Source organism: Uranotaenia lowii, chromosome 1 (genome assembly GCF_029784155.1).
Source record: "Uranotaenia lowii strain MFRU-FL chromosome 1, ASM2978415v1, whole genome shotgun sequence".
NCBI lineage: Eukaryota > Metazoa > Arthropoda > Insecta > Diptera > Culicidae > Uranotaenia > Uranotaenia lowii.
In genome coordinates, this window is record NC_073691.1 from 75,241,999 (window position 1) to 75,314,087 (window position 72,089).

The 72,089-nt window shown below is 35.1% G+C and overlaps 1 protein-coding gene across 1 annotated transcript; it reads right to left on the reverse strand.

Annotated features, from left to right (window-relative positions):
• Window positions 1–27,543: 27,543 nt before the first annotated feature.
• Window positions 27,544–53,133, reverse strand: LOC129739340 (protein big brother). Its single transcript, XM_055730748.1, has 3 exons — window positions 52,636–53,133; window positions 46,131–46,361; window positions 27,544–28,703 (listed from the first exon to the last, which is right to left on the reverse strand). Exons 1-3 carry the CDS (start codon window positions 52,798–52,800, stop codon window positions 28,407–28,409), a joined length of 693 nt encoding a protein of 230 aa, XP_055586723.1. The 5' UTR covers window positions 52,801–53,133; the 3' UTR covers window positions 27,544–28,406.
• Between the last annotated feature and the right edge of the window lie 18,956 nt (window positions 53,134–72,089).

Consider the following 72,089-nt stretch of genomic DNA (forward strand, 5'->3'; position numbering starts at 1 on the left):
TACTCATTGATGATAACTCTCTGATAAAATAAAATGATTGTCTTATTACTAGTTGTTCTGTGCTTGTTAACTGATGATCAACCTTGTTTAATTTATTTTGTTTAAGCAGCGAAATAAATTAAACAATTATGCAAAATATACTCCACTAAGTAATATTCGTCGGAATAACCAAAATTGCATTTTTTTTAATTAATCGAGAAAAAATAGTGAAATTTCCGTCTTAAGGTTGAATTGAGTTCTTGGGGGTAAATGTACATAATAATCGGTTTTCTAGCGATTATTTCTTGGACATCCAATACACAGTTTAGGAGTCTATCTCAGAATCATTAAAGTGGGAAGGTCACAAACCAGTTTAATCATGTTAAAGCTTATAAATTTCAAGCTGATTTTGGTGGGCTTATCATTCTGCAAAATTTGCATGACATCAAAATAGCTGCAATTAAATTGAAATTTTTAAGGAAAAAATCGTTACGTAACGATGAGCATACCTCCCTCCCTCCCCTATGTCACAATTCGTAACGATCGAGCTTACTCCCTCCCCCCCCCTAAGAGCGTTACGTAATTAATGGATGCCCCCTTACTAGTGTAGTCAATGTGGGCTATAAAATTTAACTTTTCATCTATCTGTACTCCTAAGTATTTAACTTGATGTACTCTTTCGATTGCACAACCATCAATCAACAAGTTTGAACACTCTCCAATTTTGCGGTTGCCAATGATCATCCAGTTGGTTTTATTGAGATTCAGACACAACTTTCTCTGTTTTAGGAAATCTGCAATATTTTTCAAATTAGCATTTGCTTTTTGAATAACAAGCTCTAAGTCATTTCCACTCCAGTAGGAGACTGAATCATCTGCAAATAGCTTAAGACGACCGTACTGTAGGCATTGTTTCATGTCGTTGATGTACAGTATAAATAACAATGGACCCAAGACACTTCCTTGTGAGAAAATGTACGGAAGAATACGTTTTCTCAGGCACTCCTCCTTGTACATCTTGGAGTCCATGGTCTTGTTTGTCACAAAAACCGGGGTTTTTCGTCCGCAGCTGCAAATACCTTGCTAGATCAAACACTTTCTTGCAAACTTATCGGCGAATTTGATTTTTCCGGGGACATCACCAGTGGTTTTATGAAATTTTTGGCCAGGAATCTGCCCAAAATCCATCTTCACGTACGTTTCGTCATCTATGAGGATGCATCCGTCGTACATCGTTAGAACCTTGTTGTATAACCACTATAACTTCCGGACACGTTCTTTGGCTACTACATTCTGTTTCAATGTCCGGTGTGGTTGCTTTCTGGCCCTATAAGATCGTATTTCTTTGCGCAGACGAATCCTTCTGACGGTGCACCGGTCGGCATTGAATTTCTTGGCGATGTCATAGAGTGGTCATAATCCGACTGCCCTGGTTTGCCTTTATCGTTCTCAACGCCTTAAAATGCAGTTTCCGATCCTTGGTTCCTCTATGACGATTGGTATGAACCAGCCAATGGATAGCATGCATCGTACGGAAACATTTGAGAACGCTGCACACGGTCAATTTGACAATTTTTAACGAGTTCGCGATTTTTGAACTCGACCACGTCGGGTTTTGACGTGGGTATCCAAAATTAACTTTCGTCTCGCGGCTTCCATCATGTGTAACTTTAAGTTTGTAAAACAAAATGAATCGTAATAAAATTTTCAGTACTGATAGAGAAACATTCCAAAACAAAGTACTGTCATAATATTCCAGATCCGACTACTAAGAGCGCTATGGTTTAATAAGCAGTGCGTCAAATTCGTGCTCCTGGCTCATTTTTAACGTATTTTTAAGCAATTTAGCTTTGAAAAAAATTTCCATTACAGTTTTTAGCTTGAAATTTACAATATCAATAGATTTGCAAAAACCTCCTCGACTGAAATTTTCTCAGCCTCCTTTTTCGTTGCTTTTGCGAAAAAAGGTATCCATAGTCTGAAACCGAACCTGGCTGCAACCACAGGAAACCAACTGAGCATCACGATGTCGCACATCGATGTCTCCTCACAACCCGTTTTCGAATCCACTCAAATGGAAAACTAATTGACATCCCAGGCCACCCAAGTAGAAAATTAATTCAAGATTGTTATACTTATCGATGCTACTCCTGTATCGTTGCTGCTTTTGCTAGCTGTGTGCTGCTCGTTGAGGTCAGGTTTTTTTCTGTTTTCATTCCATGCCTTAATCTACATACATCATTGAAGCCAACGTCGATCCTGGTCCAAAGGTGTCAAATTTCATACAGTTACGTACACGCAACGCATGCATGCATACCTTTATCTACTGCGAGCGGTCGGCGTTCTTTACTTTGCGACTAGTTCCTTCATAAAGTCGAAGGGTTCTCTCGCTAGATTATTCGGTTCTCACACCCTTAGGTTGTGTTTCATTCACAATTTTTCACAGCGAATCGATTGATACTTTCAGTCAGTAGGTACAGTTTAATTGGGCCATTTTGCAGTGTCATTATTACTGCAAATGAGACTTTTAACTGATGGATGGTCACCGGTAGGTCGGTAAGCGATTCTCAGGTTTCCTACTCTATCCTATTTAGTTCTGAGAAGTCCCCTAGCAGATCCCAACTTTATTCGATCCGAGAAGCAAGAGAATTCAATTTAGCTAGCCTCTATAGAGGATGAATAAGACTGCAAACTGCAACAACACTCGAGTACATCATAATCCGTTTTACCGCACACAGCTCGAAAACTGCCGGACAGCCGCTGCTGGCTGCACAAAATCGATCGGAAAAGTGTGGGACTTGGTCCGTTTCGATGAGCAGAAATTGCACCCTTTTTCTGGTAGGTAGGTAGCTAATAGGATGATTGATTGGCAATAACGGACGTTTGGGAACGTGTGTGGACCCCTTTTTTAAACTAGCTCGGTTGTTTTTTTCAGAAACTTGGCGAGTTTTTTTTCTCGGGGTTTCACTGAGGAAAGCAAAAAACACGTGTTATTCTTAGAAACCCAAACTGGTGCTAAAATACAAGTCATTTATCGAGATAATGACGATAATATTCGATCGGCAAACAACTACGGAAAAAAAGATTTGTCCATTCACACGAGGATTATGATTGTGGCATCGGAATCATTCAACAAAGTAGGCTCACAGCACGTATTAGAGTATCGACGAATTCTTTCGCTTAGATTATTTTTTATACATACATCGAAAACATTCTCCTGAACTTAAAATCTTGGGAATAAAACATTCGGAATGGTTTAAATGTGTTTCCAAGCATGTAAGAGTGAGTTTAGTAAGAAATAATTTTTAGTTCTTGAAAACTCCGAAAAAAATAGTCGATGCCAATCAGCCGGACGGTCAACGAGTGCGAGCTAGCAGATCAAGCGGCGGAATGTAGGAGGTTGCATTAACGTGCCAGCACTAAATTTTACTTATGAAGTTCGAATTTTCAAAAAAGAAACTCCTATTCGTGATGCGGCGAGTTAACGACGAAAACTGCACATTTCGTGATAATGGCGGAACGAAATCTCTAACCCACGAGTTTTGCACATGTCGGACCGGCTTGGACGGTTCTTCAGCAGAGAATAGCAGTCATCTTGGGAGGATGGGGGCGGCTCGTTTTCGAAGACCTGTTGAGATCTGTTTTAGCAGGATTAAACGAAAGGCGTAGAATGGAAATTCGGAAATTATTTATAAAATATATCTGCTTCGTTGATAAATGTAACGGTAGAATCGATATAGCTGAACTAAATTTCCATCTAGATGTTGATGAGTGATAAAATAAGTAGAGACAAATTTTGTAAGAAAAATTGACAAATAAAACTTAATTTTTAAACAAAAAAAAAAAAACAAAAAAAAGTGAAGTACTAGATTGTCGGAAGTCTGTGTTTTGTTGCCAGTTCACCAGCGACGTTTCTAAAATTTTTTATTGAAATTCACAATAAGTCAAGCGAAAGAGCATCGGTAAAATCTGCAAATCAAAACGGGTTACCTTTCCGGACCTTTCAAGCCTGAAGCTAAATATTAAATAATATTTTATTCAAATTTTAATACAATTTTATTAAAATATTAAAGAAACTCACTTAATTCATTATTTCATTTTCATCATCTATAATTTTAGATTGTAAAATATCTTATTCACTAAGTACTCATAATTGAGATTTAATCAAAATTTAGGCGAGTTTTTTTTTATTTAGTGTTCCGTCCAACGACATAACTTGATAAACAAAATTCATTCAATTCACTCGGTTCATGGCAACCGTTCTCGGGCATCCCACATTCGCCAGATCACGCTCCACTTGTCTAACCATTGTCTACGGTCAGCAGTGAGCCGAGATAGGCATAGTCTTCGATTATCTCCAGTTCGTCGCCATCGATCGTGGCCTTGTTAAATATTGAAAATGAAACACACATTTTCTTAGAAGAAAATAAAAAAAAAATCTTCAAATTATCTACAATAATTTTCCTGGGCATCTTCATATCACCATGAGACTCTAACTTAAATTTCAATGATTTTCATTTTGCAACAATTCGTATGGGAATCAGAACATTTATTTGGGAAAAGTCTTGCTAATAATTGCTATGAATTTAAAACTGAATATTCAATAAATTTTTTTTAAAGTGTTTGTCTGAGTGAAGCTTTTGAAACTTCATTTTTTTCTTGAACGTCAAGTTCTCATACTAGATTTTTAATTTTATTGGAACTGAATCGAAAGGAATAGTAACAAATTTGCAATGAATGATTTTAAAAAAAGTGAAAAATGGTGTTTTTCTTCATGTCACAGATATTTCCATACTTTTTGCATAAATTAAAAAAAACAAAAATATTGAATTAAGAGTTAGTTTTTGAAAGTTAATACTATTTCAATATTTCAATGAAAAGTACTAGTCATTTGAAATTGAAATAACCAAACTTTAAGATTCAGAGTGAATTTTTTAACTTAAATAATAAGCTGGATTTCTACTCAATATTTTTAATATTATTGTGTAGATGAGCTAGAACACACAAAAATTAGAAAAATATCTCCCGCCCTAATGTTCAACTTCGAGTGATGACGGGAAAGTTTTATCTCACCTGGGAAAAATTTAAACATAGGAAAGTTTTTGGATCCTATGCTTTTAAAACTGATTTTGGAAAACAAATTCTGAACTCGATTTTTTATCAGATTTTGTTCATCATCTCTTGTCTTAGAAGTAATATTATTAGTATTTTTAGAAAATTGAATAGGTATCATTAGAGAAGTACCGAATACCGACTATTGATCTTTTCAACTAATCGGTAATACGTATATTCGGAAAATAAACAGGCAACCTTTAACATGAAAAATCGTAAATAAACTTAAAAAGTGTCCAAAAGTACCGTCTGCATCACCGAATATTCCGCGAAAAAATCCATTGCAAGTAATACTTTAAGAGTTGTGAAACAATTAATGAAAATAAATTTCACTTTTTTGCTTAGAAAACAAACAATACGCGAACAACTGCACTCACATACATATGAAGGTAACGCGAGCCTCTAACAGATTTGGAGCAAAAATACTTATCAAAGCAGGTAAAATAACACTATTTTTCGTGCTTTGTGTATAATTTGAAGCATAACTGTTTCAAGTTTCAATCAATAATCTAGGTTTCAAATTTTTAATGTAATTGATTATTACCATAAAATCCCCATTACTGAAATTTATTTCATGATTTCGATCATGATTAACTTTTGCGTAACCATTTCTTACTTACATACCTTGATTTTGAAAATTTTAAATTTAAGAATGGTTTTTTTTAATAAAAACTTTTGATCATTATTAAAGTTGTTTTATTTTAATGACGGCTCAAAATATATATGAGGCCCTTGGAGCCAAAGGGGTATAAGTGCATAAAAGCTTTCATGAACGACGTTAAAATATTACAGTAAACGAGCCGTCGAAAGAAAAGTAAATGCTTTATTAAAAAAAATAGAAGCTTATTTCGAGGAAATACATTTTTAGTTTGATGCGTTTGACCATTTTCTATATACCTATTTATCTAAAATTTGCAAAAATCTGAAAAAAACACAAAATATAGTTTTAATTATGTAGAATGGTTTTACACTAATAAATAAAAATCGATCAAATACAATCAAAGTTCTTAAAAAATACGTTCCAGAATAAACATCCTTTACAAGTAAAACTGTTTTTTGTGTGTAGGGGTAAGTGAAACTTTTTTTCAGTTTTTGAGAGCTGTACTCTTTCGAGGGATGTGTTTGCTCTGATAGACTTGGACTCATGTTCGAAATCTACCTTTTCCTTGATCTATAAATTTTGTTCTATAATCCCTATATAATTTTTTTCATATTTCTTCATCTTTCTTCTTCTCTTCATAAAAATGCAGTTAGACCCCTTAAAGCTTAAAAGTATGAGTTTCGGTATCTTTAATTCAGAAAAAAATGTGGACTTTCTTGCAAAAATCGGAACCTTCAATGAAAAATAAGCCAAGAAATTGAAAATCGAAGATAATTTCAAATTTATAATGAGAAATGAACTAATTTCAACCTTCCATTTTGAAGCTTTTAATTTGTCTATTTAAATCAGTTTCAACAGAAAATGATTTACACCAACAAAAACAATTAAAAAAATGTCCTTTTTCCTATATCATACATATCTGTTGTGAGTTTGTTATTTAATGGAACAAAATCAGAAGAAGAATTTCATTTTCTGTTCACGTGGTATCTGAACGGTCTCAAAAGCAATTTAATACTTAGAGGCTAATTTTTTTGTTTACTTCTAAAAAGGATCGAGTTATGTTGATCCATCAAACATGGAACCAAAACGATCGGCAATAACTTGTAAGATAATGTTATGATCGAAACAAGATCGCGGGTATTTTTTGAACATACCGATTATTTGATGAACATTATCAAAAAATTACCAAACTATAGCTAATTTTTTTACGAAGTTAGTCTAAAAACATTATCACTAAATATCCAAAAAGCGAAAATAAATCATGAGTTTTAAATAATTTATCAGATCAGCGGTACGTTGTTTGAAGACAGAGATACACACGAAATAAAATGGTATGTTTTGCATGATCCCAAACTTTTTGCCGATATACCATACTGAGTGGTGAGCCAAAACTTTTGTTCGATAACTTAAGTAGGGGAACTAGGTACAAAATGCGCAATGCGGGCAAGATGCGCCACCACCAGTATTTCACTAATCAAACATTTCTGAAAATGCCAGTTTGTTCTATTCACACTTTTATGCTTTCATAAACATTTGCGGACCTTCTAAGTTTTTTTAACTCATGTAAATTGACATAAAACGACTATAAAATTTTTTAAGGAGTTTTTCTTGCATTTTTTCAACTTTTCTGGTAAGGAATTACGGCATCTAAAAGCAAAAAAAACACCTGTCATCTGTTCTAATGATGAACATGGGTCTTTACATTTATTAAAAAACAGAAAACTTCCTAATTCAATAATTATTTATATTATTTGAGCAATTTTAAATAAAAATATCGAGGCGTGGCAATGCGCACCATGTCCGCTTACCTCCAGAATGTTTCATATTTGTTTAAATTTGTGTACAATTTTCAATACAATTTTTAAAAAGAATTTCTTTGTTAAATTGGAAAACATAACTTTAATATAAACGGAGGTATTTGAAATTCCTGAATTTCGTAAATTTTTGAAAAACTTTTCTCAGGAATGTCAGTATATCTGGCAACACTGCGCGTAGTAATACAATCTGTGAAGTAAAACACAAGTGTTTTTACCTGTCAAACGCTTTTGAGGGCACTTAAATGTACACGTAAAAAAATAATCGTTTAATGGCGAACGAAATGGAAATCATACTTTAGAAAGCCTTTCATAATTTAACTATTAAGACTTATTATTGTATTTATCTATTTAGCAATAAATTGAGCCCGTCTATTTTAGAGCGGCATTATTTTAATTATTAATGTGTTCATATACGATTCCGCCTTTGCGAAAACTTATGCTTAAAATTTGATTTGTAACTTTTGAACGGCGCAATAGATGGCACTGTTTCAAGTCAATTTTCAACGTCTTTTTGAGATGTAAAAATTTGAAGTTTTACACACTTTTTTGAAGATTTTTTGTTCGAGCTTGTACGTCTGTTTTCTGTGGATAAAGTTGCCAGAATGGACAAATGAACAAACCGGACAGTGCCATATAAAAACCTGGCAAAATTTTGGAATTTGATTTTATAAGTGACAACTATAAATCCGAGTAATATCCGGGCAAATTTTAATCGTATTTTAGGCTTCCAGAAAACCTTGCATAATAATTTTTATTTTCTCAAAAAATTTCGTTTTGGATGGGTACATTGTATTTTTTTTTGTTTGATTTACCAAATAAAGTGAATAAATCCGTTGAAAATCCGAGAATTTTTCAATAAAATCCGGGCAGCCGGGCGGATCGGACTGTTTCCACTGTTTTGTATTAAATATCCGGGCAAACCGGGCAATCTGGCAACCTTAGTCTAGGAGCATATGAGGTGTAGGATATCGACGATTACACCATTCACCAAAATGGATTCTGATCTATTACCTTACCCCACTTGCACAAACCGTTCCTAGTATAGATTCGCAGACGTATAGCCGGATTCTATAGTCGGTGGTACCGGTTTAATCTTGTTTCTCAATTTTCAAAAACAATCTTTTGGAACATAGGGAGACGAGGGATTGCTGTTAGAACCTAAAAAGTATTCTACTAACATTTCTTCATTTTATCCCCATTGACTACTAAGACGTAGCCAGTGCCGTTATTGATCATTTTAGAAAAGGAAGAGAACATGACTTTTATGCATTGAGAATGTACTGCTAGTCTCAAGCACCATTCTATTGGACTTTGCACAAAAATGAACTTTTTACACTTAGCCACGTAAGCAATCGTGAGACTCGAAATACACTTAATATGTCTTTTGACATAGAAAAGCAGTAAATTCAATTGACATCACTGCTGAGTGCCTAGCGAGGTATTGCATCACTTTTTTCCTGCAATACTTCGCTAGGCACCAGCAGTGATGTCAATTTATTGTTTTTCAATGCCAAAAGACATACCCCTATTAAACAGCTAATAGCTTTATTGCCTAATGAGATACGAAGTTACGGTATCCGACGAAGTTGTTCAGTGGAAAATTTACGTTAAAGAATTTATAAATTGGCAGAAAAACCATTAACAGGATAGGTTCCACAGATGAAACATAAATGATGTTGATTTTTCAGTACGAAATAGATTTGAGGGAGGGTTTGAGAAATTCAAAAATGACACCAAAACGACTAAGTCTAGTGTACATGTCACGTAACTCGCAGAATAAGCCCCAATGTGTTGAACTAAATTTTAAAATGTTTTCTACTTTTCTTTTTCTTTGCGAATCAACTTTCGAAAATGAGTAGGTACGCAGCTTTTGTTACAAGCGTTTATTTCACAAGGTACCGGTCAGGTCTGCGAAACCAGGTAGCACGACGGAAAAGAAAACAAACAAAGGATCATTTACACCATTTATCCGAGTAGATTCCGGGACTGAAGATACCAAGCCGGAAAATCTCTAGTAAAAAAAATTCTATGAAAAAAATCAGTCCACAGAAATGTCTTCATGAAAGGATCACACATGCTTTTTAAGAGCGAGTTAGAGTGAAAAAAGAAACAATTAAAAGCACGATGTCTATTGATGATGTCATAATAAGTCGAAGCTCCCTGGGGAGAGAAATATCCGCAGGGCATGAAAGGAATGTATAGAGTTTCAAGATGAAAAATATATTTCACAACCTTTCCTTCCAAAGGTGCGCAGGTAGGACGTGCAGTATTCGGAAATTTATTTGCTTTTCGTTACTTTTTGGCCATCACACAAAGAAGATCCCAAGAAAGGAGACATCCTCCCCCGTTTGCGACAAACAAACATCCTACATTCAGCGCTAGGTTGGAAGCTGGGTATAATTTATATGTGCCATAGAACCGAATTTCTATGGAACTGTCTACCGTATTTGCCGTCCGACTACCTGATCCCGGGATTGAGTAGCATAGAGTTTAAAATGTTTATTTTCCTTTGCGCTTTCAAAACCCAATAAAAGTTTCAATTACAGCGCAAAAATTAGTTCTATAAATATTTTTCTTCCAGATTAATGGATCTGCCTGGCTGAGGGCTAATCCTTTTAGATTCGTTTCCCTTTTTCCCATTTGAGACAAACAATATTTGGCCTTCGGGAAGCTTCGAGCACAGTATGGAGTAGCATGAAAAGGGTTTATTGGACCACGACAAATTTCAGTTGTAAATTCGTAGCTCGAAAGTTGCTACAAAGCTAAAAGTGGGCGTCAACTCCTGCACAAAAGTCGGACCGAACCCATTGCACAAAGGGAAAAACAAACTGTAACTGTCAGAAATTAGCATATTTTTATTGACCCTTTCACTTTGGTGACGAACGGCGGAACAGAAAGGGTTTCCCATGGCACGGAATGTCCATTTCACGGTCACGCCCCAAATCTATTAGGTAGCTGAGCTGAGTTGAACTGCAGTGCCCGGCCGACGAAGGGGGAAAATCAAATTAATAAAACTGTTGGCACCTAAATGTTGTGCGCACCTTCTGCTCTGATGCGTACGCACAATGTCGTCCGTTTTTTATGAAGTTAGAAGAAAAAAGCCATGTGTGACAACATGCCCATCCATGCGCCCAAATTGTGGCATGAGAAGCGTAATTTGGCTTTTTCCGCTAGATGGGTTTTTGGGAAAAGGGCTAACATGATTTCTAGACGAATACGAAACGACCGGCTTGTGGATATGATTTATAGCCAGCAGATTCGTGTGGAATAATTAATAACTAAATCAGCAACGAGCATTTGTCGTCGAGTGCGATTATTTATGAAGAAAGAAAGCATAGAAACATGTTGTTGAAAAATCTGTTGGTTATACGTTTTATAGTTAATGATTAGTTTTTTTTTCAACTGAAATTATTTTTGATGAATTAAAGTTTATCACCGGTACTTTTTATACGGTTTTTTTCTTATTGAGTTTTTTCGGTGAGTGAAACAACTTTTTTAAATTTTACGTAACGTTTCGGGTTACTTTTCTTCACCCATCATCAGACGTCTAAAAATATTTACTTTTATTAAAACTTTAAACTTTTAAAATTAAATTACATTTATCAAAATTACAATACTTCACATCATATTCTACCGCAGGTATGTAGATGACTGTTTTTGCATTGGTGTGAGTGATCAAATTCCAGTGATTCAAGAAACTTTTAACGATTTCCATAACAAGCTCCAATTCACGATCGAACAGGAAAGTGGTGGAAAAATAAAATTTCTTGATATGCAACTAACAAGAAATAATGAAAAAATACAAAAAACTTGGCTTCCAAAACAAAATTGTGGCCGATATTTGGATTTCGAATCAGAAAGTCCATACACTCACAAACGTAATACAGTTATTGCTCTAACCGATCGCGCTATAAAATTAACAGATGCGACGAATAGACCACAGATGATTGAAAAAGTGAAAAACATATTAAAGAAAAACAATTACCCGACATATTTTACTGAATCAATCATCAAAGATAGAGTACATAAACACTACAACACATTACAAAACAACAAAGAAAATGGTTTTAAGAGATATGTTTCGACACCATATGTACCCTGTTTAAGTGAAAAACTACAAAAAATACTAGTGAAACATGATATGACACTAGCCACAAAACCGAAAGAGAAAATTAAACACGAAGTTTTCACTAAAATGAAAGACCCTATTCCAAAAGAAGAACAACGAAATGTGGTCTATTCCATACCATGCAAGGACTGCCAAGATCTAGTGTACATTGGCCAAACAGGTAGAATGCTTGGAAAAAGATTACAGGAACATGAAAAATTAATCGCAAAAAACGAACCAAAATCGGGATTAGCGCAACACGCAATAGAAGCGCAACACTGTTTCGACTTCAAGAAACCAGGAGTACTCGAGCGGAATCTGAGAGTTCGGGAAACCAGAGAAGCTGCCGAAACCCTACACATCCAAGTAAGAGGAAAGGAGCGAACATCGAATCAACAAACCGAAGTAGGAAAACTAGCTACCTACAACGGTCTAATAGCCAAACTGAGAGGAGAGACAGTAAACAAACCGACAAGCAGCCGAACAGAATAAAATTGTGCTGCTTTATTTTTTGTAAGTGATGTGAAGTATTGTAATTTTGATAAATGTAATTTAATTTTAAAAGTTTAAAGTTTTAATAAAAGTAAATATTTTTAGACGTCTGATGATGGGTGAAGAAAAGTAACCCGAAACGTTACGTAAAATTTAAAAAAGTTGTTTCACTCACCGAAAAAACTCAATAAGAAAAAAACCGTATATGAAATTATTTTTGTTTTACTCATTTGAATCGAGCAAGACGAAGTACATGAAAGTAATTTCGGATCTGTTCATAAACTATCGAAGCAGATTTATAATGAGCCAAGGCCGTCCAAACATGGGGGGAGGAGGTGCAAAGGGTTTAACCCCACCAGGAAGATTTTTGCTAAGTATTTTTTTTTTATTTATCGTAGTAACGGGAAATTACTTGATCCCAAAAGGTATTCCAAAATAACTGTTAACAGACAAGTCAGAAAATTAGTTCTACACCACATACTATTTATTTATTATTTATTTGGTTTTCCGTCTCCCGACATAACATGATGAACAACATTCCTCTAATTCATTGGTTCATGACAATCGTTCTCTAACTTCTCGGGCATCTCACATTCACCAAATCACGCTCCACTTGGTCTAACCACCTCGTTCGTTGCGCCCTCGCTCGTCTCGTTCTTCCGAATTCGCAACGAACACCTGTTTTGCAGGACAGACGTCCGGCATTCTTGCAACATGTCCTACCCAGCGTATCCGTCCAGCCTTCACGTTCACCACCTTCTGGATACTGGGTTCCCCGTAGATGGTTCTTAACACTTGTCACTCGAATATTCCGAGTGTGCGTAGGTCCTCCTCGAGCAATATCCACGCCTCGTGCCCGTTGTGGACAACCGGTCTAATGAGCGTTGTGTACAGGTTACACTTTGTGCGGGGGCTAAGTCTTCTCGACCGCAGTTGCTTGTGGAGTCCATAGTAGGCACGACTTCCGCTGATAACTCACCGCCGGATCTCACGGCTGGTGTCATTGTTTGCGGTCACCAGTGAGCCGACATAAACAAAGTCTTCGACTATCTCCAGCTCGTCGCTGTCGATCGTGACCTTGTTATTACTGGACAAGCGGGCTCGGTCGGTCTCGAATCCGCAGGTTAGCATATACTTCGTCTTGGACGTATTAATCATTAACCCGATCCTTCCTGCTTCGCGATTTCAGTTTGCGATAGATCTGCTCCACCGCCGCAGATGCAGATCATCTGCTACTGTATCTACTGTATCAATGTCGTCGGCAAAGCACATAAGTTGGCTGGATCTGTTGAAAATCGTGCCCCGCATTTCGCCCACAGCTCATCGAATAACACCTTCTAACCCCTTTGCGGGATGCATTGAGTTTCTGATAGAACTTTCGTGATTCTTGGGAACGATGCAGCTGCTTCAGCTCTTCGAGCTCCTCCTCCTCCGGGCGGCGCTTTTTCTCCTTGAAAATTCGGACTCGCTGCCTCTTCCGCTGTCGGTGATTTCCCACATTTCGACGAGTGCCTCTTAGCACTACTGCCGCTCGCGCAGCGTTCGCTTTGTCCAAAACCTTCCTACATTGTGTATTATTTATACTATATAAGTTCGAAAATTCTCCATTGCAGCGTACATCATACCCGGACCCAATGAACTATTATGCCAGCTGGCAACTGATTGAACATTCTTATATTGTCAGTTATAGGAGGAAACACATCTTGCCTATTGGCCTCTTTAGGAATTCAAACCAAAATATTGTCTTTCCGATACCGGGAATCAAACCCAGTACGCCTGGCATTTTCAAAATTAGACTCGCGTTAGCCTATACACTAGAACAACACGGTGGTAAAATAGTTTGCTGATCTTAGTACTATATAACTCTAATGAACTTTTGTATATGCTAGAGCTTTCCCAAAAAAAATGAAATCAAAAAAAAACTTTGTACATATAGACTAGTTCAGGCTTCCCAAAAGTACTGCCGAACGACAGTATTCTTGCGAACGTCGCACATCCACTTCGGTGAAAGCTTTCCGAATATTTCTTCCCCGACAGTTTTAAAAGGCGCATTCGTGCGATGTACAACGACGCCTTGGTTTACCTCATGCGAAAGTTTGCTCGTGGATATGATAGCCTTTAAAGCTCCGTGACAGTTTTGAGGAAATCTTCGTGACAGTTTTCAATGCGTTAAACTTCGCATAACAGTACTGCTAATAACGTCCGACTGTAGCCGAGATTCGCATTGGATCATCATCGGCTCACGCTCGGGTCGATTTAATTTAGAATTAACGAACTTCTGCTTGAAGCTCAAGCTAGCTACTGCGGCTGGCTATCCTTACGTTATTAGTTGGTCGACACGCATTGATGCGTGTTGTTTTCCAGCCTGATATTGGATGTCGTTTATGAATAATAAAGTTCAAGATTTTAGATTTCAAATTGAAATATGCGATTTCAGATTTCAGATGCAAATTCGGATTTCAGATTCATACTTCAGATCAAGATTTTAGATTCCAATTCGGATTTCAGATTCAAGTTTAGGACTTAAATTTCAGATTCAGCTTTGCAGACTCAGATTTCAGAATTAAATTTAGGGATCAAATATGATATTCAGATTTCAGATTCAGATTTAAGACTCAGATTTTAGAAACGGATTTCAGATTCAGATTTCAGAATCAGAAACAAATTCCGATTTCAAATTTAGATTTAAGATTGGAATTTTAGATTCAGATTTCAGATTCAAATTTTAGATTCAAATTTCAGATTCAGATTTCAGATTCAGATTCCAGATTCAGATTTCAGATACAGATTTCAGATTAAGATTTCAGATTAGGATTTCAGATTTCAGATTCTGTTTTCAGATTCTGATTTCAGATTCAGATTTCAGATTCAGATTTCAGATTCAGATTCCAGATTCAGATTCCAGATTCAGATTTCAGATACAGATTTCAGATTCAGATTTCAGATTCAGATTTCAGATTCAGATTTCAGATTCTGTTTTCAGATTCTGATTTCAGATTCAGATTCAGATTTCAGATTCAGATTCCAGATTCAGATTTCAGATACAGATTTCAGATAAGGATTTCAGATTCAGATTTCAGATTCTGTTTTCAGATTCTGATTTCAGATTCAGATTTCAGATTCAGATTTCAGATTCAGATTTCAGATTCAGATTTCAGATTCAGATTTCAGATTCAGATTTCAGATTCAGATTTCAGATTCAGATTTCAGATTCAGATTTCAGATTCAGATTTTAGATTCAGATTTCAGATTCAGATTTCAGATTCAGATTTCAGATTCAGATTTCAGATTCAGATTTCAGATTTCAGATTCAGATTTCAGATTCAGATTTCAGATTCAGATTTCAGATTCAGATTTCAGATTCAGATTTCAGATTCAGATTTCAGATTCAGATTTCAGATTCAGATTTCAGATTCAGATTTCAGATTCAGATTTCAGATTCAGATTTCAGATTCAGATTTCAGATTCAGATTTCAGATTCAGATTTCAGATTCAGATTTCAGATTCAGATTTCAGATTCAGATTTCAGATTCAGATTTCAGATTCAGATTTCAGATTTCAGATTCAGATTTCAGATTCAGATTTCAGATTCAGATTTCAGATTCAGATTTCAGATTCAGATTTCATATTCAGATTTCAGATTCAGATTTCAGATTCAGATTTCAGATTCAGATTTTAGAAGCAGATTTCAGAGTCAGATTTCAGATTCAGATTCAGATTTCGTATTTAGATGTAAGATTCGAATTTCAGATTCAGATTTCATGTTCCAATTTCAGATTCGGATTTCAGATTCAGATTCAGATTTCAAATTCTAATGTCAGATTCAGATTTCAGTTTCAAATTTGAGATTTATATTTCAGATTCAAATTTAAGATTGAGATTTCAGATTCTTATTCAAATTGAATATTGGGATTCCAGGTTCTAATTTTGAGATCAGGTTTCAGATTCAGATTTCAGAGAAGGGTTTTATATTTAGATTCGGATTAAAATTCTACATTCAGATTTCTAGTTGAAGGTATCAGGCTTAGTTTTATGTTTCAGGTTCAAATTTCAGATTGAGATTCAATACAAGAACTCACTTCGAGATTTTCACCCCAAAATGATTATTTCTACGATTATTTATTTTATGTTTCATGGTTCCCATCACTTGCCTTTTATATTCGTTTTTTACAATTCGTTTTCTCAATTTTTTTCATTTTTTCTAATACTCAAACAAATTCTAGAGAAAAATTATAACGGCCAAGTTTCCTTTCGAATCGACACAAAAAATGTGTTCCATCCCAACCCACTTCTCCCGTGAGTGAAATATTTCTAAGGCTATGATTCTAAATAAAAAATAAAAATAAAATAATAAAAAAGTATTAAATTGTACGATTGAATTCATGTCTTTTTAAGGTTTTTTTTATCGAAGGTAATTATTATAACAATTTTCGCATAACCTTCACCGAAACCACACATCGCGTTACGCCTCGGTCGTATGCTGCTGCTCGGTTGGAATAGATTGCTCGTTCGGTCTATTCGAATCGAGCAGCAGCATCAGCAGCATACGACCGGGCATGGAAACGGTATGGGCATGACAGTCGCCCGTGACAGTCCTGCGCAAAACTGTCACGCCCTACAGCCGACAGTTAGGATGAAATTATTTGCGAAACAGGAGGCATGAAAGAATGAAAATCGAACTGTCGGTTCGGTTCGCTACAGCTTAAAGCACAACACTTTCGGCAGCGCAAGCTTTAGCCGATTGTTCAGATACAGTCTTCGTTCCCGAACGTGTGCGACGTAGCCGAAGCATTTTTATTCGTCACCGACGGTACAGCAGCGAACCGAGTGGAAAGGCAAACCGATACAGTTTGTTCGGCGAAGAAAAAGCTGTCATCGCAATGCAGTACTTTTGGGAAGCCTGGACTAGTTATTCCAAGTTATCTCGTTTGGCACAAGCAGTGTTGACTGGAATTTGCCAATATGAAAAGAAATGTTTGCACGGGAAGATACTGAATATCGGTATTGGACAACGTTATCAAACATAAAATTTTCTTCAAAAGTTTGTATGAATTTTACAAATAAAAAAATGAGGATCTAGAGATCCTCTTGCAACACCAAAGTCCTGGTTGTACTTAGCTGGTCTCCAGCCGCAAATTACGGACGATGATGTTAACAAAATAATATCCCGCTGCTTGAATCATTCTACACCAGTTGAACTGAAACGACTGCTACCGAAAGGAGTTTATGGGTCCCCTCGTAAATATGTGTCTTTCATAATTTTATTAGATCCTACATATGTACAAAGATGCTGCATTGAACCCCATGACGTGGCCTACAGGGTTGCTCTTTCGGGAATTTGTGGATCAGCCAAAAAACTACAATCGACAGCCTTTGACTCTTCCCCCAACGGTTCAACGTTTTCAACCTATGGAAGCTACTACCCCGACCGGATTTGGCCCTGGTCGATCCAAAAGCGCTTCAGCGGCCTTGATGTAGGCTCTCCCAGCATCTTTGAGGATGATGGGATCCTCTCGGCTCCCAGCTTCCCAGATCTTAAACCTCGGCAGATTGTTTTACGACGATTCTTCAAACATAAGAGGAAAAGCCAGCGCTGCTTGGGTTTCATCACTGGGACGCAACGAGCTTGGCATTTGGGAGGCCTCAAAGCTCCTCGACTCAGTCGCGCAGTTTCCAGCCAGCGTCTTCAGCCGTCCCAGCCCTGAGTTCGATAGTGGCAATGAGGTCCTCCAGCCTACTTTTCCAGGCAAGTACTCATATTCTTCTGGAACACTTTCCCTGTGTGATGAAATTTCAACCAATCACAGATTCTCCAATGGCCAGCGATTTCAGTATTTTTAATTAATAACATAATGTATTTTCATCAAAAAAATGTCAGTGAATGTTTGAGTAAGGGTCGTGGTCTGATGTTCGACGCAACTTTGTCGCGATGCTCTCACAAGAACGTTGTACGGCACTTACGTCCATTTTCCGGATACAATTCCGGATTCTTGTAGTCAGTTGCTTCGTGTCCTTGGCCCTCCAATTGTTTTTATACACTAGGGCACTGAGTGAGCCAAAGAAATCCTCTATTGGGCGGCACTGGGGCAAGTTTATTGGGTTACGATCTTTCGGCACGAACGGTATCTTTTTCTCCTCAAGGTACGCCAGCCAGCCAGAACGAATGACGTCCCGCGGTATTTTTTGGTCATCCACCGACACTGTGATTTAACCGTCTCAATCTGCTCCTCCGTGTACTCCGGTGACCTCGTCTTCTTCTTGCAGACGATTCCTTCCATCTTGAGGGTACGATGGATCAATACGTGGGAGCAGCCATATTTCCGACCGGCGTCACGCAGGCTGGTTGCGTCCTTGTTGACAAACAGCTTCTTTAACGATGTCTTCCTCTGCTTCGTCATTATCGTCACCGGACGACCACTTCCGACCTTCCGCTCTACGTTCAGGGAACCCAGGATACGATATACCGTACTGACAGGTACATTTTCTTCCTTAAAATGTGCCACCGTGAACTTTTTTCCTTGCTGGAAATGACTAAATTCAAACTAGCAAAACCAAACACGCCTACTGTTTCTAGGGAGCCCAATGAGCAATTTTCTTGGAGAAAGAAAATTTTACGCTCTTTATTTGAGTTACTGAAAGGTATTGAAAAAATTCTCATTTTTTATCTAACACCCGTTAGCTAAAGAATTCAAAGATGTGTACTGCTTAAAAAGCTTAGATTGTAGCATAGTCCGTTCCGTTCTTGAGTATGCTTCTGCTGTCTGGTGCTTTTTCTACCAGAATGGAGCTGAACGAATCGAGGCTATTCAGCGGCGCTTCGATACTTGAACTGGGAAGATCCTTTTCGTTTGCCCAGTGATGAGAATCGTTGCCGGCTGATAGACTTAGACACGCTTCAAGCCCGAAGAAACGCTAGACGTGCTTTGATCGTTGCGGATCTCCTTACATCGAGGATTGCAACTCTACGTTCCCGTTCGGCTGAATAACTATGGGGCTAACAGCGCTCTTATAGGCATCCTGAAAACCTTCAATCATTTTTCGGAGTACTTTGACTTAAGCGTTCCCAGAAATGTTTTCCGTAGATACATATTGAACGAGTCAAGAGAAACTTAGATTTATTTTAATTTTATATGTAACCTATAATTAAGTTATCATTAGGATCTAAATTTGATCCGTTGATTGTTATACAATAAACAATAACTAGTGAACACGTTTATTCAAAATTCTACAAAAAATGACCATGAATATGTTTAAAAAGTTTTTTTTGCGTGCAAATGCAAAGCCCTTGAAGGTTTGGGGAATCAAGAAAAATGTACTTCAACTGAAACTGTTTTCTTATCCAGAATCAGCAGCCATTATGACTAAAATTCATTCACCTTAAAAAATGAAAGATTGAAAACGTTTTCGTTTGAAGACAATATAACTTTAAAAAAAAAACATAACATTGAAAGGCTAGGAACCCTTCCTGAACAAGGACACGCTCTCTAATAGTCAAATGAAAACCAGCATAAAAAATCTGTGCCGACTGCCGACGCCCAAAAATTGAGCCAGTAGCAGTATACAAATTTATTCAAGTTCTCCCAGCATCAACAAAATACAAAAGACAAAAGATCTAAAAAACCTAAAGTTAATGACACATCAGCAACATACATAAGAAAATAATTGTATCAAATACATAATAAAGCGAATAATTTCTTAATTGCAATAATCAAGCCATATGAAAAGTTTAAGGATTAAAAAAAATTAATTCAAGACCTTTCAACACACGTCTTTCTGGGATAACCAGAAAGCAGAAATTGATCATCTTAGGACCAGTAATTGTTGGACGGATGTTTCAAAACACAAAAGAAACAATAGATAAGAACAGAATCATCACCCCTTTAATGTGAATCGAAAGGCTTGATCAGTTAAACGGTCCAGAATTGGGCAAAAGCCCACTCTTCCGCCATCAAAGGGTGGACGGACCCAGCCCATACATGCGTCCACAGATGTGTAGCTGCTACAGTAACTTTTTTATTCTATTGCTCCGGATCGCATTGTTCGAAACTATAGGCCTACCTTCCTTTTTTCGGGAACAATATAATAAGCAGCAGCCGACGAAAGAGTTAATCTGTCATGGTACGCTGACGGGTGTAATAAATGGGTTATAGTGTCGATGATGATGATGCTCTGGAAAGCTAAAGGGGTGCGGAATTGTCCTAAACGACAAAACGACGACGGGCATCACACGGATTTTATTAGATGAGTGTTTTCACGCTGCCAACCCAGGAAGCTTCGAAAGACACCCGTTGTTGAAGGTTGTGAAAAAAATCGGTTTCATTTTTTTCCGGTTGTTCTCCTCCGGGGTGATAGCGAGTTAATATTTAATAAATTCGACACACTAGAGCGCATCTTTTGAACCTTTTTTTCGGGGCGCGGGTTGAAAATTGAACGGAGAAGGATAAATGAACGCGTTAATAGGGATCAATCAGTCTGCTGCTCAATCTAGAGTGGGTTGGTAACAGTTGTAGTTTAGTGGCAGCATCTTGTCGAGCTGTTGTTGTTGCTGCTTGCTGGTGATGACATGACGAGCACAAGTGGCGGCATTGATGAGATTTGTATAATGAGTTGGAATGGAATTGAGTTGTTCGAGCTTTCAACAATGAAAGGTTTAAATTTGTATCATTCTAGACAGTGAAGAAGGTTGAAGTCGTCGATGCTCTGAACAAAGGCACAGGCAGATGATAACAAAAATCATTGATGTTTATATCAACCTGCAAAATTTGTTGCTCAATATTCAATCACTGATTTAATTTTAATGTAAAGTACAGTTTGACCCATTAAAAATTGCTGAAATTTTAAGCAGGATGTTATGAGATGTTTTTGGCGATTTTTGAGGAAATTTTTTGTGGGTGTAAAGGGTGTTCGGACCAAAAAGTGGTCAAAATAAATTGCGTGTAAATCGAAAATTATTTTATAAATAAATTCAAAGTGTCTTTCTTTTCGAACTCAAAATATACATGAGAGGGAAAAAAATTCTGAGTTAAGATTCCGGTCGACCTAGTCTAAATTAGCTAACCTTTCGTTTGATACCAGCCATCAGATTTTGTGCAGTCACCTTATCCACTTTCTTCGCCGCAGAACGCAAGTTTGCTTTGAACTGCTTCTCGCTGCTAACAGTTTCTTGTGTCTCCTAATGTTTTACTTAACTGTGGTCCAATATTATACGATCAGACGAAGTTTTGGTGTGTTGGGAGTTGGGATAATTCTTATCCTTGGGCATAACCTGAATGTTGTTGGCGGCATACCATTCCATGGCCTTTTTTCATAATGGCAAGATTCCAAATCCGGCCAAAACAGTATCGACAAGTCAAGTTTCTTCAAGAAAAACAGCAAACGCCTTTTAAGACACTCTTTCACGTAAATTTTCTGGTAGACGGTCCCGGTTGCAACGAAAATGTCGCTTTTCAAGCCACAGGTACATTAAGCTTGCCAAGATATTTCATGGTAAACTTTGATTGTTTAATATGCTCGAAAATGTCTGCCACCTTCATCCTTCCGGTTGCTGTATAATACCAGGCGCTATCGGCTTCCTCGGAATTCTGGCGACAAAACACTAGCGCCAAATGAGGGTTGACGGGTTGAGATCCAAGCTCGAGTTTGAACTTTTTTCACGCACACACATGCAACAGTGCAAATTGCATTCTTGCATTCAATATAAACATATACATTGTGTGAGCGAAGTCACGCTTGATTTTCAAAGTATAAGTGTGATGATGTGCTTCCACTTAAAGCTTGAATGCAAAGCTGCAATGCTTGTGTGGAAAGCTGCAAAGCTTGGATCCCATCTTGCAGGGCGGCAGCACCATAAACATTGTGTAGGTGACGTCAACGTTTTGTTCGAAAAAACAACAGCCTGACAATCTTGATACTTGGAGATCTTTGATAATACTCTTGTCAGGAAAGCTGTCTGAAGTCTGCCTTGGCGTAGGTTTTCTTCGTCCATTACCACGCAATCAAACTGTCAACAATGTCGTATACAGCTTCCGAGATCTTATTTTTGCCGTTTTGCTTATCGTTGCGATTTGGAGTCACTCCACAGTAACCAAAAGTTCCATAAAACAGGCTCTCAAAAGCTTAATCAGCCCTGCTCGAGGGCTGTATAGCATTCTATACAGCTTAAAATTTAAGTTCTTTTTTTTAACGAACACACACATATAGTTCTTATCGATACTTTCAAGTTCCACAATCAAAGCTGAATAGAAGGCTATTCAGCCTTTGCAAAGACTTAGATTTTTTGTACTTTGAACTTTTTCCAAAAATAAATTAAAAGAAAATGGCAAAAATAAAGCATTTTCGAGTTTTTCTTAGATTTGTAATCTTACGCCACTATCTATTACTCTATCTACTCTCTCTTAAAATTCCATTTTATGTTCACAAATTGAGAGCGCCTTCGAAAAAGTTTCTAAGAGAATGTAAACAAACCATTTGAAATTTTTGACACAACTCAATTTTCATAGAAAATCCATAGAAGTTCCGCATGGAACCAAACAGTTCGTAAGAAGTTAAGCATAGAACCAAATAGTTCGCAAGAAGTTCGTAACGAAGCACGATCGATATCCGAACTTTTTAAGGTACTTAGAACGCACAAAAACGTTATATGTTACTTGTTTAGACTTTTTTGTTCGTTCAGAAGTCCAAATCAATCACTTAAGGAAAACGGATTTTACTTCTCTCGAGTACCTTTTACTCAGCCAAATGTGACCTTAAAACGTACAAGATTAAGTAGCTATGTGACTTTTGGTTACTTCTTTGGGCTATCTTCTTACAAGTCAATAGTCCGGATCGTTTTGCAGACGATATTTCCAACTTATTTGCGATATCTCGAACGGAGAGGTTGAGGTTGCACTTGAAAGCACTAGCCACTCTTCTGTTCGTCACTGCGGCTCCTGGCTTTCGATTTCCCCCAGATTCAGGCTTCCCAGTTGGCGACAAACGTTCTCCGAACAATTTTATTACTTTGGTGACGGTTGATTAGGCAATATTAAACGATTTTGCTATTTCTGCCTGCGTGAAGTTAGGATTTTCACGACGCATGTACAAAATTTTGATTCGTAGCTCCTTTTTTCGAACGTTATTTTTATTACAAAAGATTTAACGTTGAAACCCAAATAGAAGCGTCACACACACACCGACAAAATGAGAGGTGCTCAGTTTTTTATGACTGACTAGAAAAAATACGGCGAATTTAAATTGACCACTTTTTGATCCGAACACCCTTTATTAGCTCCGACCTTCATCTGTCAATTGACGTAAACAATCCAGTAATACAGTAAACACTATTTCGGCAAGATGTACACAAAGGAGGCAGTGACCAGTTTGCTTTTCGTCCAAAAATCATACAAGCAAATTGCGGCGGCTGTAGGATGCCATCTAGTATTGCTCTTTCAGACTTATTTTGGATTTACTAAACTCTTCCTGAAGAAGAAGAAGCACTACCGCAAACGCCAAACATGGAAACCAAACTTTGAAACTGAAATAAATCTTCAGAACACTTTCTTGCGTTTTTTTTTACTAAGACAAACATCTTGTTTCAGAATCAATCATGATTGTGAAGCAACATTTCAAACCATTTAAAATAATTGCTGCACATAGTAACGTTCTGATTGGAACATTGTACCTATTTAAAGAACTTATGGTATATGGTAAACTTGATTGAAACTTCAATCAGAAGGAAGAAAAAGAAAGAATGCAGAGCTTATTTCGAATTGTTTTTCTCCGCATTTTTATACCCAAAATCGAAGGATTAACATACAACATAATGAATTTTTCTTTGGAATTAAACTTTGGATCTTTTGCAAATTTTTGTGTTCGGAACAAATTGTCAAAAACTTATTCCAGAGTTTAGTTTCAGTAAAAATGCCACAAAGTAGTTCAATTACTTTTGCCTGCTTTCTCTTAGTAGCTGTTTTTTTTGTGATTTTCATCCGCAAGGATGATTCAATGCATAAGATTTTTCAATCATCATTTAAATAACGATTTAAATAACGACTGAAAAATCTTGAGCAATGAATTATCCTTGCTGATGAAAATCCCCAAAAAAACGACTGAAAAATGATGCTGGCATGCAACATGAAAAATTACTTATTATTTTTATCATGTTTATTAAAAAATTGTTTCATGAAAAAAAAATCCTGAAACCGTGAATAATTATTTAAATATAAAGTAAAAACCAATAATTTCAAACAGCTTTGTTGCAAATCGCCATTCTACTCAATCAAACAAATATTGTGCATTGTTTGGGAACTGACAACAAAAATACTTCCGACAATTTAGAACAAACATTTTTTTTTTCGTTGGAAGTCCAACATCTGAAGTTAAATTTAGTGCAGGCACGATAGAAATATTGAATAGAAACTAAACTTGAAATCCTACACTGCAAAAAATCCACACATTGACTTTATGTTTCTCCACACATACGTTCTTCGATTTAGTCTGCTATATGATACAAATAAGATCTATGTTTGAATTATAATTCGAATTAAATATTTAGTTTATATGTGACACATAGCTTTTATGATTTTCATCTTTGAAAGATTTCACGAATTCAAAATGGCTGCAATTGGAAAAAACACGTGTTGTCGAAGGAGTATACGCATAAAGGCAGTATTAGGTGAGTAATTTTATTATAAAGTTCAATTGAAGTTTTTGTCATGCAAAGACTACAGAGTACACATCTATCCCTCACAGTAAGCTACACTTCCTAAATTGAATCGTCGCGTCGGCGTAAGAAGCTTGCAGAATGTATTTGAGAAAGTTAGTTTTTAATTCCTGATTTCCTAATTTCTGTTAGATAAAATATGCGTTCATCTGCTTTCAGATCAAATCTCCGGGAAAAATGGGGAACATTAGCTTGGAACAGACCGCTCAGACGATAGGCCACTCATGAAGAACGGCAGTTAAAATGGTGTCCTAGAAAATTAGGTTTGCAATGTGTTCAACTTAATTCGATCAATATAAAAATCTTATTTTGAAAACGAAAAATCATTCCTTATTTTGTTCTTGATTTTGAAACGCTGGAAATTAGACAAGAAATTAAAATCATTAATAACATTTTGCTGCATATTTTTAGGCGTTTTTCGAATGAATATTTCACACAATTAATGCCTATGTGTGAAATTTTATAATGTTTATGTGTCACATATAGCACTGAAATATTTCCTGAAACCTATGTGTGGCACATATTTTTTAATTAGGGGACAAATTGCAAAAATCTATATAGGCTGACACATACCCCTAATGTGTGGATTTTTTGCAGTGTAAATTTGAATGAATTGAGTCAACACAAACATTCAACATTATAACATAATATACTGTACAGCGAATGTTCCAAATAAGTCATAGATGTTTTAAAGTATCCGACTCTTATCGATATCTAATAATTTACAAAACTCGCCAAGAAGTCGATTTATTCATTCAAATAATAATTTAGTGCATCAAAACGATTTACATATCATATGATGATTTGCTTTAGTGTTTCTCGGCTACACTGACGAAAATGCAACCTATCAGCAGAGCTGTCAAATTACGGTTGTCAATTTTCGGGTCTAACTCAAGGAATATTTAAAGAAGGTAGTGTCGAGGCAGCCCTGCTTTAGTATTAGTACACACTGCAACGTCACAATCACGAAAAATCTGTTAAATTACTAGGAAATTTGCCTTTTTCGTTGATAATTTGAAGAATTTGCTGGAAATGTTCCACTTTTAATATATGTTATTCTAGAAGGATTCTTGTTCTTCGAGATTGGTTCGAATAAAGTTGGATTTTCGAGTAATTTTTGTATGAAATAGACCATCGAAGTTCGAAAAAATAGTGGATTTTCCCTACTCAAATTTGCAAAACTTTAAAATTAGTTTAAAGTCTTCCATGAAAATGATCAAGCCAGTGCAGTTTAAGATCCTTATTACAAAAAAGTTATCAAAAAAACAAACTTTTATATAAAACCACAATTATTTATTCGCATTTTAGTAAATCGAGATAACAATAATCAATTGATGTTCATTGTTCTACATAAGAATTGAATATGGTGAACCGATTGGATAAAAATCATGACAATCAGTTGAACACTCAATAACTACCAGCTAGACCTTTTAAAAGTTGATTTTATCTTCGTTTTTGAACGTTTTAGCTTCAAGATGACATTGCGTTCATTATTAAAATGAGAAAAAAAACATAATGCAATCTTCAAAGGACCAGAAAATTTCTTAACATAGTGAAATAGAGGTCTTACAACACAATCAAAATGAAATTGGAATTCATTTTCGTTCTAAAACATGTTTTTCTTTGAAATTTCTGCCATTCGCATATAAATTTTCGATACATTCGTTTTTGTGACGTCACAAAAAAATCCAATATGGCTCTCGACACTACCTTTTTTCGATATTCCTTGGGTCTAACTACCGTTGCGAAAATCCAATTTTTCTCTGAATACGCAATAACTGATTTCCGCGTGAAATCTTCTTTCCTTGATGGTCCACAATCTGCATGTGCTGTTAAAGTGGTAAAATCGGTCAAAACGAATGTGAAGTGGAATCCTGTGAGATCAATCCGATCAATCCGAAGTCTGGCTAAGGAAGCGAATATCTCGAATTCTTCCACGCAGCGATTGGTCAAAGAAGACTTGAATGCATCATCAAAGGCATGAGCAAAGCGCCATTTGATAACAGAACGAATTCAAGCACTAGGTACGACGAAATCAATCGGAGTGGTCTATCTTGCTTGATTAGCTACATTAAAAAGGGGACAAACAACAAATGATCTAAGATCTGATCGCAGTTGGTAGGAAACCAACAAGGAAAAAGAAGCACTGCGGCTTGAGCGTTCTAAGCGATTGCTGTTGACTGGTGTTGGGAAAAAGTGGTAGAAATATTGACACTTGTAACACATTTTGAAAATTTTACCATGTAAAAATACTTTCAAGATCCTTGGGCGTTGTATTTTTTACAGCACTGTTTCAATTTCATCCGTATGTGATAGAAATATTGCGATTTTTGCATCACAGCATGCGAGAATAGAACACGTGTTGTAAAAAAAATTGAAGGCCGCAGAACTTGAAAATGTTTTTGCATGACAAAGTTTTTAAAATGTGCTTAAAGTGTCAAAATTTCTACCACTTTTTCCCAACACGAGTGAACATGCTCTAAGTTGAAGAAGAAGAAGCAGCTGATCGTCGTGTTCTCAGACGAGAATTTTTTTCGATTGGTTTTCTCGTCACCATTTCTTTTTTATCAGAAAGTCACTCGCCACGGTCAATGATTTGATTCGGATGGGAAGAGCATCGAGTCTATAGATAACAGCAAGTCTAGGCATATAAGAAAAACTAAAAAAATAAAGTGACTCGTCGACATGCGGATTTCTTTAGAAGTCTATCCAGTAAAAATAAAACACCAACGAATTACTTTTCGAAAATTATAACAAAAATGGTTTCATATTTATTGACATCCGTAGTATTACTTCCTATAGAGAAACTTATTATTCGCATCATGAATAAATGGAACATAAATAATGCCTCTATCATACGCGCGTAAGTATTGTTTCTTACTTTTTTGGTTTTGAGATTCGGTTTGTTGTGGTCATTGTAAAACTAAAAATATATATAATTCTCATTTTTATTCATAAATTGTTTTTTTTTCTCGTTTTTTATTTATAAAAAAAATACAACTAAAACATATCAATAGCTTGATGCACACTCTTCGATTCGACTAACGGAAACGCAAGTTGAACGGTTCAAACAATCCATAACGTCTTTTGAATTTGTTTGTTTTTTTTTTGTCTGCGGTTTATTATTTTTTTTTTCATTCAAATTTGTGCACCTTTGTTTTGTTTTAACTGTCGAGTAAAATAATATTTACAATTATTTTTAGGATATTTTGGATTGAGCGGATTTGCACAGTTGAACATCTAGATCACGGATTGGCTATTGTTTGTGGAAGTTTTATTTTCAGTGATTTAAAAAAGATTAAAATTTGGTTTTTGGGATAGTTTCTCGTTTGTTATCTGCCCGGTATTTTTTCACTTCTACCAATCACGTTCTACATAAATGCTCGGAAGAATCCGAGCTCAGCAATCAAATAGATATTATTTTATTGCATGAGGCCTTTAACCTTGGAACATCCACGCTTCTTTTTACTTTTTCCTAGTTGATGAGAGCTTGGCCTAATTCGCAGGAAGCCAAGGGATTGGGGGATCAGGAGGGAGTATTTAAAATCACACAGTGCTCATTTTCGTATTCGAGTAGATCGAGAGCTGGCCAGCAGCTTATCGCCTCCACATTCCGGTCGCACCGGTTCCAACGCCCACACCGATTCCGGAACTGTTCCGGCGCATCTGTTCGAACTCGTCCTGGGTCGTGCGCTGGTACGTCCGCTGTTTGTCCTCGAAATCGCGTAGCCGGGCATTGTAACGGTCTAGCTGTTCCCGCAGGATGGCATCCTCCTGGGCTGCCCGTTTCTCGTCCAGTTCGAGGCAGCCGATTCCGTCGAGCCGTTCCATATCGAGCCAACCTCGGAATCGGACACAGACGCCGTTCATAATGAAGTGGGATTTGATGTGAACCTGTAAGTGATGGAAAAAGAACAATTGTTAAAAACATGATTAAAAATTTGATTTAGAATTGAAAAAAAATTGACAGCTTCAGAGGTAAATTACATGATAACATGTTAATTTAAATGATTGGAACGGTAAAAATAAGTTGACTTTGATTGTAAAATTACATTCATATATAAGAATGTTTTTTTTTCGATTCCATGTTTATTTTATTGAAAAATCTCCAAGAATGCAAAGTAGCAAAATTTCAAAAAATCCTTCCGTCTATTTGCAAATCATTAAACCCAAAAGGTAAGGATGCACTTCTTCCACACTGCAACAAAATAAGCAGCTTGTTCCGGAGGCATTTGCTCCAGAAGCGCCCTCCGGTCTTTCTGCCCACATTATTTTCACCATTTGCCCACCGATTAGGCCGGAACAAAGCCAGTGAGTGCCCCGATAACGAGCAATTTACCTTCGGCCAAACACGGAAGAATGCAGAATCAAAAGGGAAATAAAAGAGTTGAAATTTCAACCGACGAAGACGACGACAACGAACAACAACTTCAGTTCCACTCATTTAGCATTGAACAATAACACCAAATGACAAGTTTGTTCTGCGATCTTTCTTTCTTTGGCTCTGCACTGTTGTTTGACCGGCTGGCTGATTTGACGTCAGGTTTGCATGCAGCATGTTTGCATCACCTCGGCAATTATGTATGTTGGCTGGCGGCGGCACACACCCGACCCGATTCGTCGACATTTGGGGAGGGTGAGTTTCAATCGGAAACAGCTTTTTTTCTCGGTACGCGATCAAAGAACCTTGCCGGTAGGGTGTTGCTTGAATATTTGGATTTTCCTTATCCTGCAAGTTGATGTATCTTCGAATTTTTAGCTTTAATGCTTCATTAAAGTTATGTATTTTAGTTTTGTGACGATTTACTTGAAGAATGCAATAATTCTGCCGATGATTTATTGAAGTTACGGTAGAAATCGAATATGTATGTAATAGTATGTATGTATGTAATAACCTATTTACCTCTTATCAAGTTGGAACTATTTTTAATTTGGAAAAAATATACACTTCAGACAAAAGAAACCCATGCCGAACATGGTGCTGATTTCGGAGAGAAAAGTAGCTTAAAATCAGTAAAATTTTCTTCAATCTTAAAAACTTTTATTTGAAAAAAAAATTCAAACTCAAACAAATCATTTCGCCAAGCATGAAACTGCACACAATTTTCGACCGAAAATATTTCATCTGCCTCATTTATTTTTGATGTGGGTTATAGGCATGAGTTCAGTAAATTTTTGATAATTTGTTATCATGGTTTCCGATATAGGATAAATATCAATCAAACAACCATGATCTTGATAAAGATACCAATCAATTTGACCAAATACTCGTATCGTAAGTTCTTTCAAGAGTCCTTAAGTCCGACCACTTCACAGGTGTCAGTCAGGTGGAGAACGACGGGTAATTGTCAGGCCAATTGCCAAAAAACGCACAGCTTTCTGGCGATTTGTCAGGTAGTTCGTACTTCTTTGTCTTATGATTACTGTAGCCATAGTTTTCCGCGCACCTAACCGGGCCGGGCAAATCCTAGTCTAGTCATGATTGTTTTAATAAAACTTGCTCTAAAATTTTCGTTTTATGGCGCAAAAATTCCAAATTAGAATAACTCTATTTGAGCTTTTTGTTTGGTTTTACGAAAAAAGTGAACATATCCGGGCAAAATCCGGACATTGTTCATTGAAATCGATGCAACCGTGCTGGATCGTTTTTAAATTTTGAGCCAAATATCCGGCAAGTCCGGGAAATCTGGCAAGCTTACTTATAATGGGAAAGAGAATGGGATTTTTTCTATGCGAATTTGAATGGAAATTTGTCTATGGTAGTGGGAATTTCCCCACTGCCCACAGCCATTGACTGAGTATATCCTCGCTGGCTGCCTGCCATCCTCCCTTGCCTTGTAATGGGATTTTAGATTTGTTGAATGTATTTGGTTTCATTCAGACATATGCAATCCGGTTGCGATGGGAGGACCATGCCAAAAGGTACAAGGCTTATGAATGCCAGGCCGGCATAGTATCTTGTGCTGATTATTTCACCTTCCAGGAAGTCTGATCTGTGGATCTGCAGGAATAACCGCCATGCGCACTGGGTAACTTCTACAGATTGTTTCGTGAAGCCACCGGAATATATCGGTTATCTACTAATTTTTTTACCACATTACCGGTGATAATAAAATTTGCTTTAGTAGGACGTGGCGATGTGTACCCAATTTGTAGCTTTTGGGCACTAGAAATGGCAAGCACTGGCGTCTTCCCTCTTTGACACTATCGGCGAGCCACAGCTAGGCCGCATTGGTCGCGCCCAGAGGGGGTCTCCTTAATGATTAAGATTAAGAGTCTCCTTAAGATTAGACGTAGGCAATCAAAGACTACCTAGGCCGAATCGAATCACAACATTCACACACGAACTCCAAGATGAAAATGACCTATAGCGGAAGCTAGGCCATCTTCATCCCTTTCTTTTACCATTTCTTCAATAGTTATGCCACCCACCATGGCGAACCATTCAGACTACTATGAACATTTTCTTGAACACCCCCGCTGTAGACCGCCTGATTATAAACTAACAATAACGTGTACTCGTTATTCAAAATCTTACCAAATTAGCATGTAGCTAATTAATTTTCCCTATTTTCCTTAAATTTAACAACATACACAACAGCTCAACTATAACAATTTAAAATATTTGAAAAAAGAATTAATACCTTTTGTAACAACGGTTACAGCACATAAATTGACACGTTGGAGGATATACGATGAGTCAATAAATCTAGGATGAAGGTTTGCTGCAGAGTGGCTAAGCCTATCAGGGTACATGTTTGCTCATACGGGGGGGTTCCGAAAGTTCCAGGGAAGGCATCGTAAAGCATACCTGACGAAACTTTGATGTACTAGTCTAAGGCGATAGCATTGTGTGTTCTGAGAAGATGTCCACACCCGGACAACGTGTTCCAAAATGCTGCGTACTGATGAACAGTAGAAGGCTTTCAGTTTCAGTGCATAAACATAATCGAAGTCGTTAGTGTTCCGGCGCAAAATTCTAAAAGTAGCAAATCCTTTTGCCACAGTAAGTGATATGTGCTCGGTAAATGTAAGTCCGTTATTACTCTTTATGCCAAGGTCTAGGATTGAATTCACGTTTTCAAAACTCTCTCTGGAAAGTTTGTAGTCGAATTTAAAAATGCTATGTGCTCAGCTACAATTGACGACCTTTCAATTTTTTTTGGGTTTCTCCATTCTCGAGACGGCCGTTTACAAATTTAGCAGTTTCTTCTTGCAAGGCAAGGTAGTCAATATTGCTTATAACCTTTTTTGAAAATCTTAAGATCGTTCGTATGAAGAAGTGTGTCAGGTGACTCGAGTGACCAGGTTAGAAAACCAAGTCTGACTATCTTAACAATCAATATCTTGTCTGTTGAAAGCCTTCGCAAAGTTAATGTATGAGTCAACTTGATTACGTTTCTCCACATTGTTGCTGCAAACTGACTTAAGACCAAGGTGTGTATATATTCTCGATTCAGCCAAATTCTCGATTCAGCCATTTTGGCCATTTTTTTTGCTATTGCAGAACTCATGGAGTTTGTTTACCAACAAACCAATGATCAGCTAAGCAAATATTCTTATGTTTGTAAACAAACTCATTGAGCGCCCGTGCACTCCTCGCCTACTTACTGTGAAAGTCGGAGAACCTTGTATTTCAAAAAACCTTGCGTAAGACATTAAGTTTGTGACAGTTGACCTTTGTTATACAAACCCGTGTTGTAAATCGGAAATTAAAGTTTTGACGGCAGCGCCAGACATACATGTATTGGGATTTCGAAAACTTTGGAAATGGTACTCAAAATCGAAGTGGCTCTGTAGTTAGTGATTTGAAGATCGGCGAAATAGCCGAAATTCACCAGACTTTTGGATAAGATCGATCTCTGAGAGAGATTAAACAGGTAACATATTGAAGTGGCTGTGGAAGCAGCACAACTTTTCAATACCACAGGAGGTATATTGTCGGGACTGGGACCTTTAGACAGTGTTTCATATACTTCCTGTTTAGTGTGGCATGGAAGGTTAACGTCGTGAGCTTGTATGGAGGCGAAGTAGTTGCTGTCTCTTGCTATGTCGGCGGAAGTGTAGACACTTTGAAAAAGGTCTGCTAACATATATTAGTAGATTCCGTCCTGTTACGCGAGGTAATGTCTTGGAAGCTTATATCAACAGGAATACTTGCGGTATTTTTTTGTTTTAAAAGTACTTCCAGAACGATGAGTGGTCATTTTTAAGGTTTTCTTGCTAAGGTTAGATGTGTAGACGATATAGCTGTTCATTCAGTACTTTGAATTCTTGTTCCAAGCACCTCAAACGATACCTCTGATCTTCCGAACGGTTACAATAAAATCCTTTGCGAGCCTTTCGTAACTGGTTTCGCATTCGTCTAAGCTCAGAGTTTCACCATTCATGTTCGACAAACCGGGATCTCTTGGAGCGCTTCAGTGGAACATTTTGTTTTAATACAGAGTAAACTAATCTTAATCTTAACATTTCACGAGACGAAGATCATTTACTTTTTGTTGTTTAACAATAAATCTGAACATTATGCGATTTGCTTTCAAGTGTTGCTAGATTCTTTTGCTTTGAAGTTATCATTAGATTTTTCTCACTACTCTTTTTGCAACGTTAAAACATTTTCCCTCTTTCTCTATTACTTTGTGTTCTTGAACATGGTTGAATTATAGCAAGAAAAAAACAGTTATCTCCGAACATTTTTTTTCAGTACAAAACTTCAAATAAAACACACTTTCCTCGGATCGGAAAAATATTTTCTTTTTCATTTTTACCAAAAAAAAACTTCTCAAACGCCAAGCATTTTAAAATTTTAATAAATGCATATTAACACGACCTTATGTATAGTGTAGGTTCATACACATACATGTTTATAAGATAGGAAATGGATAAAACTTCTGGAGAATTGGACATTTTTTTTAAGAGTTCCGAAACTCTCAAAACCCAAGGAATATTTAAATAAGGTAGTGTCGAGAGCCATATTGGATTTTTTTTGGGACGTCACAAAAACGAATGTATCGAAAATTTATATGCGAACGGCAGAAATTTCAAAGAAAAATACGATCCAACTTTTTTCTTATTTCACCTTGGCAAGAATCCTTCTAGAATAACATGTTTTAAAAGTGGAAAATTTCCAGAAAATTCTCCAAATTATCAACAAAAGAGGCAAATTTCCTAGTAAATTAACAGATTTTTCGTGATTGTGACGCCGCAGTATGTACTAATACTAAAGCAGGACTGCCTTGACACTACCTTCTTTAAATATTCCTTGCTCAAAACCTCCAAAATATTCCAAAAAAAATTTAACAATTTTTTTTTTAGCTTTCTTACAGAAAGGCATAGCGAACGGTCAGTTGGGGATATCATTATTTAAGGGTCCAAGACCCCACTTTTTATATACCAATCGACTCAGCTCGACGAGTTACGAAGATGTCCGTGGATTTGCATGTTCCATTGAAATGTTCTTACCACATTAACTCCTATTCTAGGTTTTACGATTTTGATGAATTTTGTATCAAAAAATTGGATTTTTTTTCCTGTTAAAAACAAAAAAAAACAAAATTGTTTAAAATTATTCTATTCCATAGAACATATCATGCTTACGTTGGCTCCAAAAAAGGTAGCCATTTGCTCAGCAGCAGTAGCCAGCAATCGCTAAATTAATTAAGATTAATTACGGAAGCGATCGAAAATTTGAAAAAAGTTCAACAAACAGCCGAGACTCGATCCCACTCTCTCTAGCATGAGAGTTTAGGAGGCTAACCCCTTGACCACTAGTGAGCGTCGAGAAATGTGGCTCTCAAACTTAAACAGTTTGAAATATTATGATAGTAAATGAACTCGTTTGATTTCAGTTCGCTTATCCTTCAAAAAACGTACTGACCATCTCTTTTTTATATTGAGTTTAGTAATTTTTGCTTTCGATTTTCTTTAATCATAATCTTTTTTATAGATTAATCATATATTACTCAGGAATCCATTATTGTGTCATATGTTTCCAAAGATAAGATTTTATCTGATGGATCAAGGCTGGCCAAATTTAGGACGTCATAGTTAATAACTTTTATATTTTCATTCCACATTGTGTCAAACTCTTGGAAGCAAATAAAAATTATGTACAATTAATAACTTGGTTCAGTTAGGTATTTCAAAACTTTTTTTCAACAGACAAAACTACCGAAAAGTTTTCCTCAACTGAAAGGTAACCAAAAATCAATTCTGCAAATATGAAAAGCTGAGATAAAACAAGCAATTTGGGAAAACTTTGGTCCGGCTTGGTTGCCCGAATGTCCTAAAAAATGTTCAAATTTGTCCGGATTCCTCGGTATTTTTAGCAAAATAAACAAAAATACATCTGAAGTATTTTTTTTTTATTTTTGAGTTCAAAAACGAATCTTTTTGAGCAAATTTACCCCTCAACAAACATAAAAAAATTGAAGTCTGGAAAACGATTTTTATGCAGCTGATTTGCTTCTACTTCAAATGTTTTTCCCTTGTTTTCGTCTTGAATGTTTCTGTACAACACCAGGATTCAGCCTAGAATTTGTCCGAAATTTGGATTAGAAAATATTAAATCAGATAATTGAATTTCGAAAAGTTTCTGAGAAATATAACAAAGCTTAACCAAAGACATTTCTATGCTTAAGATTTTGGGAACCAATATCTCGTTTTCTACTTCGATGAACTTCGCACAATATTTTATCAATATTTAAAATTCTTTTTTTTAATACCAACCCTAAAGCCATTCGACAATAAAAATCATCCAAATGACCTGATGGGCAACAGCACAATTCAAAAAGGCGTCCGCAATTAAACTGTTCGGCTTGGTACAGAACACACAGCACAAGTGATGATGCCTCTGTGACAGCTTCCTTTTCATTACATGCTGCTTATGCTGTCGATACCAAACTCACAGACCTTCTAGGGGGCGCCCTTTAGCCTGCACATTTAAATACTTATATTTATTTGTAGGTACTTCGATGCCAACCGATCAAACACTTTACCATACCTCTATGGATGTAAATACAGCATGTAAGTGCTTGCCCTCCTTCTCCCAAATCGGTTTGATGCGCTTCAGGAACCGAGGCACATCCGAAACGGAGAAAAAAAACCTGGACCAGCTGACTCCCCCGGCTGGTTGGCCGAAGGAAGGTAATTTGCCATTGCGGTACGTAGCCGTTGCATTGTGTTGGATTGGAACAACGGAAGAAGAACAGCAGGAGCTGCGTCGAGAGAACAAAAGTGGCACCTCTTGTTGAGCTGCAATCGATCGCGTGCCACTAATTGGCACTGCTAAAGTTGTGCGCCAGCCAGCAAACCAAACCACTTGATCGCTTTCTTCTAGTGAGGAGAATCTCTCCCAACAACTGATGTCCGCTGGTTGAATCTATGAAGGTTCTTGAAATGTATCTCATTGGGACCATGTGGGCCTCCTCAAGTAGGATTCAATGTCAGGCGTTAGGAAGAGAGATCATAACAACCAGAAACAACAGCTCGTGCTACATCAGAAAGAAGAGAACTCAGGCAGAGTTCGACGAGTGAAAGGAGCGTCAAGTGAAGTGATGCTGAAAAGTATCCGGTTACCGGGCACGGACTCGACTCGACGGAAAGCTTCTTCTCTAGCTAGTCTGGGCTCTGGTAACATTCTTGTACCGGATCGACCTCGAAAGGAATTTCGAGCAGCCACCCTCTTCTTCTGCCGTGGAAGCTAATTGGGTCAATTTACAACAACCCTGAAGACGACAAAGACGGCCGGCTAGACGGACTCAAGGCAGACAACTCTACTTGCCTACATAACAGAAGAAGGAAAAACTCGTGCCTGGCACGAGATCCATCCACGCCGGGCAGACATGTTTCATTAAGCCACGCTGCTGCGCAGCTTCCGTGGAGGTCCCGTTTGTCTTCGATGGTTGAATGAAACTTGACAGCCGACCTACCTCCGCCTTTTACCATACATGTATCTATCTACACATAGTAGCGGAGGTAATGGCTTAAGCTCGTGAAACATGACTAACGCGCCGCGGGATTTCTGGAATAAGGGTCGGATCCCCGCGTATGTAGAATATATTGTTGTGACATTTTAAACTACCGAAAGGGATCGCTTCGAAGAAGTCATTCAATAAAATCGAAAACATGGGATGACAAATGTTTCTGAGCATGTCAAACAACAGATCGTCGACGACTATTACTGATTCGAGATTTTGTTTTTGTTCTTCTTGGATCGGTGTCGGTCGTTTGGAATGAAAGTTTGTAAACTACTCCTACTTAAGTGAGATCTTGACGGGTTAATGCATGTCGCTGCTGCTAGTTATTACTACTGATGCTAGATCAGGTGACACCTGGCGAACAGATTTAAATGGCTTTTAAGGAAACCCTTTTATGATGGACTTGATGCTCAAAATGCTAATAGCTTTAGCATAGATTCTCGGAATTACGTAACTTCTACTTTTTCACTTGTTTAAATTCTTTTTAAAATTTAGCTTCGTAAAAGATTGTGATAGTTTGTGTTTTTTTTTATAAACTATTGAAAAAAGTTCCAAAAAATCTTCAATTTAAAATATAGTTTAGGATTTGTCTATGTATGTAAAACTTTCTAGTTATTTTTGAATTTTCACCACACACATCAGGCCTTAATTCCACGCATGGGAATACTCTTACATTAACAGGAATACATTTTTCTTATCTAGGATTTATCAAGAAGAAATATAGATTTTAACGATCGATTTCTTTTTCATTTTTTTTTGTCTTTTCATCACCTATTATTAACAAAACAAATATTCTTGAGAACATATGTTTTTTTTTTTCAAAAAGCTTTAAATTTTGTTAAATTTTAAAATTATTTTTTTGATCCACTACTAAAAGGTACGCAAAATAGACATGCGCGCCTAGAAAATCTATTTTACTTCATCAGACGATTTTCAGATTTTTTGCAAGCCGCACGCACGATTTAGTTCGGTATTTCGACCCAAATTTCCGACAAACGTTTTTTAATATGTTTAACTTCAAATGCCTAACGTCGTCCAACTTCCCTAGCACATATTGAAGTCTAGTTGGTTCAAATCCGGTGATGATGCAGTCCATTAGAGTGAACTGATGAAACAAGGCAAATTATGTTTTCACCATTTCTTAACGATCAATGCCCTAAGTTGAGCATGTTTTTATAAAACAGCATAGATTAGATACATTTTTTCTAATTTTAACCAGGCCGATATCAATTTTTTTTGTGTTAGAAGACTAAAAACTTGCCATGCGCCATTGGACCATGTCACATGGTTTGTTCAAGAGATTCAAGGCACCAAAACACTCTCAACACATTATTGTTTAAAATTTACATTACATTAAAAAATTTAAAAAAATGTATAGGAAACACTTGTTTGAAAAAATTTCAAGATTTTATTGGAAAAATTGTCGCAAAAATGGCCTTTTTTCAAAAATAGAACCTGTTCGACCTATAAACATAATTTTTCAGAGTTTTCGCCTTATAAAAGATTGGTTCTTACGCCCTAAATATCTACGCCAAGATTTGACTTATGGATCTGCTTAAAAATAGCAAAAGCAATAGCTAGAGCTTTATTCATAATCCCTAATAATCCACATCAGGGCCGCGGGAAGAACTGCCTTATGGAGGAGGGGGTGGCTTGGGGTTCGATGGTTGAAATTTAAAATTAGCATCAAAATCTGGTGAACTAAGCTTAAGGTTGCAAAAGTTCTTCCGCGTGTATCCAGGTTGGGCAAGTCCGGGCAAATTCGGAATATTTTATTTGAAACCTGGCAAAATACAGACATTCTATTTCCAAATGTTCACCAATATTCAGGTAATATCCGAGGTTCCAGATTAGAATTTAAAATATGAGCCAAAATTGAAATTAGTTTCAGATTGAGGGCTCATGAATCCATAATTGTAATTCTGACGATTTGGGTTTCAATGGTTATCTGTATTTCTGGTGCATTTCTAAACCAGCTTGCAAATATAAATAAAAATACAAATTTTGAATAATGAATTTTTATCGCCATTTTGAAGCTTAGTTGTGTTTGAAAATATTATCTCAATATTGAAAATGCGTATGACACATTCCACGCGCTTGTACCGCTCAAAAGTGATTTTTATCAGTTCGCGTATCAAAAAATCTCAAAATTGTCCATAATTTTGATAATTCAAATCACACAAAACCAACGGAAAAAGAGAAAAAAGTTTTTTAACACATGCTTTAGATGATTTTGAAAATTAGATTTTTTTTGAAAAAAGTGGTGTTTTTGACAACTTTTACAAAATCATTAATTTTAATATATGGATGATATTTTTTTGAAAATATTTTTAGTATGTTCAGAAGCCAAAAAACACGGCTTCATTTTGTAGAAAAAAGAATTTGTTTATATATCATGTAGTTGGTTTGAAAAGCGAACAAAAACAGTCGCAAATGAGTGAATTCACGTCACAAAAAAGGGAAGTTTTCAATTTTACGAGAAAACTCTGACTTTTTTTTAAATGAAAAAATAAGATTTTCTTTGAAAATGATAAGACGATTCTAAAACTCTTAAATTTATAGAAATCGGTTGGAATCTAGCTGAGTTACAACAGCGCGAATGAGTGAATTCACGTCACAAAATTTTATTTTTTTTTTGTTAATTTTTTTATGAAAAATGTGCTCTGAAAGCTGTTTCGACCCTCCAGATGGTCGGATTTTTACAAATCGATCATAATTTAGTTGATTTTTTCAATAAGTTCATTAATTTCGAATAAAAATACAAAAAGATAAAAAAAATTTTTTTTGGTGAATCTTTAAATGAAGACAGTAGTAATTTTAACGTATGATCCCTCAATATGTTGCTAATTAAGTGCCAATCAAAATAAGGAAAAAGTTAGGTGCAGATACTGAAAATTTATGATTGTAAAAGTCGGAACAACAAAATATCGGTTTTTTGAAAGTGTAAACAAAATTTGAAGACTCCAAACAATGGTTCAGAATAACCATAGTATAACTTTATATTTCGTGACGTGAATTCAGTCAACTACCCTCTTCTGTTTGAACTGAGTAAATTCACGTCACAACTTCAAATAAGCATAACTTCGTTCGTTGTTGTTCAATCGAGAAGTTTCGTATATCTAATTGTGGGTAATTGTTTTCTTTACAACTCATTTGAAGACACCGGTATTCTATTTCCACAGAGAGAACAGGAAATCAAAGATGTATGTACTGAAGTCCGAAATGGTTAATTCTAGCGTGAATTCACGCCACAAAAGTAATTAATCACAACAAAAACAACTTAAATTTTGAAATGATCAAATTTTATTCATTTTGAAGGAAATTCAATGTGCGACCGTTTGCTACATTTTTTTTTTTCATTTTCAAGTAAATTGGTTGACTTCTAGAATGATAACAATGCAGAAAAGTCCGGAAAAGCGATTTCACGTCACGGTGGAATGTGTCGTATGAGGTTTGAAAGTCTTGTATCGAATTTTTAATCAAATTTATAATCAAATTTAAACGAATCATTATTTCTTTTCATTTCAATTTTGAATGATGTTTCGAACCGAAAATCAAGAACCCTAAACTGGATACAGAATCCTAAATATGGAAACACAAATACAATTTTGGTTTTGATGATATGGAACCAGAATCTCTGAAATGAGTTACATATATCTTTTCCAAATTTAATTATCAGAAATGAATTACTATCAAAAAGAGAGGAAATTTTGAAAAACTTTAGTTGAATTCTGAACCTAGGGTTAGTTTTTGCGGTTTTTACATCAGTTCTAAGTCAAGATTGTTACTATCGAATAACCTCGAAGGGAGAAATCTCAGTCGGAGCCATCAAAAACAAATATCTGATGGTGGCACCAGACACTCCATGTCGGGTTCCGGATTTTTAATTTTGATTTTTTTATTGTGTAAGTGAATAGAAAGTGTCATATACTGATTTTTCAAGAAATCAGTACACATTTATTAAATCTTAAATATTTTTTTTATATACTTAAACAACTGTTTAGAATAGATCCACTTAAAAAAAAGTTTTTTCTTGAAAAAGCCTGCATGCATTGGTTTTCTCGATTAAACTGAACAGTCCAAAATAATTCTTCAGTTCAGTTTAGCATGTCGTTTTCATTAACAAATTAATAGTGTGTTATTCATTATTCATTCAAAATTAAATTACATCAAAATCTATAACCATTAAAAAAAAGTTTGAACCTAAGAGACCGGTTAGGAATTCATCTTTCAACTATTTCTCATTGATTTCCTCCATTTTTTTTTCTTCACCTGAGGTGAAAATTGCGAGCTTCTCGGAGAATCTCTTAAAAATGAAAATAGATCTGTGTGAAAATTGAAGTGAAGCTATTTGTTTCTGTATTTGACTCTTGCGAGCCAGCTAATCGCAAATAACGATTTTCTAAGAATAAACACAATCTCAATAAAAGAAAAGTTCTTACTCAAAAAATTCGGTAAAACTGGCACCACGGACTGCTGGAGCGGCTCGGAGCGGACTTTGCTGATGCAGTTTTTTTTTCGCGGTTCGTTCCCTTATGTATGTGGCGTAACCGGATGGATTTATTGGCAGCCAGCAGTCAGATCTTACGGGAAAATCCAAATGTGTCGGATATACTTTCCTTCTGCCGAAATCAACCTAAAAATCCGTAAGTAATAACAGTCTATCTTTAACAAATGATGATTGAATTTCAATAAATTGATTTCAGCTCCCCGAACATCCATCATCCGAGCGACGACGGTGGATTTCCAAAATCTCTAAGCTCTACATCAACGATTGCTGGTGTTTTGCTGTCTCTGGCCGGGTCGTAATGCGGTCCCTGCTAGATGGAAACACAGGACGCTAACTTGTTCCCGATACTCATCGTAATGTAAGTAAAATAAATTTACGAAAGAATAAGTGAAAAAAATCGAATTAATATCTGCTATCCGAAAATTCCCAAAAATATTTCCATCATTGCGTATGTGTGTGCGTAAACGCCATTCACGCACGGTTCTGGATAACGTCATATCAAATCGTATCTTAATCTTTTTTGATAAATGATAACTTTAAGGAAAACTTAATGAGGTTATCGTCTCTTAGCAGTTTTATGATATCATCTAATAGTTTTTGCAATGGTTACGTTATATGAGGCACCATAGAAAAAACAGTAATCTTAGTACAAACGGTTCGTACAATAATCTTTCCGATTTCCGTAACAGTTCGATTTACGGTTTGATAAATCGTTTAAAATATGCCTACACATGTTCATTCTAGAAACCGTTCAATGCCCTGAAAACGTTATTCATAAGCGTTTTATGAACCATATCCTAACTGTTCCTAGAACAGTGTCTCCATACAGAGGTTTTAATAGTTTTAAACAGTAACATAACTTAACGCCATATTCAACAGACCGTCGTTTTGGAATTCAAGATAAGTGCAATGTTTTTTATGGTTTCAGGTATCATTATCTAAACGTTTTTTTACGCTGTTTCTAATCGTTTTATAACTGCTACAGGAACTGTTGTGTTACAATATTTTCGTATTCGGGGTGTTTTTTCAGCTTTGTTATGATTTGTTACTTTAACTTTTGCTCATGTTGTGGCGCTCCTGGTGGACGGATTTGGAAGTTCTAGGTGCTTACGTGTCTGGAATTTCGTCAACTTCACGTACACGCTCGTTTTTATTTAACTATTTTTGAATGAAAAATAACCATTTTTTGTTTTTTTCCTGCAGAACTGCCAATATGGTTATTTTTCATCAATATAAGGTACAATTTTAACCATATTCCTAGTTTTAGGGTATTGACCGAAAACAGGATAGAAATTTAACCTCAATCGAAAAAAAAGAAGAAAAATATTCTAATTTTTACAATCGTACGAGGGATCGTTCTTGAAGGGATATTTTTTCCATTCTTTTATAATTAGCTACAGGCTTTCTTAACAGTAACAGCCAAGAGTAAACTGGTGCAATGAACATTCATTTTATTTAATATCAGTGATTTTATAAATTCATTTTTTTTACAGGAACCGGAAAATCTTACCGATTTTTTCTTTACCTTGGATGGACGAAAGAAGTTCCAGCTCTGTAACGAACTCCACAGCTATGGCAACCAAACAGCGAAAGCAAGAAAATTGAACCACCTGCTGGATGGAGCAAATGTTTCCCCGATGATGTTCAAACCCACGGCTGCCCGGAAAAATCAAGTGTTGAATTTGGAATCCGGCCCGACTATTGGTGAGACACCGATTTGCCGGATTGAAATCAAACGACAGACCCCAACACATAGATGTCGTTCACATATCCACACTCCGAACTGAACACATCCTTTAGTCACGAAAACCAGTCCAAATCGGAGGAACTGATGGCCATCGAGTGTCAATCACTCAACAGCACCAACAACTTGGACGATGCCAGACGGCCAAAATCTTCACCCCGACTTAGCTTGGGGGACGAAGACATCGGAGCGGGTCGTGAATCGCTGGGCAAAGCTTCAGCCTTAGCTTGGCCTTAGCTTTAGATCCGATCGGCACCCGCCTCGGACCGATTAGATGAGAGCGACCGAGGCAAGGACATGCTCACGTTTACAGTCTTAGTCCGATCGATTCGAAGAATCCGGAATGGTTGAAACGAGTTGCCGTGCCTGATTTGAAATATTTGAAAAATTAAAAAAAATACGAGCGTGTATGTATTTTTGACATTCCGCAAATCGACTGTACTTTGTAAACAACGAACATAGAAGCCGAAAAAGGGGAAAAAATTGTGCACAGTTATTTGAAAAATCCATTGTGGTTTGCAACTAGGCTAGCTAAACAGCTGAAATTGCCCAGAAATATTGAACGGCTCGTTATCAAACGGTATGAGGAAACATTGACGACGATTCGGAAGCTTCAAGCCAATCGTCGGAGTGGAACTATCGACCGGAAGCTGCGTAGTAATATCTTGAAGACTATTAAGAGGAATTCCGGGAAGGAATTAAGTCGTATCGATCTAGCAAACAGCCAAATCGGACCATGAAACAGAATAGTGTGGTCAAAATCCCTGCTCGGAAGCTATACGACCAGGAGCTGACCAAGTTCGACGGGTGTCTTCTGATGGACGATGAAATCTATGTTAAGGCTGACTTCGGGCAAATCCCTGGTCCAAAATTTTACTTGGCAACGACTAAGGGGATGTTCCAGCCAAATTTAAATTTGTTTAAGTCGACAAATTTGCACGAAAATTTATGATTTGGCAGGGCATTTGCCGCTGTGGCAAAAAACGAAAGTTTTCGTTACCAATAAGACAATGACGTCGGAAGTATACCAAAAAGAGTGTCTTCAACGATTTTTTCCGTTCATTCGATCCCACGACCATTCCGTAATGTTTTGGCCAGATTTGGCAAACTGTCATTACAGCAAAGTCGTTCAGGAATGGTATACAGAGAAAGGGGTGAAATTTGTTCCGAAAAACCTTAACCCACCCAACTATCACTATTGAGAAATACTAGGCAATCATGCAGAGGATACTCAAAGCAAGCAGGTTGCCAAAGACTGGAGTTTTTTGCAGTTTTTATTTTATTCTACCAACCCCACCGTTTCGTTGCGTTAATGGTCATTTTTCTTTGAATGTTTACTGTCCACCTTTCACAAAATGATTCATGAATTTATCAGAACAACAATTTATATGGAGGCCTTCGATAAAAACAGATGACTAGGTATTAAAGATCACAAGTTTTACCAAATTTAAGCTTCTTTAAGCTTCAAAAGTAGAAATCAGCTTTAAGATACATTGATGTTGATAAATACAACTCCGGTGATCCAAGTTATACCAATTCACAGTATTTTGTAAGTTAACTTAATATTTCCGATATTAATTGTTCCAAAAAATGTTAGGGAACATTTCTTTAAAAAGTGAAATAAGTTCCTTTAGTACTGGATTTTTCAGTGCCAGTTCTTAAAACTGAAGTCTACTAATCAAATCAAAAAGCACGTAAGTCACCTCCTGGGTAAACAATAAAATGATTCACCCACCCAACGAGCAATATTCTACCGACGTCAACGGAATCTCCAACGCCATGAATGCAAACGTGAAGTCGCTCGATTACCAACGGCGATCATCATCATCATAACCGTCATCGCGCCTGAAGTAGGTATATTAGGTAGGTATTGAAGCAGTCGATCGGCTTCCTAAGCTGTCTCCGTCGTTGTCAATGAAGGCATCAAAACTACGCGATAAGATCTTATTAAGTCACAACCGGAGGAGGGTGTCCGCGATGAATCAACACCATCCACGTCTTTAGTGTGTTTGTTGTTGTTGCCTATGAGACTCAATTAGCATTTCTCACCTCGTTTTCGAGATGAGTCGTAGAGTGGGAACTGTTGAACGAATCGAAATCTTTGGCTAGTTCTTCTGGTGAAACTTTTCCGTTGTTATGAATCATGGATGAAAGTGAGAAATTTGGAAAAAATTTAAAGCATGTTGTGAAGTCCGAAACTAATCCGTTCCAATTTGTGGGACCTCACGCACAGATTTCTGTTCCTTTTAAGAATTCGTAACTTCCGGCTTTAAAAATTAGCATTTTTAGAGGGGTTTTTTCTCTTCTCAAAATTGGGAAGGAGGAATATCGTTTAGTTTCGCCTGCTTTTGACAGAGGTTTGGAATGTAGCATTTCTGTGAAAAATTCTTCGAACGCAAAACTGGACCACTACTTTCGACGGCCGACTACACCCGGAGCTAGTGCGCAGAATCTGGCCGAGGGACAAAAAAATTGTACAAAAGATAGACGACCCAAAATGGCTCCCCGTCGAGTGCGCAGCTATTTACACGCAGTGAAAAAGCATTCAGTCCGAGAATGAAAAAAAGCATATATCGAATCTACAGTTTCACATGGTGCTCATCATCGTCATCACGTGTCGAAACTGTCAATGGGAGATTGTCTAGCCTGAGGGGGTGCCAACGGAAGAACGATACTTCACCCCCGACCGATGTGACATTTCGGCTGAAATACAACCGTAAAACAAAGAAGAGACCAAGAGCAAAAACAGCCCATCGATGGACCAATCCAATCCGAAACAAATTTGGTGTCCTTTTTAGAAGCTTTTAAACAATTACCGAAAACTTCCTCGTCGGCCTGAGTACCATGGATAATAAATCATCAACGTTCCGTTTCGTTGTTTGTCAGTTTTCGAAATTTGGAACCGTTCAACACAAAAACTTCAGCCGGTCAACAACGAAAAAGGAAATCCTCCCTAACAAATCCAATTTGCTACGCCATTTTCAAATTGTGTGCTCCCAATTATACGCGCCTAATTGAGCTGTCAATTTCTCTATTGCGAAACTACTCTAACAGACTCCCAAAAAAAAAGCCAAAACGGTTCCACCTACCTTGCCATGCTCCTTATCGAAGTCGCACTCCTTTTCCAGGCCCAGGTGCGCCGGATGATGGTGGTGGTGATGATGTGGGTGATGATACAGGCCCAGATTCGGGTTGAACACTAGCTGCACGTTGATGCCGGTGGCGGCGAACGAGATTTCCGTATGGCCCTCGCAGCACCCTGCCCGGAAGCGGCCCCGTCGCTCCTCGATCGGGCGGTCCCGGAAACCGGTGTATCGGACCTGTGGAGAGTTGGAAAAAAGGAAATTAGTTGGTCAAATAAAAAAAACTGGAATCCTTATTCAAACTTTGAAACTTTAACCTTGAATCTTGAATCTTGAATCTTGAATCTCAAATCTTGAATCTTGAATCTTGAATCTTGAATCTTGAATCTTGAATCTTGAATCTAGAATTTTGAATTTTTAATCTTGAATCTTGAATCTCAATTTTTTCGGCTTGCAGTCTTGTTTTTAGCATAAACCACGTATTGATTTACGTTTCCAAAAAGAAAAATCTTTTCGTCCCTGAAGAAGATCCAATAAGGATCGAAACGTTGGAAACTTAAATCAATACGTCATTATTGCTAAAAAGAAGACTGCAAGCTGAAAAAACTCCTCGAAAAAAACATATTTCCAGTCGAATTTTCTAAAAAAAGAATCTTGAATCATGAATCCTAAAACTTTAATCTCAATATCTTGAATCTTGAAGCATGAATTTCCAATTTTAACATCTTGTTTCTAAAAGTTGAATCTGATATTGAGTCTCAATAAAGATTCTGCATCTCGAATCAGAATCTTGCTTTTGAAATTTTTAATTTTAATGTTGACTCTCAAACTTGGAACTCCATATTGAATCTTGAAACACGATTTCCAAATCTGAATACTCACAGAATCAATCTGGATAAACTCTGAGCTAACGATCTCAGCAAAGTGCTTTCGATGGATCGTTTGCTGATAGGAAGAAAGAAAAATTGACCACATCTATGCAAATGATGAGAATCTCATTTTCGTTTCCGTCCCTACTTATTCGATAAAGTGGAGGAACGATAAATGAAGGTTCTTATCGCGTACTGTGAAAACACTTTCAGTGAGCATAAACTCGAAGCTATTATTGGATGATAACGACAATTCAACAGAAATGGGACTGTGTTTTAAAAGAAAATCTTATAATTTGTTTATACATTTAATTATAAATTTCATAACATTGTCTTTTGAATAAGGAAACATAAAACAATAGTATGAATTTGTATTCAAGAATTCGAAGTTTTGGAAATTAACTTGCGTGCTGTATTGCGTTTTTGAAACCTTATTTTTCCAGCAGTATTTTCCCATTTTAGTTGCCCTCGTTGTGAGGCTTCAGATGAATATTTTCTCCTCTATCTCTATCCCTTGCAGTGAATGTTAATGAAATTCAAGTCATTCATACCGTTTATCACGATCCACCGCATCATATTCAATATTGTTTTGTGGGATTTATTGAACGTTCACTTTAAAGCTTGAACATTGAGCCACAAAACAGTGCTGAGGATTTTTTTTGTCCAAGCTTTCGGCGATGTGGCCAGATATTTTATTTAAATAGGGATCAGATGGCGTTTCTCTTATATGCAGGTTCACTAGTCGTGTGGTGTAAAATAAAAACCTTCTATGTGAAATCGCATCAAGTAGTCAATGTTTTCCTCAATTGACGTTCAAATTGTATTCACTTAAACCAAGTTCACTCGTGTTGGGAAAGGTAGACATTTTGACACTTTTAGCATATTTTGAAAATTTTACCATGCAGACATGTTTTCAAGATCTTTGGGCGTTAAATTTTCTTACAACACTGTTTCTATTTCAGCCGTATGTGATAGAAATCGATCTAGATTTGCATCACAGCATGCGTAAATAGAACACGTGTTGTAAAAAACTTGAAGGCCGCAGATCTTGAAAATGTTTTTACATGGTAAAGTTTTCAAAATGTGCTACGAGTGTCAAAATTTCTACCACGAGTGAAAATTTCTAAAACGAGTGAACTTGCCCTTAGCAAAGTACGAAACGGATTACGGACCTCAGCTGAATTTGTTTCGCTTGTAAGTAGTACCAAAGATAAATTAAAATGTAAGCAAACTTATAGCTTCGAAATAACTTTCTTATTCTTCATTTTTAGGAAATTCGGCCCATTTGCATCAGCGGTACAAAAAATATTAAATGATTTCGAACAGCCGGATTCATCAAGACGATGTAATATCAAGTAACATTTGAGACTCAAGTTATGTGCAGGTATTTGATGTCATATCGCAATACTTTTTTTGTGCTGCGTTTAAAAGACCTGTGATGTCTGTATGTCCTTATTGGACGACGAAAACAACTAAACACTACCAATTATTTTGGTAGAATTCAGTGCAACTCGGGTTTTTTTGTAGGAAAGTGTAAACAAATTTGGTATGTACATGTTCCTTGTGAAGAGAAAAAGTATTTTTGTTAAATACGTTATGTGGTTAAATTCACTTAAGGAGCATAAAAGATGAAAAAATGTATAAATCATCATAAATCAACGGGCCAATTCGTGCTGGTGTAGGAAAAATTATGCGGATATTTTTTCTCCAGGAGAGGCATGCTTGTTGAGTTACTAGGTTTCGAAAAAAAACACGCGCTTAACAAGGGCAACTGAATTGGCTCCTGGCAAATATTTAAAAAGCTGTTTAAGTTGTTGATCGCGTAAGTTAGATTTGAGAATGTGAATGAGAATAAATCCGGGCAACCAGGCCGGACTGGACTTATCCTAAATTTAATATTAAATATCCGGGCAAACCCGGATAAACCGGGCAATCTGGCAACTTTATCCTATTATCAACAAGGATTACTTTTTAACCTGCTTCTAACACATTTCCCCTCTGAGAGTATGGTGGTCCACGCTTCTTCTCTCTTTTGTTCCTGACGTCCCTGCGTTTTCTGCTGCACAGGCCTGACCATTTTGTGGTTTTGATAATTTCAATATTCTTATGTTTATATTTCAAAAAACATGAACAACTACAAGAAGAACGATAACATGCTTTTATTATTCTTCAAGATTCCGACATATGCTCTGGCTGTGGAAATGCAATTAGTAATGAGTGATTATGTAGTATGTTTTGAACTAAAAAGTGTCATCTGTTGATTTCCAGAGCCGGTTACCGGGGTAAGGACACATTAAGATTAGTATGCATCATTTTTCCGTAAACTTTTTCATCAAGCTTAGCTAGATTGTGAAGTTCAGCTGCTTGAGACGGGAAAATTTTAATCAATAGAATTTTAACTTGAGCAAAACACGAGTCTAAAAAACGATAAAATTTTGTGCATAAATAAAAGAAAAATGTTGAATTAGTATTCTTCCTTAAATTTATCCAAATTTTCCAATTCAGCAGTGTTAATTAGGATGCTTTTATTCAATATTGCATTAGAAATAGGCTCAGAATTATAAATTCACCAAAATCACAAAAACAAATTTTGTTGTATTTTTTTATGTATGTCTTCAAAACAAAAATATTTGAGCAAGTTTTATAAAAGAAATTATGGAAGGTTTTTTGACAGCCTAAAACACGATTTAAAATGTAATGATCTCTTTTAATCGTGAAATAATCATTTTTTTAAGTTTTTTTTCTTGATTTTTGTTGAGAAATTCCTGGGTTTTGACCAAATTTGCCCGGACTTTTGGTCGAAAAGTTTGAAATCAAATGCCCGGATTTGGCCAGATTTTTATATTAAATAGCCCGGATTTATCCGGCCCGTATTCACTGCCGCACAGTGGTTCAAAATTTAAAAAAGTTGGAAAAAATTAATAAAAAGGAATGGAAAAAAAATGAAATCGATTTTTTTTTTCAAAGTTTGCTTTTTTTCTAAAAATTGCCAGAACGGCGTTTGAGTTTTATACTGGAAAATTGAATATTTTTCAATTATTTATGAATATTTTACTTCAAATTAAGTATGGGTATCGAATTTTCTCTAGGTTAGTTTTATTAATACTAAAATTGATGTTTTATGGTAAAGTTGCATATATATCGAAGCAAACAATGCTTGGTTTACTCTGTATGAATACTTTAAAATTTTCATTTTTGAATCAAACAGCGTTCTACTCAAAGACATCGTATTCGAAATATAGCAAAAACTAGCAGCTGATTTTAAGATATGTTTTTGATGAAGCATTTACTTATCCAACGGTATATAATTTACCACGGCGATCGGCAGCGCAAGCTTTATTTTTGCTTACGAAAAATAAAAAGAGTAAATCGAAAAATTTTAATCCTCAAATTTTGGGTTCTCAATCAAGCGAAACTTTATTAATTCATGATATTGAGGATGTTTTTTTATCTTAAAAATGTAAAATAGATTATAATTTATCACATTTGTAAATTTTTTAAAATATAGATACGTTTTTAATTTTTTTAATTTTAATGATTAATGGCATTTCGGTGAATTATACATTCTAATAGGAAGAATTTCAAATGAAAGTAATGAAAATTATAGAATGATAGATTAGATTAGGAAGCATGAAAGGTGTTGAAAATGAGCTTTTAATTTTTTGGATTAAACAATGAAAAATCCTATTTTTTTTATTTTTGTGTTTCAGTTGCCGTTCTTGTTTGTTTCATGGAAGGTGTATAAAAAATCCTAGAAAATATCTAATTACATCATATCCTTCCATGAATATTGAAGATTTGATTCCAACATATAAAAAATTTGGTTTTCGCTGATTTGAAAAATGGACTTTTTCCAGGTTTTTGGGGATTTTTACCCATTGTGTGCCGGCCAAAATTTTGGGATCTCCCTTTCAAAAACATGAACATGAAAATTTCGATCGGCCATATCTCAGCCATCTTATGACATATTGCAATTCTTTAGATTTGCATGTTTATTTTAACGGTTGAACTATTTGAACATTACGTTGTTTGATAATAGAAATACGCGGGAAATAAAAATGCATGTTTTAAAAGACTGATTCCAAATTTGTGGCCGTTACAAAGTAGATATTTAATTTATTTTACGTACATTTCAGCTTTTTTGCACAAAATTTTACAAATGTTTTTGGGTATGATGTGTGAAAAAAGGATTCGAATGTAGCCCGAATTTTGAAATTTTGTCTACTTCACCTGAGATGACCAGGTTTGAATTTAAAGTGCAGTTTTTGGAAAATGTACATACTTTAAGCTAAGTTTAGGTAATATAAATTCAACATATACTTATTTTCGATAACATAAAAAGAAGGTTTTGCTCACTATCTTTCGAATGGGATCGAAAGAATTGCAAAATGTCATAAGATGAATAATATATGGGCAATCAAAATTTTCATGTTTTCTAAGGAGTGATCCCAAACTTTTGTCCGGCAATGTAAGTGTGGAAAATACTTTGGCAGTCTTAATCCAATAACAGATATTTTAAATAGAATATGATTTGATTTCAACCAGAATGCAGCTAAAGTTCCTTCATACCAATTTTTCCTCTCATAAAGCCATTGCTAAGAGAAAATCCGGTGCTATTTTGAAAACAATCGTGGTGTTTACCAATTGGTATCATAATGAAGCCATTGTGAAACTCTCATAAAGATCCTTAGTAAAAATTATATTGAATTTCCTTATAGGTCGAGGTCAATATTGCTCATACTATACTTATAGCATCTTGGAATGGTTGAGGTTAAATATATGATATTTTCTGACTTTTCCTTCAATGAGCAATTGTACAATTTTTCATTCTGAGTAAATAAAACGGCACCACAAAAAAAAGGGCAATTAACGGGTCATAAAGACTTGAATATTTAAATGGCACTTTATTGAATTAAAAGAATTGTAATCAAAAAGTAAATCAATTGTTGAGTTTGAGAAAAAAAATGGTAGAAAAATCTAGGCTTATACAGAAAAATTGGAGTCGAAAAAGTGATATAATAAATCACATCTGGTTACAGCAAATAATGTCAAAATCCTATACAATCTTAGTTGTTTTGGAAAGGTCTCTTACATTTGACCAAATGTGCAGAACATTTCTGCCCTCGAAGGTTTTAATTCTGGAATATATGTTTTAACTTATGAAAAGTTAATGAATTAAGCATGATTGGTAACAAATCTTTCTCACAAACTTTCTTCTCTAAAAATGAGCTGTTAATAGTTACGCATCGTTGGATCGCTTTGCGATTTTAGGTCATTCATTCTCGAAACGAACATTTTGATTGTAAAGTTGTTTTGCACAATGACTTAATTATTTCAACCTACTAATACGATGATCAGTTGGATTTTACTTTCTTCGTTTGAAATGTTTATTGTTTGTAGCTTTAACCTAAAGATGATTAGTCTGTTTATATCATCTTGGTGAAGTGTGTTTACGTATTCAGATCTAATAGCTTTTGAGTTTTTTTTTTTCTTAGAAGGTTGTGATACTACTCAGCAAACCTTTCTTATAAACGATTAGGTTTAAAAATAACTATTGAACAATTAAAATGTTAGAGCTTTCAGTTCTTCAGGGCTTCCGAAACGTCCTACAACTTTTTTTTTTTTCGAAAATCACTACTTACTTCACTATCCCGGCTGAGTTTCTTGAACAGATCGTCGGTTTCGAATTTGTTCTTCTGGTCCGGCACTACCCGGGGCATTTTGAAGATGAACCGGGGCTTGGGCTGCTCGTATAATCCAATGGTATCGAACGGGATCATTCCCAGAGCTGCCGGATCGTTCATCATCTTGAAGCGATGAAAGGATTCTTCTACCGGATGCTTTTATAATAAAATAGTTTCCAAAGACTCCCACACTCCCACTATTCTTGTTGTTCCACCCCCACTACTAAGAAACGTTGATTTAATCCTGGACAGAGCCTGGGGAGAAATTATTCAAACCTCGTCACCTCGTATGCTAATGGCGATAACAAACTCGCGAAAGCGTCGCGTAAAAAGCGTTTTTTCCCACTGGATTCGACGACGACGACGTCCTACAAACTTCGATCGAGAGAAAGAGCGAAATAAATGTTGACGCGAACGACCAGCTACGAACCAGCGCTGAACGAAGACTGGAAGTTGCGATCCCTTGCTTGGTTTCAGAACTGCTAGGTACAAAGAACTAGGCATCTGAGTCTGTATCTGTGTGTGCAGTGATCTCGAGAAAAAGCAGGGAGGGTGAGAAACTCCACCCATCGATCCCTACCCACTTATGTACAGACGTCTCTGTACATAACCTCCTCGTAGAGTGTTTCGTCGTTGCTCTTCTGTGTCGGTTGAAAATGTTGACCTGTGTTCAGCAGGGGTTTTGCAGGGCTGCTGAGGGGCGAGAGAAAGCCACGCCTCCACGTGGGGTGGCTTATTTACTACCCATACCAATCGAATACAATGTTACTGTTTGATGTTTCTGGCTAGGGAAAAAGGATTTTCTATAGCCTGGATTGTCGGGGTGAAAAAGACTATAAGACCAGACGAGGTGGTAGGTGAAAATTTCTTCGCAAGGACGTTGTCTAAGAGTATGTTTGCTGCACAGTTTAACGTTGTTTGCTCAGAGCATTATCTACGGCTTTTCATTCAAGATGCTGTTGAATGATGGCACCTGAGATGTCCTGGAACATGTCATTTTAATGCGCAATTTATTTTTTTCCTTTTTAAGAAGCCTTTAACATATTTTGGTAGTCTAGACATGTATTACGTTCCATTGATTGATTAAATTTATGTTTGAATTGGTGTGCATTCTTACTTACAAAGAAGGCATAGAATTGGAGGATTATTTTTCGATTTCAGTTTAAATATTTGACGAAACGTCACTGGAAAAGAGTCCAGCGACATTTTGAATGCAAGCACACTCACAGGAAATATGTACGTGCAATTGTAGACGGGAAACGATGCACAAACATACAGTGAGCGAAATAAGAATAGCACCACTATGTGCTTTGCTTGTTAAAATATGAATGATTGAAAATTATGAAAATTTTCTTCCACAGATTGTTCTGAATTGCTTAACGGATAAATCAAGCATAAGTTTACTTTTTTTGGACGTAGCAATTGGCGTAGAGGACCAAAAATGTGAAAAAAGGTGCGAAATGAGAATAGCACCACTTGAGTTTTTCAACAAAACAAAATTATTTTTTAAAATTTACTGTGTAAAAGTGAATAATGATGCTTCTACGAATAATTTGAATGGATAATTGCATTTTAAGAAGTTTTCTAGAATTCCAAAGGTTTTTAAAGGTATTACCAGGGGGTTTTAAGATGCTCCTCTAGCGTTAAGGAATTTGATATTTGAGCTATAAAACTTTATCAAACTACTTGATTTCTTCATTAACATTGATAAGTATGATGCAAAATGATGAAACATAGATTTGAGCCTAATTTTGAATCCAAAAAGCAAGTTGGAATTCAAAAATACTAATGTTTTTAAATAGTCAAACATTATTTCTCTACTTTTAAGTCATAGATGGCAGCACTATCGTGCCATTTAACCAAATTTATGCCAATTTTCGAATATCTGGAATAAATTCAGGTGTGCTGGATGATTTTGGTCAAAAATAAGTACTTGGTACCGCCTTGGCAACTCTAAGATAAAAAAAATAGAATTTCATCAATGTCACTAAAAGTGAATTTCTTGAATCGATAATCAGAATAATTTTGTACTTTCCGATGGAGCTTGATGGACCAGATGACTAGCAGTATTATTGGTATGATTTGAAATTGCATCGGAAGTTGAGATGAGCAGGAATTTTGGCGGTGGTATATTTTTGCGCTGATGATTTTTTTTTTTTGCAAATCGGGAAAAGCTTCCTGCAGCGCGAACTCCAACAAAACTGTGTTGGAAAACTACCTCGAAATGATGAATATGGGCCTAAATAAACCAGAATAATCAATATTAAGACTTTATTTGGTTTTAAATGCAAGATATTGCTGCCATCTATGACTTGAAACTGGAAAAAGAGAGGTTTACTGAAAAAATCTAAGTTTTTGAATTCCAACCTGTTTTTTTCTGATTTAAAATAAACCCAGAATGTATGTTTCATCATTTCACGCCATTTAAATCAAGAAAGTAAGTAGTTTGGTAAAGAATTACAGCTCAAATATCAAATTCCTTAGTTCTAGAAGAGTATCCCGTAAAACCCCCTTTTAAAACGTTTGAAATTCCAGAAAACTCCTGAAAATGCAGTTATTTATTCAAATAATTCGTAGAAGCATTATTATTCACTATTCAGGGCTAGAAGCGACCATGCGGTAAAAAAGTAGGGCAAAATAGTTACTTTGAAATGAAATTAGGGTTAAATTAGTGACCAGATCAAGACGAAACCTAACTAAAAAATGACGTTAAAAACTAATACAAAACACTTTAAAGACAATTCTGTTAATTGAAAAACGTTTTTGGAAGGCTCTTGGCCTCACTTGTAGAAAAGCAATATGTTGGACGAAAGAGGAACATTTGTAATGAGCTTAGATAATTTAAGGATAGCGACCGCAGAATCCTAAAGTTCTAAAGAAACAATGGGAGGGAACTAAAAGATCGTACTGTAAAGACTAGCACAACAAAACCCGACAAGAACTTCGAGTTGATCCATTAAAAAAACCCACATATTTTAAAAATTTATTCCATAGTGTATACACCATCAGAATTTTTTCAATGACACTTAAACAGTTGAAAAAATCTAAAATTATATTGAAAAAAGTTTACAATTCAAAATAAATTTACAGAAACCAAAATTTTCAACAAAATTGTTATATGTGAGAGATCCACAAATGCAAATAAAAAACCAGCACATGTTTAACGAAAAGTTTAAAGAATTTACTTGAAATTGAGCTAAGATTTACATTCATAGAAATTTCATTTCATGAAAGAGTCATGAAATTAAAAATTGGGAGGTCCTCATGAAAAAGTGACAAAACAATGATAGAGGTTTGAAAAAGGATAAAGGACAAAACGTTGACAGAAGATTGACAATGACTTAAAGAAGCTTAGCGAAAAAACTGACTTAAGATGATAATAACACAAAAAAAGGCTAAATAATTTTACGAGACTAATCTTCAAGGTAGAATATAATATTTCAAATTTAAAACTAACTCAAAGAGAATTTACTTACAAAAATGGAACATTTCCTAAGAGATTCACTGCAGCTTTTATTGCATGATTCACATATCAATCGTTAGAAAGATTTACTAGAAAAAAATGATGTTCAAAAAGGAAGGAATTTGAAAAAAAAATATTCATAAATGATTTTACACGACAATTTCTTTAAAAAATTAACAGATCCAAGAAACACCTCAGGAATATTGTATCCATCCACCTATTGGAATATTATAGAAACCTCTAAAAAGCTACAAAAATTTCTGTAAGTTATCGAAAACTCGATCGAAGGGTTTAAAATCAATGTAGAAATAAAGGATCTTAGAAATGAAATATCTGATATTTTCGATTTAATTGAGTCACTTTTCACAAGTTTACCTTCCATTTAACACAACCAAGAGCAGAGCTTTCAGCATAGAATGTTTTATGCCATGTAATTCAGTGCACTGTACAGATTTTGATTGTTTTTTTTTTTTAATTTAGTTGAGAATTATTTTTAACAAATTCAAGCTTTAAAAGTCATACCACTTCAAATCTTGGTTAAACATGTTGTAATAGTGTCACTTTAGGAAATATTTTTTCTTGACACGAATGCCAAAACGCTGGTAAAGTGTCACAAATAAATAAAAAACTAAATGTTTTTTAGGCGAAAAACTATTTTTAGGTAAATCCCAATTGTCATCCATATAATGTTTAAGTGTAAGCGATATATCAAAGCAAAACAAAACAAAACAGTAATCTTCCTTACTTAATCTCCTTACTTAATCTCTCAATTTAGGTCGTGTGAATTTCCACAGGACTCGAAAGGAAAGGAAAGGAACCCGTCAAATAAATAATAAACGAATAACCTAATAATAAACTAATGAAAACATACCACTTGTCGTGAAACAACATAATGTTTTGAATAGTGAGTAGAAAAAGTTAAAAAAAAAAGCTCAGTTGTAAGGAAATTATATACAAAATAGTGACTTTAGGGACCAAATTTCAAAAAAAGTTACTTCTGAGTGACCAGCCTGAAAAAAGTGACAAAGTTACTAAAAAGTGACCAACTTCTAGCCCTGTACTATTACACAGTACATTTCTAGAAATAATCTTGTTTTTGTTGAAAACTCAAGTGGTACTATCCCGATCAGGAGGGAAAAACAAAATTATATCAAGATGAGATATTTTGATACTTTTTTTTTCTATCCAAATGAGTTATAATTCAGTACTCGTAGGATGTTAAAATATCTCAAATTATATCAAAAAATCTATGCGATCATAGCTAAATTATATCAGTTTTTGATATGCTCCTTTCAAGATTATATCTCGTTCAGATAGCATAGTTTGATATAAGGCAGAACAAATCCTATCAAAATTATAACTTATCAAGATATGAGTGCTTCGAGAAAAATTTCTAGTGGAATGTCAATAAATCATATCATTTGCTAAAACCATGTTCCATTTTTGGTTTCCCAAAAATAGGATCCAATTTTAGGGATCTGTTGAGCGAAACTCATTAATGTACGGTTTGGGCCGTTGACTTCGATGTCCGTGTTTCAGAAAAAGTTGTACATATATCAAAATTAGATATTATCATTTTATTTTGGGACAATCCGAAAAAATTCTTTATCATTGAAAATTATCTCAACCCCATTCCAGTCTGTCAATCAGAATAAGATATAATTCAGATTGGAGAAACTTAAAATCTAAATTTTTCAGTACTTAATTATAATTGAATCAGATGTAAATAGGGTGAGTGCTCCTACTTTGGACCTAGAGCCTACTTTAGCCCTAAAATTCCGAAAATTGTAAATAAGTCATTTTCCTGCATAGAATGCACACAATGAACTTTTATTCTTCCTGAAAAAAAAAATTTTCAACGTTTTTAAAAATGTACTTTCTAATCAGTGGTAATTAAGACAGCTTACATAGTGGAGCGCGGTTTGTGAAATCAGAGTAAATAAGGAAAAAACACTTTTTTCCTACTGTCCAACCAAAAGTTAGAAGGGATGTTACTTTAACTGTGAAGAATATGAACCATAATACCTATTTTTCATAAAATAAAGGAACATCAATGGAAAACTCGGAAAATTTGCAAAGGGTCCAAATATAGGAGACTTTTGACTTTAATGTTCCATTTTTAGACCTGACATCACCAAACCTTTGTTTCAATACCTGCAAATCAACAAAGGTGCGAATTTTATATTGGGACAAAATCGAGAACCAATATTTAACATTTCTAAAAAAAATTGTCGGCTTTACGCAAATAAACAACAAGTAAGTAAACAGAAATATGTTTCTGATATTGATCTGCTGATTGAGCAAACGGAAAGTGAAAGGGTTTGAGATATACGATATAATTTAAGTATTTTTGATTTGATTAAAAATTATATTTTTGATGAATTCTTCAATTTATTTTTGAAAAATCATACTTTTTATAGGAATTTTAGATCTAGGTCCAACGAAAGGAACCAGCTCAGTACTAAAATAGGAGCAGTAGGTTTAAAGATGGAAATTTCGATCATCTATATCTTTGCAAATCTTTCAATAACGGCGAAACCTATGTTAAACATTTTCATTGAAACTTGCAGATTAGATCATGAACTATAAGTAAATTTCCTGAAAAGTTGAAACCTTACGCCTATTTATGAGAAAAACATGATTATTTAAAAATCACCGCTTAAAAGGTCCAAAGTAGGGCAACTAACCCTATCTTGGTGAGATACGTTTGAGTTATTATTTTGATATGCTCTCCTGATCGGGTTGGGCTGTTGACTTCGACGTCCGTGTTTCATGGAAAGTTATATGCATTTCAAAATAAGATACGGTTAGAATATAATATAACAATTTGAAACAAATTCTTTATCGTTGAAAGTGAGTTCAATCCTATTCAAGAATGCCTATCAAAATAAGATATAACCAAGATTCAAGAAACTAATAGTCGAAATTTATGACAACAATATTCTAACTGAAAAAACACGTTGAAGGGAAAAATCGATTGCTTTGATGTTGTGAATTCGATATTCAACAGAAAAAAAAAGTTTCGCGGTTTTCGCTAGTGTTTATAATTTGAGTTCGGTTTCAATTTATTAAAAGGAAGTTTCCACTCGTCCTCGGGATCTAAGTGGTATCAACGTGTGGCTGGACTTTCACAGCAGAGATGGGTACCAAATAAGTGCTCCAAACTTAAGGAAAGTGTCTTACAGAAAGTTTTAAAATTTGCCTCATGGAGTTGTCTTGCTTGATTTCGGTTTTGTTTTTCGTGCCAGTAGTTGGATTTCGTTTTTCAGTCAATGGACCTGAAAGTGATATTTTTCAAACATGTGTTGTACATGGTTGTTTGATCTTGTTAATTCCCACGATTTCAATGATATGCTGAACTGCTAAAAAATGTGGAAACAACGGTGATAACCGTCAATTCGACTCCAAAGGTTATTGGACAGAGCAAATGTTTACGAATTGGCGCTCGGGAGGAAGAATTGAGTTGCTTCGATTGAAAAATAACACTCCTGGACGACGAGGGACTTTTGGTGAGATTGTTTCATGTTTCATTCATTCTATCATTCATCAATCCTATCTGCCAAGTAGGATTTCCTCAATTGCCCCCTTCCGATTCCTATCTGAAACAGCTTTATGGGTCGTATGAGTTCTCTGCACCTAAAGAGTTATTTTGCTGTTTCAGATGTTTCCTACCATGATTACATTGACTTGTCACGGTGTGCATTATGTATGGTACCACACTAATCTTCAAAATCAACATTTGAAATGAGAATTGAATCCAGATTCTCATTTTGGCATCTTATGCTGGTTTTGATTATTAGTTGTACCATGTGTATCAGCCAATACAAGATGTGTGTAGTCACCCCATGCTATGCTATGCTAGGAAGTTTCCACTCGTCCTCGGATTTGGTAAAAGTTGTCGTAGTGCTCGTAGCTTATTTTCCGTCGCGTTTTCGGTTAAAAGAAATATCATTGGAAGGTTGTGAAATGGATTGAATGACAAGCAAATCTGAATTTAAAGTAGAAAGACAGTTTGCGTGAATAAGATATGCCATTCAAAATAAATTCAATGGTGTGGTGGTGTTTCGTTTGATCCAGAGGGTCAGAAAAAAAAGGTTGTTCGGTCCATTGTTTTGATGAATCCGATCGTTAAAGAGTTTATCTTGGGTGATAATGTTTCAACATGAATCAACACGATCAGTTACCGGATGTTAAATAGGATGTTTTTTTGAAGAAGCATCTGTGAAGGAAGTACAAGAGCTGAAACACAATTCGGGTGAGGCAATTCCGATTATTTCCTTGTCTATATTTTTCTCTCCTTGACACATAAATAGATTTCCTTTTGGTCAAGTTTTTTAACTTTATTGCACTATTTTATAAATCATCAATGAATCTTAGGTTCAAATTTGTAAAATGCTAAATGTTGTTTGTCCTGAACTTGAAAGTGCCGAACGTGCCAAACAAAGTTCTTGTTTTTGCTTATATTGTGTTTTTTTTTTTTCAAAATGAAATCGATTTTGCTAAATTTCGGTAACAGGGAAGAAATTAATGCATTTCACAATTTATATTTATCAGTTTAAAATAACATATAGTTTGCTTCGTGAATGATTTGGCCAATGAAAATCTTAAACGACCGGATAAAACAGTTGGTTGAATTTTACTGCTTGCTGTGTAAACCGGAATTCTAAAAATACTTGGCGGATTTGAATTTATTTTACATATTTTTTCAAATAATGAACGAGTAAAAGAAAAAGTTAGATTTTGGGTTAAATTTCATGTTCACGATACAAAAAAAAAGTTTTGTAAACTGTGAATTGGGAAATAATTTAGGTATTCATATTGTTTTGAAAATAATCTCTGTAATTTGAAGAAATGGGCATCATTCTTTATAAAATTTGTTGAGAGGAACATTCATAAAAATCAAATAACATTGATGCTATTGTTTTCCGCAGATTGTTAGAAATTACGCTATGTTCCATTCAAGTTATACAAATTAGATTGATTTTTCAGCAACAGCTAACATTATTTTTCCAGCATCACAACCTTTTCAGGTTTCGGAGGTCACAGATAAAGGAACTATTGCATATATACATACATACTTACCTATATATGATAAGTTATTTAAAATATTATAATCATTTGAATTAATTACATTTCAGTCGTTAAGTAGTGTGTCAAAATCAAAATATAATTTCAATGCTCTTCATTGAAGGGTGTGCTCTAATTTATATTTCGGTATCGATTTTTCATTACGGCGAATGCGCCAAGACCTTTGTTTTGAGAAAAACGTATTTCAAGTTTCAGAAAATAAAATCAATTTCCTATTTAGCTGCGTACAATCATTTTCCTCAATAAGCCGCTAAAATGCTTTCAAATTGATTTAATTTCATCACCCAATCGATAAATATAGCTTTACCGTACTAATTACTTCAAAAAATTAATAAATGTAACTGTGGGCCCTTTTACCACAGACTAGTGCTCTCATTTTGTTCATTCGCCAAATTGGAGCGCCCTTTTGAATTGCAGAATGACTGTTCGCCTTTTGGATAACTCATTAAAGAAGCAATATTCAAGCAAATTTCGGCTTGAAAGCGGGTCCAAATGATCACATTAAAACATTAGCACATTCAACGATCTTATAAATACTGATTTTGCATCTCCTCGTCCTGGAAAACAAATTTCAAAAACTTCAATGCCCTTTTTCTATCTCGAAATAACTATTGGCCTTTTTGTTCGCGACGAAATTTGAGGGGAAATAGGCGAATGAACTGTGGGATTACACACTCATAAAAAAGCTATTCGCCTTATTTAAAAATTAAATTTAACTTCACTAAAATAAGAAAAATTAAAAAAAGATAATATTTTCGGATGTAAAATAAAGATTTTACGCATTTATGTGGTTATCTCGATTTGTTTACAGTTGGCGCATTCGCCGTATTCAAAAAACGATACCGATTTTACTTTTTCAGATAATGCGCATTCTAAACATTTCTTAATAAATTTACAATCTTAACACAAATATTTGCGGATTTCATAATTAACCCTTCATCCTATCGTAATTTTTAATTTTTTAAGGTTCAGTTTTCAGAAGATATTCAGGAAAACGTTATGTATTGGAAAAAGAAGAATTTAATTAAAAAAAAAACGATGGCATACATTACATATTTGTCTGCATCTGGTAATGATCAAAAATCCAAATACTCCATCGAAATTATTTTCTTATTCATTAAAGTTGTCCAAAGCGTAGGTAGCTTTATAAGCTGTAGATTAAAAGTTCTATTAAAGTTTCTTTAAATGGACTATAACTTTTCTATTTCTAAAATTATTCGATCTCAAAAAAAATATCAGTATTCATGGATTTAACCATATGAAACTCTCAACAAATTTTTATGTTTTCAGATAACGTTTTCATTTTTTTCAGATGAACTAGTTTGGAACGCATTGTGATAGAACGGATAACTCGAAAGCCAACAACGTATTATACAACATATTTTCAGCCGTATTTTATTATTTTTCTTTTTATATATTCATATTTTTATTTTGTCGGAATTCGATCAGACCGAAATGAACGCCATCAGCATTTTTTTTTCTTTTTTTTTTAATTTTTTTGTGCTAATATTTTCATATAAAGACAAAATCGTTGATGTTTATCAATCAGAGTCGATAGTTCTTAATCCATGAAATTTATTGTCATCAATAGTATTCTCCTTTTCGATCTACAATATGAATGACAATACATTCAGTGTCAATTGTTCGGTCTGGTCGAAGCCCGGCTATTTACATTGTATGACTTTTTTTATATTGTACTAAATTAAATATTTTTAACACAACGTTATTCATAAATGTAATACTATACTTATGCTATAACATCATATTTAGATTATATTGTATTATATTATTTATTATATATTTATTATTTTTATTATATATTTATTGAATTTTATTATTATCTAGGGTAGGGGCATCTGGGTATCCTCGTTTTACAAAAAGAGCGGGTTACCGTGTATGCTAGTACCGCATTGAATACTAGACGTTCCTCAATTTATGTCAAGGGAATTTGGCATGGTTGAGAAAAATAAAGTATTTCTAGATTTTGTTTTGATTAGGTCGTATGAGCCAATTGATATGATTCGAGAAAATCGCTGTATAAGTTTTGAAACAATGTTTCAATTCTCATTTTATGAATGTTGGTCAAATTTAAATGCAAATTCGACAATCAGAGTAAAAATGAATGCAGAACGTACTGATGTACTCGAAATAAGTGTTAGTTTAGTCAATATTAAATAAGATGTACTTACGACCTATTGCTTCTCTCATTTGGCGCAAACGTCTTTTTACTCAATCCATATTTTGATGCTAAAATTCAGTCTAACTGGCCCGAATCTTCCTCATTTCATTGCTTGCTTGAAAAAATATGTTTTTAACATTTAAACCGATCCAATAAAACCGCGTAAGTTACCGCTTAATGGGTTCTGGAATCATTTCTTTTTGGACAAACCATTGGGACTCCACCTGGACATGTCCGGCCTTCACTTGTGACGCTACATGGTCATTTGAGCAGCGCGTAAACGTATCCATTGCTTTCAATTTGTTTCAATTATTTTGGCTGCCTCTGTAAAGAAATAAGTAATACTGGCTATATTCACACGGGAAATTGAAACTTAATTGTACTCACCTAACAATTTGCAGCAATTCATCAAGCTATAAGATAGCTGTTTATCACTCCTACATACCGTTGTTTTACATTTTCTCTTGAATTTCCGAACCTTTTAGAAGAAATTTTCGCGACGATGCATAACGTCCTAAAAACTTATTCGTCAAAATAGTTTTTGTGTCCTTTTGCATCACGGCAAATGCACGGCTACGCAAAAAGACTCAAAAACCAAATTACACTCGAAAATGACAAAGTCATCATACGTCCTAATTTCAAATCAATCTGTTAAAGTTATTCATTGACCAAATGAAACAAAATTTCTACCAAACATTGAATACGTGTTATTCAATCGTTTGCAGTCATTAACTCAATTTTGTTTATATTGGTTCATACGACGTAATCAAAACAAACTCTAGATTTGATTACTTTTTGTAAAATAAGGACGCACTCTTTTTTCGGAAGCCTTGGCGGCGGGATTATAGTTTGCATGCTATCTTGGTTAGTCAACAACATGGTTATAGCTTCTCGAGACTTTTCCCCTTTTAACCCTGGATACCGTAAGTGCCTCTGCTTACGATTCCATTCCCTTACAAGTCTCATTGAGTGGTTATGACTGTGTTGCGTGGTAGCTAAGATGGACGTGTGGGTTATTTTTTTTGCCACAACCGCGGCGCTGCCGTAAACCCAAGGTGGATTCAATACATACATACATACAATATTCTAACTGAAAAAAAAGGGGAAAACTGTACAAGACGCACCAGTTAAGCATAATCGCTATTTACAGCGATACCCATCATCTATGAACCAAATTGAAAGTTCACGACGGTTCAGGGGTCACATTTACATCTAATCAAAAAGAAATAATATGTTAAAAACACGATTTTGGTTATTTTTTTGTAAGAATCTTAAACAACCAGAAAACAAGCCGCGGGGTAGAACGCCAAAACTAGTGGACAGAACGCACCATACCGAATGTGTGGTGAGAAAAGGAACAATGATTTTACGGAATATAGTAATTGAAATATCAAATTTTTTATTACATGTTCATCGTATTCTTGCAAACTAACCATACTTTGGCAAAAAAGCAATTATTATTGATTAATTTAACAAAAATTTTGCTTTTCAAACTTCACTTTTTGATATCCTTATAGGTAAAACGCCTTCAGGTAGGCAACGAAATTCAATTTCTTGACTGATATCGCGGCAAACATGGCGGCAGATAATTTTTTCGAGTCAAATAATGGTTCACCTTTTTAACTCAAGCAAGGACGAAATTTGTTATAATTATGCATTCTTATCGTAATTTGGGAGTCAGCAAGTAAAAAGAAAGACATTTTGTTTTGACATTTGGTTTTTCTCAAAAGTTAACAGCACACAAAATTTGAGCCTAAAACACGTGGTTTTACGGGCATTCTGCCCAAATTTTGATAAGATTAATTTTAGTTAAAATTTGTGGGAAGTTAGTGAAATATAATAAAATATTAATAGTCATTCGAAAGTGCATACGATTGTTATAACGAAAAGCTGCAGTTGGATCAGATAGCGTAGACTGGTTTACTATAAAACCTTATATGTTAATCATAAAAAATAACAAGTTTTAGGCAGAATTTATTAATCCTTCTGTTTCTAAGAATTAAAGTCGTTTTTGTGAATTTTTCATCTAAAAAATTATGAAAAAGCTCGTTTGCTACAATGAAAAGGAAGAAAAACACCATTCGGAGCCAAAGGATAGTGTATTTTTTAGAAAGTATGGGATGGGCCATTTTACCTCGCTGGTGCGTCTTGTACAGTTCTCCCCTAAATATCTCGCTGAGATATGTTTAACTTCTTTTTTTGATATGCTCTATAATATCAAACTATGCTATCTGAGCCAGATACAATCTTGATAGGAGAATTCTTATTTCGTATCCTTTTTTTTTTTTTTTCATATTTTTGGTCCTCAACGCCAATTGCAACGTCCAAAAAAAGTAAACTTATGCTTGATTTATCCCTTTTTTGTTGGTTACCTATCACTGCGACCAGTTAATTGATCTTTTGTAATATGTTCCCTGTTTAATATACCCGATCAGGAGGGAAAAACAAAATTATATCAAGATGAGAAATTTTGATACTTTTTTTTTCTATCTAAATGAGTTATTATTCAGTACTCGTAGGATGTTAAAATATCTCTAATTATATCCAAAAATCTATGCGATCATAGCTAAATTATATCAATTTCAGATATGCTCCTTTCAAGATAATATCTAATTCAGATAGCATAGTTTGATATAGGACAGAACAAAACCTATCAAAATTATAACTTATCAAGATATGAGTGCTCCGAGAAAAATTTCAATTGGAATGTCAATAAACCACATTATATGCTTAAACCATGCTCCATTTTGGGTTTCCCGAAAATTGGATTCAATTTAATGGATCTGTTGATCGATACCCAATCAGGAGGGAAAAACTAAATTCTATCAAGATGAGATATTTTGATACTTATATTTTTCCTATCCAAATGAGTTATTATTCAGTACTCGTAGGATGTTAAAATATCTCAAATTATATCAAAAAATCTTTGCGATCATAGCTAAATTATATCAATTCTAGATATGCTCATTACAAGATTATATCTCGTTCAGATATCATAGTTTGATATTGAGCAGAACAAAACCTATCAAAATTATAACTTATCAAGATATGAGTGCTTCGAGAAAATTTTCTAGTGGAATGTCAATAAACCACATTATTTGCTAAAACCATGCCCCATTTCTGGTTTCCCGAAACCTGGATTCAATTTTATGAATCAGTTGAGCGAAACTCATAAACGCTCGGTTTCCCGATCAGAAGAGAAACTAAATTATATCAAGATGAGATATTTTGATATTCATTTTTTTCCTATCTGGATGAGTTATAATTAAGTACTCGTAGGATGTTAAAATATCTCAAATTATATCAAAAAATCTATACGATCATAGCTAAATTATATCAGTTTTTGATATGCTCCTATCAAGATTATATCTCGTTCAGATAGCATAGTTTGATATTGGACAGAATAAATTATATCAAAATTATAACTTATCAAGATATGAGTGCTTCGAGAAAATTTTCTAGTGGAAGGTCAATAAACCACATTATTTGATAAAACCATGCCCCATTTTTGATTTCCCAAAAATTTGACTCAATTTTATGAATCTGTTGAGCGAAACTCGTTAATGTAAGGTTTGAGCCGTTGACATCGATGTCCGTGTTTCAGAAAAAGTTGTACGTATATCAAAATAAGATATAATCATTTTATTTTAGCACAATCCGAAAAAAATTTTGATCAATGAATATGAGCTCAACCCCATTCAAATTTGTCAATCAGGATAAGATATAATTCAGACAAGAGAAACTTAAAATCGAAAATTTGGAGTACTTAATTATAACTGAATCAAATGTAAATATCTTGGTGAGATACGTTTGAGTTATTATTTTGATATGCTCTCCTGATCGGGTTGGGCCGTTGACTTCGATGTCCGTGTTTCAGAAAAAGTTGTACGTATATCAAAATTAGATATAATCATTTTTTTTTAAACAATCCGAAAAAAATCTTGATCCTTGAAAATGAGGTCAACCCCATTCAAGTCTGTCAATCAGAATAAGATATAATTCAGATTGGAGAAACTTAAAATCGAAAATTTGTAGTACTTAATTATAACTGAATCAAATGTAAATATCTTGGTGAGATACGCTTGAGTTATTATTTTGATATGCTCTCCTGATCGGGTACTCATAATTGCACGGTTTGGGCCGTTGACTTCGATGTCCGTGTTTCATAAAAAGCTGCACGTATATCAAAATAAGATATTATCATTTTATTTTAGGACAATCCGAAAAAAAATCTTTATCATTGAAAATGAGTTCAACCCCATTCAAGTCTGTCAATCAGAATAAGATATAATTCAGATTGGAGAATCTTAAAATCGAATTTTAGAGTACTTAATTATAACTGAATCAGATGTAAATATCTTGGTGAGATACGTTTGAGATATTATTTTGATATGCTCTTCTGATCGGGTACTAGATCCCTCCGAAGTTTTTTCAATAGGTCCTAAAAAGGTGAACAGCTTCATAAGAGCGGTTTTACCAGATTGGGAAAATGCTAAATCTCAAGATAGGGACACTATCTAAATATATAGAAGTGATCTCCCGATCAGGAGAGCATATCAAAATAATAACTCAAACGTATCTCACCATGATATTTACATCTGATTCAGTTATAATTAAGTACTCCAAATTTTCGATTTTAAGTTTCTCTTGTCTGAATTATATCTTATTCTGATTGACAAACTTGAATGGGGTTGAGCTCATTTTCAATGATCAAGATTTTTTTCGGATTGTCCTAAAATAAAATGATTATATCTTATTTTGATATACGTACAACTTTTTCTGAAACACGGACATCGAAGTCAACGGCTCAAACCTTACATTAACGAGTTTCGCTCAACAGATTCATAAAATTGAATCAAATTTTTGAGATACCAAAAATGGGGCATGGTTTTATCAAATAATGTGGTTTATTGACCTTCCACTAGAAAATTTTCTCGAAGCACTCATATCTTGATAAGTTATAATTTTGATATAATTTGTTCTGTCCAATATCAAACTTTGCTATCTGAACGAGATATAATCTTGATAGGAGCCTATCAAAAACTGATATAATATAGCTATGATCGTATAGATTTTTTGATATAATTTGAGATATTTTAACATCCTACGAGTACTGAATTATAACTCATTTGGATAGAATAAAAATAAGTATCAAAATATCTCATTTTGATATAATTTTGTTTTTCCCTCCTGATCGGGCTTCCTCCCCGATCAGGAGAGCTTATCAAAATAATAACTCAAACGTATCTCCCCTAGATATTTACTTCTGATTCAGTTATAATTGAGTTTTCGGTTTTAAGTATCTCCAATCTGAATTATATCTTATTCTGATTGACAGACTTGAATAGAATTGAGCTCATTTTCAATGATGAAGATTTATTTTCGAATTGTCTTAAAATTAAATGATCATATCTTATTTTGATATACGTACAACTTTTTATGAAACACGGACATCGAAGTCAACGGCCCAAACCGTACAATCATGAGTTTCGCTCAACAGATCCATTAATTGAATCCTATTTTTAGGAAACTAAAAATGGATCATGGTTTTAGCCAATAATGTGATTGTGGTGATGTAGGGTAGGAATAATAAGAAAATGATTAATAGTATGATTAAAAAAAAAAAAAAGAGGACCATTAGGATTTATCGTTTACTGAACAAAATTGAGTTCAGTTTAAAACAGTTTGATACTGATGTTGATGCAATAAAATAAGCGTGAATGGTAGTAGTGTTCGTATATTGATGAAATGTCAAATAGCATTATTTACCACAGTATTGGTGTTCGATTACGGCCTTATCAGAGAAGAAAAGAGAACGAAGCTGTTACGTGAGTCTGTAAACTAACTTTAGTGACGACAGTCGCGTTTCGTGAACTCCGCGTCTGAGCGGAGCGATTAGGAAAAAAAAATGAAGATTACCACAACACACACACACACACCACCACAGTGATCTATCGACATTCCACTAGAAAATTTTCTCGAAGCATTCATATCTTGATAAGTTATAATTTTGATAGGATTTGTTCTGCCCAATATCAAACTATGCTATCTGAACGAGATATAATCTTGATAGGAGCATATCAAAAACTGATATAATTTAACTATGATCGGATAGATTTTTTGATATAATTTGAGATATTTTAACATCCTACGAGTACTGAATTATAACTCATTTAGATAGAAAAATGTAGGTATCAAAATATCTCATTTTGATTTAATTTTGATTTTCCCTTCTGATCGGGTATACCACAGCCGATTATTTTAATCCGTTTCGATATAAGAGAAAAGAGATTTGGTAGATTTGGCTGTGTTTATTATAGATCAACATTATTCATGTAACCTAAAAGTTCATTTAATATAAAAGTTTAATCTCGAAACTTGTAATTTTCTCATTACTTTAAAAACAAGTTACCTTTCGTTTAACAATCGAGAACAAGAATATGAAAAAGTCTGAAAATACTGCAAAAAATATTGGATGAGTTTTGAATCCAAACGATATCGAAGACTTCAGATTCTGACAAATTTTAAAAGGGTACTGTATCAACAGTGGCGTAACAAGCGACCGACCAAGGCAAGATTTCCAAAAAAATAAATACACCGAAATATATTAAAAACCAATTATTGTAATTTTACATGACTTTTGCTTGAAACGATGTTTGGAATCAGACACGTTGCTATCGCGCAAAGGGGGTGTGTCTTATTGTTGGCCAATTTTAATAAATATAAAAAAGTGAAACCCTTTTAACTATTTTCACCAAAAACAAATTATATTTTATTGCTTATTGTAAAAAACACACTTTAAAAATAGTAAATTACTTGATAGAATTTTGTAGACTTTATTGGAGAAGTGATATTTTTTCTAAGCAACAGTTCACCTCTTGTTTTTGATTTTTAATATTTGAAAAAAAAAATATAGGAATAACTCCAACCGATACATTGATACGAAATCTTACAATTAAAAATGAATAGCTGTTTTCAAAATCATCCATCTAAAAAGTATTAACGAAAATTCAGATACACCCTGTAGCAGGATCGTTTCACAAACAAACACCGAACGGCCGACCGTAAGCAGCAAGTTCGATTTGATGCGCGAAGAAAATGCTGTTTCAAATCTGGAGCTCGTGGATTTCAAGTAATCATAAACATTCTAAACATCTTTAAAGCCATTGTCATGCTGTGTTATTAAGCTGATGGTAAGAATTTGATAAAATAATGATTCAAAAACTAAAAAGGGATAATGAGCCGGTACGGTTTCATTGTTATGGTCATGTAAATTCACAATGTCATTTTTTTCGTTTCGGGAATTTACATTACGTCATAAGTCATGTAAATTTAGTAGAAATAACTTGTTCCATTTATTTGCAGGTTATAACATGTAATTATTTAATACTGTGTAGGAACTGAAATCCGAATTAATTAACGCTCAACATATGCATGAATTCAAGCTTTTTATGATTGGTACTTTTACTTTTCGGTGTTTCGATAATATACTGCATAACATACTTTTATTCCTTTTGGGTATCACGAGGTTATTTCTTATTAACAAATAATAAAAAAAAAACAAACTGCAAGGTTTCCTCCTTCCACAATCATAGACTTCTAATTTTCTTTTACAAAAAGAATCTGAAGCTTATATTTATTTGACACCTCTGATCCGATAGGCATGACGTGGCCTCTAGAAGAACCCACCTAGCAAAAACTAGTCTGGAAGTAGTGACGTACACACAAAAAAAATCTGAGGTTTACATTTGATGTAAAATTTGATTTCATGTAAAATTCGGTCAGTTGTGTTTTATACTATAACGCAGCCCTGAAAAAAAACCATGCGTTTCCTCTTTCGGGTCAATTTGTTGTAATTTTACATGACTTTTGCTTGAAACGATGTTTGGAATCAGACACGTTGCTCTCGCGCACAGGGTGTGTCTTATTGTTTGCCAATTTTAATAAATATAAAAAAAGTGAAATCCTTTTTACAATTTCAATAAAAATAAATTATGTTTTATTGCTTATTGTAAAAAACACACTTCAAAAATAGTATATTACTCGATAAAATTTTGTAGACATTATTGGAGAAGTGATATTTTGTTCTAAGCAACAGTTCATCTCTTGTCTTTGATTCCTAATATTTAAAAAAAATATAGGAATAACACTAACCGATAACCTTGATACGAAATCTAACAATTAAAAATGAATAGCACAAAAAGTAGTCAAGCTTTTGGTTCAAATAAATATTGCACAAAAAGGTCAACCATATTCTCAATTTGTTGTTACAAAAGATTCAGCAAAAAAAAAGCTTTTTTTCTCTTTATTCTTCGATAAAAGTATAAACATGTTAATTCATAAAAATCAAGCTCTTGGATTTATTTACATGTGAATCGTTTTGAATTGTTGATTATCTTTACAAACAAATTACAAGCTTCATTACACCTTCCTCACATTCCATCATTTTGCAAAGGACATTTCAAAGTACAACGAACAAATAACAAGTATTATAAATCAAAAAACATTCTTGATTGACTAAGTGCTACCTTTTTTGAAAAGTAATGAAAAACTTTCTTCAAAATCATCCATCCAAAAAGTATTAACGAACAAAAAGATAATTCAGATACACCCTGTAGCAGGATCGTTTCACAAACTAACACCGAAAGGCCGACCGGTAGGTAAGCAGCAAGTTCGATTTGA

Bases quoted from the DNA above. Each gene is read 5' to 3' on its own strand.
- LOC129739340 (XM_055730748.1), bottom strand. From the start codon at position 52,800: ATGATGAACGATCCGGCAGCTCTGGGAATGATCCCGTTCGATACCATT. The intron at 46,362-52,635 runs GTAAGTAGTGAT...AACTCTCCACAG, and splicing joins AACTCAGCCGGGATAGTGAA to GTCCGATACACCGGTTTCCG. The intron at 28,704-46,130 runs GTAGGTGGAACC...CATCACTTACAG, and splicing joins TCGATAAGGAGCATGGCAAG to GTTCACATCAAATCCCACTT.